At 36.9% G+C, this 72,089-nt stretch overlaps 3 protein-coding genes across 4 annotated transcripts in view; 1 reads left to right on the top strand and 2 right to left on the bottom strand.

Annotated features, from left to right (window-relative positions):
• Window positions 1-40,618: 40,618 nt before the first annotated feature.
• LOC131636618 (uncharacterized) lies at window positions 40,619-41,497 on the bottom strand. Its single transcript, XM_058907228.1, has one exon. The coding sequence runs from the start codon at window positions 41,495-41,497 to the stop codon at window positions 40,619-40,621; it is 879 nt and encodes a 292-aa protein (XP_058763211.1).
• A 26,852-nt stretch (window positions 41,498-68,349) lies between these two features.
• Window positions 68,350-69,238, top strand: LOC131636628 (pectinesterase inhibitor 4-like). The gene has a single exon (XM_058907241.1). The coding sequence runs from the start codon at window positions 68,375-68,377 to the stop codon at window positions 68,984-68,986; it is 612 nt and encodes a 203-aa protein (XP_058763224.1). The 5' UTR covers window positions 68,350-68,374; the 3' UTR covers window positions 68,987-69,238.
• A 1,953-nt stretch (window positions 69,239-71,191) lies between these two features.
• The window catches only part of LOC131636627 (UMP-CMP kinase-like), a 5,301-nt gene continuing 4,403 nt past the window's right edge, over window positions 71,192-72,089 (bottom strand). For both annotated transcript variants that reach the window (XM_058907238.1, XM_058907239.1), the window contains exons 8-9: window positions 71,740-71,804; window positions 71,192-71,538 (exon numbers count right to left, since the gene is read on the bottom strand). In XM_058907238.1, coding sequence (XP_058763221.1) covers window positions 71,526-71,538; window positions 71,740-71,804 — 78 coding nt within the window. In that variant the 3' untranslated portion in view covers window positions 71,192-71,525. The remainder of the gene's footprint in view (window positions 71,539-71,739; window positions 71,805-72,089) is intronic.

Below are 72,089 nucleotides of genomic sequence, written 5' to 3'. Positions count from 1 at the left end.
CCCCGTACCAATGCCGTATGCGGAATTGTTTCCAACATTACTGGCAAAAGGACTCATTCAGACAAGGAGTCCTCCAAATCCTACAAACAGTTCCTCACCATGGTATAAGGCTGACCACTCTTGTCCCTATCATCAGGGGGCACCAGGTCACAATATTGAGAACTGTTTATCTTTCAAGATTGACGTCCAACGATTAGTGAAAAGCGGAATGCTGTCCTTCAAAGATACTAATCCAAACATCCAAGCAAATCCTTTGCCGCAGCATAAAGAAGCTTCAGTAAATCTGGTAGATCAACACCCCAATGTCATTCAAATCTACGACATTCATCAGATAGGGGAAAATCTTGTCAAGATGCACGCTAAACAAGCTGGGTACGGTCATGTACCACCTCACAACTACTTCACATGTGATATTTGTCCAAAGAATAATCAAGGATGTGCCATAGTTCAAGCTGCATTACAAGAACAAATGGACTTGGGATGGATTCAACATATCCGAGTCAGAACTGAACATGACATCAACATGGTTCAAGGATGTCCAGGAGAATACAAAATCTACAAAGTTGAAGACCTTGAAGGATCGGTAGTCAGGTTCCACAAAACTTTAAATGGACTTGCCTACTTTGGAACTGATTTCCACGCTTACAGTAGATGCGAAATCTGTCGAAGAAATTCACGAGGATGTTTGCGTGTTCGCAACGACATTCAAAAGCTGATGGATGACAATACCATTACTGTTCTTGCCAACAGAGAAGATGATGAAGTCTTTACCGTATCTCCTCAAATTAATCAAGATGAACCTATGCAAGTTAAGTATGATAGCAGGAAGACAGCAGTTGCACCACTAGTCATCTACTTACCAGGTCCTGTACCGTATGAGTCCAGCAAGGCTATACCATACAAGTACAACGCTACATTCATTGAAAATGGTAAGGAAATACCATTACCGTCTGTTGTCAACATTGCTGATGTTAGTCGAGTCACCAGAAGTGGACGAGTCTTCAACAGAACAACAGAAAATGTGGAGAAACCTTCGGAGGAAGTGCCACATAGGCAAGACAATCATCCGACCAATGCTGTTCAAGCGAAAGAAGATGATGAGATCTTGAAGTTAATCCAGAGGAGTGAATACAACATTGTAGACCAATTACTACATACTCCATCTAGGATTTCTGTTCTTTCCCTGCTATTGAGTTCTGAAGCTCATAGGGAAGCTCTACAGAAAGTTTTGGAACAAGCTTTCGTAGAACCAAGTGTTACAATAAGCCAATTCAACAACATTGTTGCCAACATTTCCGCGGGAACTAACCTAAGTTTCTGTGACGAAGATCTTCCTGAAGAAGGAGTGGACCACAATCTTCCACTTCACATCTCAGTTGGCTGCATGGGTGATACACTCACAGGAGTCCTAATAGACAATGGATCCTCTCTAAACGTCATGCCTAAATCAACATTATCAAGATTATCTTTCGAAGATTACTCTCTAAGAAAAAGTCATGTCATCGTCAAAGCATTTGATGGATCAAGATAGTCAGTTTTCGGAGAAGTAGATCTTCCCATAACTATTGGACCTCAGACGTTCAAAATCACTTTCCAAGTTATGGATATCCCAGCGCAATACAGTTGTTTGCTAGGTCGCACATGGATTCATGAGGCTGGGGCAATTACTTCAACACTTCATCAGAAACTGAAGTTCATAAAAAATGACAAATTGGTAACCGTATGTGGAGAACGAGCTCTGATCGTCAGCAACCTGTCATCATTCTCCGACATAGAACCAAAAGAAGTTGTTGGAACTAAATTCCAAGCACTTTCCTTGGACAAAGGAAAGGAGAAAGCAGCGTCTATTTCTTCATACAAAGATGCAATCCAAGTTGTAAAGGATGGTACTACCAGTGGTTGGGGACACATTAATATTCCTACCAACAACAAGAACAGAACAAGAATTGGATTCTTTACGACATCATCAAGAGCTATCCCAGGGATTGAGGTAGTTCTCCCAATTCAAGAAACTTTCTGCAGTGGAGGTTTTCTTCAACCTGTTCAACAAACAGTCAATACCATCGGTACGGAAAACACCGATGAAGAGGAATGGTTATCCTATCTTAACAGAGCAGGATATATCTCCCTATCAGAGTCTGAATCACCTTGTTGTTATCCGACTAAGGGATCTGAAAGTAAGACTCAACCAAGCAGGGATGAAGTTACTAACAACTTCACCACCAGAAGTCATGGTTCATCAGAAGAAGTTCCTCCTATCCCCGAAGAGACTTGGGATACATTAGGAGAACCAAGCGGAAAATTCGACTACATGGTGAAATACTCCGCTCCTGAAAGTTCAAGAATCTCTCTTGAAGATATTGTTCCAACTGGATGGAACAGTGATTTTGAGTACCTCTCTCAGCCAAAAGAGATGTATAACCCTTGCTATTCATCATCAGCATCTGGTGAAATCATCATTGAGGATTATATCCCCAAGTCACCTTCCGAGGCTACTGATTTAGAGTTCACATATCTAGTCAATGCCATCTTGGGAGAAGAGCAAGACCAAAATACAGAAGAGGATGATCTCGAAAGTGTCTCCGACAACGAGTCTCTCCATTCAGAAGATTGGAAGTTTCCTCAAAAGAAAAACCGACATACTCCACTTGGAAATGGGTATGCTCACACCGCTCAGTCTGCTGAAGTAGAAGAAGATCGTCTGAGTGTTGCAAAGACAGTGGTTGGTAAATCAAGACCTACCACAGGCCAGCTTAAGCCTAAGGTTCCAGATTACTTAGTGCACAATGGGGTTCGCCACTACTGGATAGCTGTTGAAGTTTCAACCGTTGTTCGCACTCCTAAGTAGGGACTTTCACCGTTATTTTGTCCTCTCACCATAGCCCAGGGTGAAGAGATGTTTCGTAGGGCTTTGCATTTTACTATTTCTTAGAAAAATGTCCCTCTTTGCTTCGCCCAAAGCAATAGAGTTTTGTTTTATAGGGTCTTTGTTTCAAGAAAATGACTGTCAATAAATAAAAATGTCATTCTGTTCCTTCGTTTAGTTTTCCCTTTTCTTTTTTCGGAAATTGGTAATCCTAAAAAAACACCCTAAAAAACATCAAAAATCGTTAACTGCATACACCGAGTCTTCCCTCGTTGTCTAAATAAAACTTATCACACATATGCAGATTAATCATAAAATACCCCGTTGAAACGTGCAACCGTATGACTTCTCCAAGCTTTGAGTTTCCTGTATTCGAGGCAGAGGAAGAAGAAGACGAAGAAATATCAAAGGAAATTTCACGGTTACTTCAACAAAAGGAAGAGGCCATTCAGCCATACAATGAGTCTCTAGAGACCATTAACCTTGGTTCCGATGGAAACAAAAAAGAGGTTAAGATTGGAGCTTCGCTCAGTTCAGAGATCAGAGAGAGTTTGATACAGCTGCTCAAAGAATTCTCAGATGTCTTCGCTTGGTCTTATCAAGATATGCCAGGGTTGGATACCAGTATAGTGGAGCATCACTTGCCATTAAAAGCAGAATGCCCTCCGGTCAAGCAAAAATTGAGAAGAACTCATCCGGAGATGGCCATGAAAATCAAAGAGGAAGTTCAAAAGCAGATCAACGCAGGTTTCCTCGTCACTTCAGAATACCCTCAGTGGTTAGCTAACATTGTTCCCGTTCCTAAGAAAGACGGAAAAGTCCGCATGTGCGTCGACTACAGAGATTTGAACAAAGCTAGCCCTAAGGATGATTTTCCTTTACCACATATTGATATGTTGGTGGACAGTACAGCAAAATCCAAAGTTTTCTCATTCATGGACGGATTTTCAGGATACAACCAAATCAAAATGGCACCTGAAGACATGGAAAAAACAGCTTTCATCACCCCCTGGGGCACGTTCTGCTACCGTGTTATGCCTTTTGGACTGAAGAACGCAGGGGCAACTTATCAAAGAGCCATGACTACGCTTTTCCACGACATGATGCATAAGGAAGTGGAAGTCTATGTGGACGACATGATTGCCAAATCAGAAAATGAAGAAGATCACATACAGAATCTGACAAAGTTATTTCAACGCTTACGGAAGTTTCAGCTTCGCCTGAACCCCAACAAGTGCACCTTTGGTGTCTATTCAGGAAAACTCCTTGGTTTCATTGTCAGCAAACGAGGAATTGAAGTAGATCCAGACAAAGTCAAGGCAATTCAAGAAATGCCTTCGCCCAGAACCGAGAAACAAGTTAGAGGATTTCTTGGGCGTCTGAATTACATCTCGAGATTCATATATCTCATGACTGCAACTTGTGCTCCAATTTTCAAACTTCTACGGAAAAATCAAAGTCGCGTCTGGACAGACGATTGTCAGAAAGCGTTCGACAGCATTAAGGAATATCTGCTCGAACCACCCATCCTGTCTCCTCCAGTGGAAGGAAGACCTTTGATAATGTACTTAACCGTCTTAGAAGACTCCATGGGTTGTGTCCTTGGACAACAAGACGAGACAAAGAGAAAAGAGCATGCCATCTACTACCTGAGCAAGAAATTCACTGACTGTGAATCCCGCTACTCCATGCTCGAGAAGACGTGTTGTGCTTTGGCCTGGGCTGCCAAGCGTCTCCGCCAGTACATGATTCGACATACTACTTGTTTGATCTCTCATATGGATCCAATCAAATACATCTTTGAGAAGTCTGCTTTAACTGGGAGAATTGCCCGTTGGCAGATGTTGTTATCAGAATATGACATTGAGTATCACGCACAGAAAGCCGTGAAAGGAAGCATTCTAGCTGAGCACCTGGCTCACCACCCACTCAATGGTCATGAATCAACCAGTTTCGACTTTCCGGACGAGGACGTCATGTACCTCAAGATGAAAGATTGCGACGAGCCACTACCAGACGAAGGACCTGAGATAGGATCCCAGTGGGGCTTAATCTTTGACGGAGCTGTCAATGCTTATGGACGAGGAATTGGGGCAATCATTGTTACACCTCAGGGTACCCATATTCCATTTACTGCCAGATTAACTTTCAAATGCACAAACAATGAGGCCGAATATGAAGCTTGCATCATGGGTCTCGAAGAAGCCATGGATCTAAGAATCAAACACTTGGATGTATACGGAGATTCTGCTTTGGTCATCAATCAAATCAAAGGAGAATGGGAAACACGCCAACCAGGGCTAATTCCTTACAAAGACTACGCGAGAAGATTATTACCATTCTTCGACAGGGTAGATTTTCATCACATTCCTCGTGAAGAAAACAACTTGGCTGATGCCTTAGCCACACTCTCTTCCATGATTAGGATAAATCATTGGAATGACATTCCTCGGATCGATGTTATGCGCCTGGATAGGCCTGCTCATGTGTTCACAGTAGAAGCAATCATCGACGACAACCCGTGGTATCACGACATCAAGAACTTTCTTCAAAAGCAAGAGTACCCTCTTGGGGCATCAAAGAAAGATAGAAAGACTTTGAGAAAGTTAGCTTGTAGATTCTTCCTGAATGAAGATGTTCTGTACAAGAGAAACTTCGACATGGTCCTGCTCAGATGCGTTGACAGAAAAGAAGCAGAAATACTCATGAGAGAAATACATAAAGGTTCCTTTGGTACTCACACCAATAGACATACCATGACAAGGAAAATACTGAGAGCAGGATATTATTGGCTGACAATGGAGTCAGATTGCTACCAGTACGCAAAGAGGTGTCACAAATGCCAGATCTACGCCGATAGAATTCATGTGCCACCATCTCTTCTCAACATACTCTCTTCCCCTTGGCCTTTCTCCATGTGGGGAATCGACATGATTGGAATGATCGAACCAAAAGCGTCCAACGGACATCGCTTCATCTTGGTAAGCCATAGACTATTTCACCAAATGGGTTGAAGCAGCTTCATATACAAACGTTACAAGACAAGTTGTCGTCAGGTTTATCAAGAATCACATCATCTGTCGCTACGGCGTTCCTAGAAAGATAATCACTGACAATGGGTCAAATTTGAATAACAAAATGATGAAGGAGCTTTGTGAAGAATTCAAGATCGAACATCACAACTCATCTCCTTACAGACCAAAGATGAATGGATCTGTAGAAGCAGCTAACAAAAACATCAAGAAAATCATTCAGAAGATGGTCATCACTTACAAGGATTGGCATGAAATGCTCTCGTATGCTCTTCATGGTTACCGTACATCAGTACGTACTTCGACTGGAGCAACTCCTTTCTCCCTTGTATATGGCATGGAGGCAGTCCTACCTATAGAGGTTGAAATCCCATCAATGAGAGTCTTGATGGAGGCAAAATTAACAGAAGCCGAGTGGTGTCAAAGCAGATTCGATGAATTGAACTTAATCGAAGAAAAGCGCATGACAGCTTTATGCCACGGACAACTATATCAACAAAGAATGAAGAAAGCTTTCGACAAAAAGGTTCGACCTCGCACAATCAAAGAAGGCGACCTTGTACTCAAAAAGATTCAATCTTTTCTCACAGATTCGAGAGGGAAATGGACTCCCAATTATGACGGCCCCTACGTGGTCAAGAGAGCTTTCTCAGGAGGAGCCTTAATACTCACGACTATGGATGGAGAAGAATTCACCCGTCCTGTGAACGTCGACGCAGTCAAGAAATACTTCGCCTAAATAATTAAAAGAACAGCTCGCTAAGTTGAAAACTCGCAAAGAGCGGCTTAGGCAAAAAAGAGCGTCTCGGTGAATCGAAAACCCGAAAGGGCGATTCAGGCAAAAATTAGAGACATAAAAAATATACATTAATCAATCCCGGTAGACTTAAAACCCGAAAGGGGTAGTTTACGCAAAAGTTAGGGATATATGGCAAGTAACTGTGTCCAGGACAAACTTGATCATTCAAAATCCATAGCGGAGTATTCATCAGCAGTAGGTCATCTTCTACGAAGCACGAATACAGCGCAACTCGGAGTGGAAGGGAAAGATAACGGTCGTCACGTTTCATCGTAGCCCTTTTCCCGAAAATTACCAATTTCCAACTTTGTAAATACTCCATGGAATCAAGCATTTGGCTGATTACCATTCCATATATAATAATTTGAGCCTTGTGCTTTCCTTTGCAATCTAGTCTTATTCAGTTTCTTGAAATGCATTTTAAGTTTAAACAGTCATTTTCTTGAAACAATTGTTTTCATAAAATAAAATGAATTTACTTGCAAAAATAAAGGTGAAATTTCTTTCTAAGGTTTACAAACAATAGGAAGAATGCAAACAGTTGCTCCGAGAACGGTTGAGACTCCGGGAACCAATATTTCCCCATGAGGTCGCTTTGCGAACATCTCCCGATGACGGATCTTTACTTCAATTCATATTACTCACTTCGGACAGCGGACAACTGATAACCAGGTATTCCCAACAGAGTTCGAACTACAAGAAGAGGACATCTTCTGATCAACAAGAATTCAAGTCGTATCTTAGGATTTTCCATCCGCGACAATTCTATTCACATTCACTTTACATTTTATCATTGTCATAATATTCATGCATACATTACATCATAATTGCATAGCCGAATCAGGCTTTGATTCTGTGAATGCCTAAGTCATTGAGGCATGAACTCAATGAAGGATAGAAAAACACTTAGAAAGGGGGGGGGGGTTTGAATAAGTGTAGCTTTAAAAACTTGACAGATAAAAATAAATTGCACATTTATTTTTATCCTGGTTCGTTGTTAACTAAACTACTCCAGTCCACCCCCGCAGAGATGATTTACCTCAACTGAGGATTTAATCCACTAATCGCACGGATTACAATGGTTTTCCACTTAGTCAGCAACTAAGTCTTCCAGAGTCTTCTGATCACACACTGATCACTCCAGGAACAACTGCTTAGATACCCTCTAAGACTTTTCTAGAGTCTACTGATCAACACGATCACTCTAGTTACAATCTGCTTAGTTCACTCCTAAGACTTCCTAGAGTATTCTGATCCACACGATCACTCTAGTTCCTTACAACTTAATGTAATCAATTCTAAGAGTTTACAAATGCTTCTTACAAGCGATAATCACAACTGTGATATTTCTCTTAATCGTTTAAGCTTAATCTCACTAATATATTACAACAGCAATGTAGTGAGCTTTGATGAAGATGAAGATTCTGAGCTTTGGATTTGAACAGAGTTTCAGCAAGTTAATTTGAATTATATTGTTCAGGATCGTTAAAATCGTCAACCTTGCTTCTCATCAGAACTTCATATTTATAGGCGTTGGAGAAGATGACCTTTGAATGCATTTAATGCTTTGCGTGTTCCGTACAGCATCACATTTAATGTTATACGCTTTTGTCAACTACCTCGAGCCTTGTTCACGCTGTGTCTACTGACGTAGCCTTTAATAGCTTTTAACGTTCCTTTTGTCAGTCAGCGTAGCTTGCCACTTGTACTTTCTTCTGATCTGATGTTTGTGAATACGACGTTTGAATATCATCAGAGTCAAACAGCTTGGTGCATAGCATCTTCTGATCTTCTGACCTTGAAGTGCTTCTGAGCGTGATACCATCTTCTGAGCTTCAGTGCTTCTGATCTCATGTTCTTCTGATGCTTCCATAGACCCATGTTCTGATTCTGCTTCGACCATCTTCTGATGTCTTGCCAGACCATGTTCTGATGTTGCATGCTGAACCCTTTGAGACAAAGCTTCTGAGCGCTGAATTATGCGTACTCTTTATATATATTTCCTGAAAGGGAAATTGCATTGGATTAGAGTACCATATTATCTTAAGCAAAATTCATATTATTGTTATCATCAAAACTAAGATAATTGATCAGAACAAATCTTGTTCTAACAATCTCCCCCTTTTTGATGATGACAAAAACATATATAAATGATATGAATTTGCGATCAGAAAGAACAGACGGCAAAAGACAAATTACACAGCTATAGCATAAGCATATGAATATGTCTCCCCCTGAGATTAACAATCTCCCCCTGAGATAAATAATCTCCCCCTGAAATAAATACTCGAAGAACTTTAATAAAAGACTTCCCTGATTATTTCGGTAGAGACGATCATATAAGCTTCTGTCTTTAGAGAATTCATAGCTTCTGACTTCTGCTTCCATAGGACAGCTTCAGAACTAGAATTTCTTTAGATCCCTAGAACACTCACAGCTTCTGATTCCTGCTTCCATCTAGGACAGCTTCAGAACATGAATTTCTTTGATCTTCTGAACATTCGCAGCTTCTGATTTCTGCTTCCCTCGGATAGCTTCAGAGCTTTGAATTTCTACCAACATCACTTCATGCTAGATTTGTATCAGAACATTGTTGAATGTACCAGAGCATCATCTGAGCATCTCTACATCCTGAAATGTTACAGAACAAAAAACTAAACGACAAAAGTCAGCATGAACGAGTTAGAACATAAAATATATGTTTGAACACATTATATGTATCAGAGCCATAACATTATATGTATCAGAGCAAACAATATATCAGAGCAAATAGAATTTTGTTAAATCAGATAGACAAATATGGATCAAATTCTATTATCAGTGCTTCTGATTCATTCTTCTTTCTTGCTTCTGATTTCTGAAGCTTGACAGCACTCGGCTTGCTTCAGTTTCCATGGTTTTGCTTCTTGTGTTTGCTTTGAAGATTCTCTTCACTTCTTTATACCTGCAAAACACTTAAACCATATAGAACTTGCAGTTCTTGTTAGTAAATGTGTGGGAGCTTTACCCAGCAACTGATAGATTAATCAAATCATTTATCATTTATCTTCTCCCCCTTTTTGTCATAACATCAAAAAGAATATTTCAAAAGATTTAGATGCATAAAACGACAAATAGAATCACTGGAATGTAAAAGCAAAGAAACTTTTCATTGATAATCAAAAGATATTACAAGAAGTTCCTATGTTTAACAAGATGAGAAACATTCCTAGCAAATACATAAAAAGTCATCCCAAGAGGAAATGACTACAAAAATTAAAAACAGCACCCTAGCAGGACACGCTCTGTGTCAACCCATCAAGAATCCCTGTGGACTCTTGTCTTCCAGACTAGAACCTCCACTGTAGGAGAGATCCAAGTGACCAAAGAGGAAGAGAGGGACAGTTCACAGACAGAGAGCTAATGTTGCAAACGGGGCTTTCCCTTAACATAGAAGTTAAGAATATCATTCTTAACCTCCTCCCATAACTCAAGAAAGTCTTCTGTCTTTGGGTGAAAGTTGATAACAACATCAAAGAAGAGGTCTGACTTGAGAGGTATTAGGAGAGCCATCCCGAGATATGCAGAGATCTGTCGCCTTTGAGTCATAGATCTTCAACAGGCTTAGGGTGAACGCTAGGTTTGAGCTAGGATTTAAAAAAAGTTTGAGCAAGAGACGAAAACGGAAGAGAGAGAGAGAGAAAAACTTGATGAAGAAAGCAAAGAGATAGAGAGAGATGAGAGGGAAAGAGAAGAGTTTGAAGAGTATTTAAAAGAAAATAAAATGAAACGAATGATGAATAGCATTTAATGTTACGTGACGTGAGGAGAGATAATAAAGACAAATGAGGTGACTAGCACAGTTACCTATGGTCGGTGTCCCTTCAACTGCACGCACGTTTATCCACGAATAGTAACGACAGGTTTACCATCCCGAGATAAAACGTAACAGCTGTTTTGCTTTAGAAGAGGTTCTGAATCAACTTAGACAATGAAACGTTAGTAATAACCGAATCATAATTTCTAAAAGATTTCAATCAGAACTTCTGATATAAAAAAAATAATCCATTTTCATTTCAGAAGATACTCATACATGAGAACTTCTCATCTTCTCATTCTGGGCATAAATCCATACTGATGTTCTTCAGAATGAACTTAAACCTATCTTCAGCCAGGGGTTTTGTAAAGATATCAGCCCATTGATGGTCTGTATCAACAAAGTTTAAAGATATAACACCCTTCTGAACATAGTCCCTTATGAAATGATGTTTAATCTCAATATGTTTAGCTTTTGAATGAAGAATAGGATTCTTAGATAAACATATAGCAGAAGTATTATCACAGAATATAGGAATGTTACTCTCAAATATCTGATAATCTTCTAACTGACTCTTCATCCAGAGCATCTGTGTACTACAACCAGCAGCAGCGACATATTCTGCTTCTGTTGTTGATAGAGCAATAGTTGCTTGCTTCTTGCTATACCAAGAGATCAAATGACTTCCAAGAAATTGGCAACTTCCTGAAGTACTTTTTCTTTCAATTCTGTCTCCAGCATAGTCAGCATCGCAGAATCCTACTAAGTTGTATTCTTTAGATTTTCTGTAAACTAAGCCAACATTAGTATTACCTTTCAGATACCTTAGAATTCTCTTAACAGCAGTTAAATGAGATTCTCTAGGATCTGATTGGAATCTAGCACACAAACAAACACTGAACAGAATGTCAGGTCTAGAAGCAGTCAGATATAGAAGAGATCCAATCATACCTCTGTATAACTTCTGATCTACCTTCTTACTTACCTCATCCTTACCTAGGATGCATGTTGGATGCATAGGAGTTTTGGCTTCTTTGCAGTCTAGAAGATTAAACTTCTTCAGAAGTTCCTTCACATACTTGGTTTGATGAACATACGTTCCTTCTGATGTTTGATTTATTTGTATTCCAAGGAAATACTTGAGTTCTCCCATCATGCTCATTTCAAACTCAGCCTGCATAGACTTAGCAAACTCCTTTCCAAGTGTAGCATTAGATGTTCCAAAAATAATATCATCTACATATATTTGACAAATTAAAATATCCCTTTTAAAGGTTTTACAAAAGAGAGTAGTGTCCACTTTTCCTCTAGTGAAACCGTTATCCAGAAGGAAAGAACTTAAGCGTTCATACCAAGCTCTGGGAGCCTGTTTCAATCCATACAATGATTTCTTAAGTTTAAAAACATGATTAGGAGACATAGAGTCTTCAAAACCAGGAGGTTGATGGACATAAACTTCTTCATCTATATAACCATTTAAGAAGGCACTCTTGACATCCATCTGATAAAGAGTGATGTTATGTTGAGTGGCAAATGAAATTAATAGACGAATAGATTCTAACCTGGCCACTGGTGCAAAGGTTTCTGTATAATCAATCCCTTCTTGCTGACTATAACCCTGAGCCACCAGTCTGGCTTTGTTCCTTACCACTTCACCTTTCTCACTGAGCTTGTTTCTGAAGACCCATTTTGTACCAATTATATTGAATCCATCTGGTCTAGGAACAAGATCCCAAACATCATTCCTTGTAAACTGATTCAGTTCTTCTTGCATAGCAATTATCCAGTCTGGATCTTCTAGAGCATGATCAACAGAAGTTGGCTCGATCAAAGATACAAGACCTAATTGACAGTCTGCATTGTTCTTAAGGAATGCTCTTGTTCTGATTGGATCATCCTTCTTTCCAAGAATGACATCTTCTGAATGACCAGAGATGAGTCTGGATGATCTTCTGACAGATGGTTCTTCAGAAATACTTAGATCCTCCAGAGAAGCTGATACTTGATCTTCAGATTCTTTGCTTCTGAGAAGCTCTGCTTCTGATGCGTTGCTTCTTGGCTCAACAACTTCTGATATATCAATATCACAATCTGCAAAATTATCAAACTGCTTTGGTTTTTCAGAACCAAGCTTATCATCAAACCTGATATTGATTGATTCTTCTACAATCAATGTTTCAGTATTGTATACTCTGTAGCCTTTTGAGCGTTCAGAATATCCAAGAAGGAAACATTTTTGTTCTTTGGAATCAAACTTACCAAGATGATCTTTAGTGTTCAGAATAAAGCATACACATCCAAAAGGATGGAAATATGAAATGTTGGGCTTTCTATTCTTCCACAATTCATAAGGAGTCTTATTTAGAATAGGTCTGATAGAGATTCTATTCTGAATATAGCATGCAGTGTTTATTGCTTCTGCCCAGAAATGCTTAGCCATATTGGTTTCATTGATCATGGTTCTGGCCATTTCTTGCAGAGTCCTATTCTTTCGTTCTACAACCCCATTTTGCTGTGGAGTTCTAGGACAAGAGAAATCATGGGCAATACCATTTTCTTTGAAGAATTCTTCAAAGGATCTGTTCTCAAATTCACCACCATGATCACTTCTGACCTTTATGATTTTACACTCTTTTTCAGATTGAATCTGAATGCAGAAATCAAAGAACACTGAATGAGTCTCATCCTTGTGTTTCAAGAATTTTACCCATGTCCAGCGACTATAATCATCTACGATGACTAATCCATATTTCTTCCCTCTGACAGATGCTGTTTTGACTGGGCCAAACAGATCAATGTGCAAGAGTTCTAATGGCCTTGAGGTAGAAACAACATTCTTGGACTTGAATGCAGGTTTGGAGAACTTGCCCTTCTGACATGCTTCACAAAGAGCATCTGATTTGAATTTCAGATTAGGGAGTCCTCTGACCAGATTCAGTTTGTTAATCTGAGAAATCTTTCTCAAACTAGCATGACCTAATCTTCTGTGCCAGACCCACTGCTCTTCAGAAACAGACATAAGACAAGTCACCTTCTGACTCATAAGATCTTGCAGATCTGTCTTATAAATGTTGTTCTTCCTCTTGCCTGTAAATAGGATTGAGCCATCCTTCTGATTTACAGCCTTGCAAGACTCTTGATTAAAGATTATATCATAACCATTGTCACTCAATTGACTGATAGATAAGAGGTTATGTGTTAATCCTTCTACAAGAAGTACATTAGAAATGGAAGGAGAGTTACCAGACTTTATAGTTCCAGAGCCAATTATCTTGCCCTTCTGATCTCCTCCAAACTTGACTTCTCCTCCAGACTTAAGCACCAGGTCTTGGAACATAGACCTTCTTCCTGTCATGTGTCGCGAGCATCCAGAGTCCAGGTACCATGACATGTTGTGCTTTGTCCTTTTTGCAGTCAAGGATATCTGCAATAGGAATAATCTTATCCTTAGGTACCCACATTTTCTTGGGTCCTTTCTTGTTAGATTTTCTCAAGTTCTGATTGAACTTGGGTTTAACATTGTAAGCAATAGGAGGAACAGCATGATAATTTTTAATGTGAGTTTCATGATATTTCCTAGGTTGTGTCACATGCTTTTTGGTGTGTGTTATGTGAAAACTTTGAGCATGTGAAGTGTGCCTAATATCATGGGAGTGGCCATACTTGAACTGATCATACAATGGCTTGTATGTGATTTTCATTTCATCAACAGGTTCAAGTTTGTATGGGGTTTCACCCTCAAAACCAATGCCGACTCTTTTGTTTCCAGACACAGCATATATCATAGAAGCTAGCTGACTTCTGCCAATACTTCTAGATAAGAACTTCCTGAAACTTAAATCATATTCTTTCAGAATATGGTTTAGACTAGGAGTGGATTTTTCTGAATCAGAAGGAGATCCAACATTATTGGATAATTTTAAAAGTTTTTCTTTTAATTCAGAATTTTCCAACTCAAGCTTCTTTGTTTCAAATTCAAATAGCTTTTTCAGCTTTTTGTATTTGAGACTAATCTGAGACTTGAGTTCCAGAAGTTCAGTTAGACCGGAAACTAACTCATCTCTAGTAAGTTCAGAAAATACCTCTTCAGAATCTGATTCTGATGTAGATTCTGATTCGTCATCTTCTGTCGCCATCAGCGCACAGTTAGCCTGCTCGTCTTCAGAGTCTGAATCATCTTCTGACTCATCCTAGGTTGCCATAAGACCTTTCTTCTTATGAAACTTCTTCTTGGGATTTTCCTTCTGAAGATTTGGACATTCATTCTTGTAGTGTCCAGGCTCATTGCATTCATAGCACATGACTTTCTTCTTGTCAAATCTTCTGTCATCAGAAGATTCTCCACGTTCAAATTTCTTTGAACTTCTGAAGCCTCTGAACTTCCTTTGCTTGGTCTTCCAGAGATGATTCAGCCTTCTGGAGATTAAGGACAGTTCATCTTCTTCTTCAGATTTTGATTCTTCAGGATCTTCTTCTCTAGCCTGAAAAGCGTTAGTGCATTTCTTGATATTGGATTTTAATGCAATAGACTTACCTTTCTTTTGAGGCTCATTTGCGTCCAGCTCTATTTCATGACTTCTCAAGGCACTGATAAGCTCTTCCAGAGAAACTTCATTCAGATTCTTTGCAATCTTGAATGCAGTCACCATAGGACCCCATCTTCTGGGTAAGCTTCTGATGATCTTCTTTACATGATCAGCCTTGGTGTATCCCTTGTCAAGAACTCTCAATCCAGCAGTAAGAGTTTGAAATCTTGAAAACATCTTTTCAATGTCTTCATCATCCTCCATCTTGAAGGCTTCATACTTCTGGATTAAAGCTAGAGCTTTAGTCTCCTTGACTTGAGCATTTCCTTCATGAGTCATTTTCAAGGACTCATATATGTCATAAGCCGTTTCCCTGTTAGATATCTTCTCATATTCAGCATGAGAGATAGCATTCAGCAAAACAGTTCTGCATTTATGATGATTCCTGAAAAGCTTTTTCTGATCATCATCCATTTCTTGCCTTGTCAGCTTTACGCCTCTGGTATTTACTGGATGTTTGTAACCATCCATCAGAAGATCCCATAGATCACCATCTAGACCAAGAAAGTAACTTTCCAGTTTATCTTTCCAGTATTCAAAGTTTTCACCATCAAATACCGGCGGTCTAGTATAACCATTGTTACCGTTGTATTGCTCAGCAGAGCCAGATGTAGATGCAGGTGTAGGTGTAGACTTTTCACTTTCATCAACCATCTTTTACTGAAGCGTTTTTCTCTTCCTGAATCTTTTCTAAACACGGTTAAGTGCTTGCACCTTAGAACCGGCGCTCTGATGCCAATTGAAGGATAGAAAAACACTTAGAAAGGGGGGGGGGGTTTGAATAAGTGTAGCTTTAAAAACTTGACAGATAAAAATAAATTGCACAGTTATTTTTATCCTGGTTCGTTGTTAACTAAACTACTCCAGTCCACCCCCGCAGAGATGATTTACCTCAACTGAGGATTTAATCCACTAATCGCACGGATTACAATGGTTTTCCACTTAGTCAGCAACTAAGTCTTCCAGAGTCTTCTGATCACACACTGATCACTCCAGGAACAACTGCTTAGATACCCTCTAAGACTTTTCTAGAGTCTACTGATCAACACGATCACTCTAGTTACAATCTGCTTAGTTCACTCCTAAGACTTCCTAGAGTATTCTGATCCACACGATCACTCTAGTTCCTTACAACTTAATGTAATCAATTCTAAGAGTTTACAAATGCTTCTTACAAGCGATAATCACAACTGTGATATTTCTCTTAATCGTTTAAGCTTAATCTCACTAATATATTACAACAGCAATGTAGTGAGCTTTGATGAAGATGAAGATTCTGAGCTTTGGATTTGAACAGAGTTTCAGCAAGTTAATTTGAATTATATTGTTTAGGATCGTTAAAATCGTCAACCTTGCTTCTCATCAGAACTTCATATTTATAGGCGTTGGAGAAGATGACCGTTGAATGCATTTAATGCTTTGCGTGTTCCGTACAGCATCGCATTTAATGTTATACGCTTTTGTCAACTACCTCGAGCCTTGTTCACGCTGTGTCTACTGACGTAGCCTTTAATAGCTTTTAACGTTCCTTTTGTCAGTCAGCGTAGCTTGCCACTTGTACTTTCTTCTGATCTGATGTTTGTGAATACGACGTTTGAATATCATCAGAGTCAAACAGCTTGGTGCATAGCATCTTCTGATCTTCTGACCTTGAAGTGCTTCTGAGCGTGATACCATCTTCTGAGCTTCAGTGCTTCTGATCTCATGTTCTTCTGATGCTTCCATAGACCCATGTTCTGATTCTGCTTCGACCATCTTCTGATGTCTTGCCAGACCATGTTCTGATGTTGCATGCTGAACCCTTTGAGACAAAGCTTCTGAGCGCTGAATTATGCGTACTCTTTATATATATTTCCTGAAAGGGAAATTGCATTGGATTAGAGTACCATATTATCTTAAGCAAAATTCATATTATTGTTATCATCAAAACTAAGATAATTGATCAGAACAAATCTTGTTCTAACACTCAAGTTTCCCCTGCAAGTTCCGGAGAAACTTTTTCCTTCGAAACAACAGTTCATACACAAGGATCTCACCAAGCAAGTCAACAGATGGTAGTCTCCCTCAAAGAGATAGTTTGTTCACTTTTGGAATTCCTCAGCCGAGAATCTCCTGCAGAGCGACATTCGACAGTCTTCTTCAGATAAGATAGTCTGCTTCACATTTTGGAATTCCCTACAGGTTTGGTATTCCCCCAGCAGGGTCAAGAGGTGCCACTTCTTGTCAAAGAAAAATTCAGAATCTCCCAGCAGATCGACAAATGATTCCCCAGCGGAGTCAGCGAATGATAGTCTTCGTCCAGAAGATAGTTCAGATTCCCCAACAAAGTCAGCAAATGGCAGTCTCTTTCAGCAGAAGACAGTTTGCTCACTTTCTATCACAACAAAGTCAGCAAATGGCAGTCTCTTTCAGCAGAAGACAGTTTGCTCACTTTCTATCACAACAAAGTCAGCAAATGGCAGTCTCTTTCAGCAGAAGACAGTTTGCTCACTTTCTATCATAACAAAGTCAGCAAATGGCAGTCTCTTTCAGCAGAAGACAGTTTGCTCACTTTCTATCACAACAAAGTCAGCAAATGGCAGTCTCTTTCAGCAGAAGACAGTTTGCTCACTTTCTATCATAACAAAGTCAGCAAATGGCAGTCTCTTTCAGCAGAAGACAGTTTGCTCACTTTCTATCATAACAAAGTCAGCAAATGGCAGTCTCTTTCAGCAGAAGACAGTTTGCTCACTTTCTTTCATGACAGGGTCGACAAATGGCAGTCTTCCCCGGCAGAAGACAGTTTGTTCCCCTAGCAATTGGCAAATGGCAGTCTTTTCCCAAGAAAAGACAGTTTGTCTGCTAAATACTCAAGAGATCGACAAATGGCAGTTTCTTCAAACAGTTTGTCTGTTTCTGGGATGTTTAACTCCCCACAGAGTCGATGAATGGCAGTTTTCCTCTTAGGAAAACAGTTCGTTGATTCCCCAGGCATCAGTTGACGAATGGCAGTTTTCACCCCGAAAACAGTTCGTCCGCCTTCAAACAAAGTCATTAGCCCCTCAAAAGATCATGAGGCCATATGACATTCTTTCAAAGACGTCAAGTCAAAAGGGAAGATGGTAAAGTTTCTCTACAGCCGTCAAATTGCATCTTATCTCTAAGCGCTGATAAGAAGTTTGACGAGGAAACAAACCTTTGAAGTTTCTCTACAGCCGTCAAATGGCATCTTACCTCCAAGCGCTGGTAAGAAGTTTGATGAGGAAACAAACTTTTGGAAATTTTCTCTTTATCTGAGATATTGTCCAAACACAACTAAGACCAGTTTCGAGATATGGACATCCGGAACGAGAGGAGGTTGTTTACCTTTTTCTAAGTATCAACACTTAGTTAAAGAAGATGGATTGCGCATCCTACATTGCCATCCATTCTCCAGAATCCACATCGAGTATTTCTACAGGAGTTTGTCTCCTCATCCCCCGCCAAGTGCGACAACGGGATCAAATCATGCAAAGATTTTATCATCTCAGGAGCGCCCAAAATTCGGGCATTCTTTGATATTTAAGTCTCTTTTACGCAGGAGAGATCGAGATCTCAATCTCTCTCCCTCCAGATAAAAGAAACTTAAATAGGGGCATCTGTCATACCCTAATTTTTGACCCCCCTAAGATGACATATCTTCAGGATTTTCATCAAGTCAAAGCAAGTACCCAGAGAAGTCTGACATTCAATCAAGGGTGTTCAAAGACCAGAAAGCTCAGGCAAAAGATCAATCAATAGAAGGATTAGTCTCTAATACAATCATAAGACTCAAGAGCTTCATTATTTCATCTATGATTGATTAGACACCCAGTCATCTGAGTACAGGTTTACTCAGGTCACCAGACTAGGGTTTTTTAGCCTATCAAGGACTAAAATCAGGGATCACCTTTGGGAAACCCTAAAAAGCCCCAGGGGACCATTCAAAGACATCAATCATCTTCAAATAACTCATATGACAAGATCCACTGGACATTACACCTCAGTTCAAAGTCTACAGTCATCATTGTCCTCTGGTCGACAATTAGGTTTTTTGACCTAATTCCCCAAGATAGTTGACTTTTAATCAGAGCATGGATCCAAAACTCAAGACATGATTCAAGAGTCTCTACTACCTCAATATAATCCATTTACATCATTCATTTGAGGAGAAGATCTTGATTCTACACAAAAGTCCAAAATCTTACCTTACCAGGAAAAAGTCAACTGTATGGGATCACCATTGACTTTTGAGATTTTTGGTCAAACCATGACTTTTAAGGATCAATATCATCAATATATGGATAATGAAGTCATTTTACCAAAGAAATTCAAAGAAATTCATCAAGGAGCAAAAAGTCGGGAATTAGGGTTTTTTAAGGCATGGTGAGAACTCAAAATTTCACCTACACAACTCAAAAAACTTCCAACATGAAAGTTGTAGATCTTGCAAAATAAAACAACATCTTACAAAGGAACTTTTTTCAAAAGATCAATCATTTAAGAGTTTTGGAAATTTTGGAGATTTAGGTCATAAACACTTAGAAATTTTTCTAAGTGTTTTAACCTAGTTTTCTTCCAACTTTGGCCTCATTTTTCACAAATTTGCCAAAGGATTCTGAAGAAACTCCAAACTAATGATTTGAAGTAGATGTTTAGGGCTTTCCAAATTGTGTTCAACCTTCTCCAAATTCAATTTGAGCTAGGAGTTATGCTTGTTCAAAGTTGGCCTCATGAAGTAAAATTATAGGTCATGTACAATTTGAAACTTTGCAATTTTGTGCATTTTGCTTCACTAAGTGATGCTACACGACCTCTAATGCATCTGAAACCATACCATACATCAATTTCCATCATTGCATAAGGATTAGAGAAGATTCCCAAAAACAAAGGCATGTGATTATGTAATGATTGCATTTTTGAATTTATGACAAATTGGTGATTCATCAAAGGAATCTTCTCCCAACCAATTGGAGCTCATTTCTGCAGCCATTTGGTCCCCTAAGATCAAGCAAAACCGAGGGCTAGGGAGTGGTATCAAAGAGCTCATCATTGCACTTGGAATATTCTTTGAATTCCTTCATGGCTAAGAAACCAAACTCACAACACTAAGCAAGCTTACTATGATCAATTGCTCTGAACCAATTGCCTATAAATAGAGGCCTCATTCTCATTCAAAAAACACACCAAAGCAACAGAATTCTTGCTTTCTCTTTTCTTTCTTCATACTTAGTTTTTTCAAAGGTCCTTTGGCAAGAAGACTCGGATTCTTCAAACCAAAGCTCTCTCTTTGAAAATAAGTATTCAAACACATTGAGGGAGGCATTTGGAGGTGATCCAAACCTCTGGAACACTGCTGGGCGTGGAGAATCATCATCTCCACCTCTCATTTGGAGCACTTGCAGTTGGAGGACCACAGAACAATTCAGGAGGTTTCAAGCCAAGCCAATCATCCAGGCACACTCCTCAGGTCATAGTGAAGCTAACCAGATGGCTGCAGCTCATCTGTAACTCCAAATTCAACAACCTCCATGTTCACTTGAAGCTGAAATCGAGGGAGGTCCATAGAGCAATTCAGGAGGATTCAAGCTCCAATAAGCATTCAGTTAGCATCATTGAGTCTCAGGGAAGCTATTGAGATCATTCATTCAAGCCCAGGTGCTCTCTATCATCCTCACGACCTCCATTTTCAGAGGTAAGTTTCTGAACCTCACCTCTTTAATTTAAGCACTCTTTGTGATAAAACTCGATTCTATCTTGTTTAGCATCATCAGAGGATTGAAAACCCTCTATCATCTTTCATTTATTCATCCTGTTTGTCATTTAATTTCAAATTTAGGGTTCATGTGTTCTTAGAGTTTTCTGAGAAATTAGGTAGCTATAGTTCATATAAATAAATGTTAGTTACATATCTGGATTCGTGAGGAAATTTAGGACAAGATTGATGTTTACATCATGTCATTTAGTTGAGGAACCAGAGAGTTAGGATTTTGAAAATTCTTGAGCTCGAGGAAGAAGATGACTATGGCCATGGCGCGCAAAATTTGAATCTGGGGCCAAAGTTTATTTTATTTTGAATAGAAGTTGTTTTATAAACGACTAAATCGTTACAGCCCAGTGGTAAAGAGTGTTTGTGTGTTGCGCGTGTCCAAAGTCTGGGGTTCGAATCCCCCTCACCCCAGACTTTTTGATTCTTTTATTTTTCAATGATTTATCACTTGTTTTGAAACATAACCAATTGAGTGAGAGTTATTATCACCAAGCGCGCGTTGGCTCAGTGGTGTTGTTTTGGGCTGGTAACTTCAAGGGCGTGGGTTCAAATCCTCCAAGGGCCAAAAACTATTTTTTAACACATAATTTCTTTTATTTTCTTCACAACTTCACATGAATAATTCACCTATCAAATTAAATCATTTTCACTTCATTTTTCACACACCTATTATTTAATATATCTATTTTATGAATAGTCAAAAAATCATAAAAATATTATTTATTTCATGAATTTTAATTAGGTTTAAAATAGTATGTTTTTAAGTGTTTTCTTAAATACTTTAAATATATATTGTCACTTTATTTTAACCTAGTCACTATGTAAATAATTTTATGATAAAACCCTAATTGTTTAGGTCTTAATTAGTTAAAAATCTTTATTTTTACCTTAATTAAGTTGACTTTTGTCAATTTTTAAAACTGTTTTCAATCTTCGAATAAATCAAATGATTAGGGTTTTCAAACAACAAAACCTTATACCATTTCAAATCATTTTCAAACTGCTTTTGTAACCAGTACTGTAAAGTACTGGGCCTCTAATAGAGTGTAAGTCCCAAAAACCTTCTCTTCTTAGCTTGTTTTCAAAACTGTATTTTCAAAATCTTCTTTCTGTTTTCAAAACATTCTTCTGGTATTTGAAGGGCATTATTCCCGGTGAAACTCTTCAGATACCTATGTGACCTTTGTCCATCTTCACTTCTTCTGTTTTCAAAAAAACATTAACTGTTTATCATATATATATATTCAACTGTTATCAACAAAACAACAAAAATTACTGTTGAGGCTCTGTACATACTTCTTCAATGGCCTCCACTCCATCCAGGTTAGGCTTTACAAGCTTTCAATTTACAGTCTTTATTTAAATTACTGTCAAATATAAACTGTGCATATATATTAGTTTAGAACTACGTTTGAGTGTAAACCCTAGGACAGTTAAACTATATATATATTATAGGAATATGACCTAGGATTGAGAATGTCTTCCCGGTGAAGGCTCTTTCCTAATTAGAGATCTGTAGTTCAAACCCCCAAGATGAATTATTCCCGGTGAAACATCTTGGCAAAAACCTTAGAATCCAAATAATAGGACACATCCATCCAAAGAGGAATTATTCCCGGTGAAACCTCTTACCCATTTGCTTAGAGCCAAAATAAGTTCAAAACTACATAAGCTTTCTCTTGTGCTATAACAAGGACCCTCGATTAGCCTCCTCTTGGGCTTTGTACAAGGACCCACAGGCTTCTTAAAAGCATTTCCAGCTTCCTCTTGAGCTTGTATACAAGGACCCATCAGGTTTCTTATAAACATAGGAACAGGTCTTTAGTCACCTTTTAGCCTACCCTGGTGAGTTTCTTCCAATTTAAACCAGACTTTAAACAAGCTAAGTTTGTCTCAATTCTACATTGAGTACATTTTTGGAATGAGAGACATGGACAGTCTCTGTCACCCTTATCATCATCAATCTTCATTAGCAGAGTCTAGGATCTATGTTTATTTTCTCCTCAGCATGTGTCAGCCTTCATCTTGGGCTTTAAACAAGAAGTCTCCACTAGATAATCTTTCTGCCATCCATTTCAACAAAATCCCTGGAAAGGGTTAGCCTCCAAATCATTTCTTTCATTTCAATAAATTCCCTGGAAAGGGTTAGCCTCCAAATCATTCCATCATTTCAATAAAAACCCCTGGAAAGGGTTAGCCTCCAAAGTCAATTAAAATCAACCTCCATTTCAACAAAATCCCTGGAAAGGGTTAGCTTCCACACATTCTTTCATTTTTAATATAAACCCCTGGAAAGGGTTAGCCTCCACAGTCAATTAATAAAAATGTCAAAAAATAAAGATTCATTTCTCTTAGGAGATAATTTCCCCAAAAAGAGTCAAAACCCCTGGAAAGGGTCAGCCTCCAAAAACATGATAAAGTCAGTCTTTTAACAGACAAATTCTCCAGCTGAGTCAAAATCCCTGGAAAGGGTTAGCTTCCAAAGAAAAACAGTCTTTCAATAAATAAAATCTCCTCAGTAGAGTCAAAACCAACAAAAATAGTTAGCCTCAACCTTGGGCTTCATACAAGGCACCCAAACAATAAAACTCCCCTGTCAAGAGTCAGCCTCAACCTTGGGCATTGTACAAGGCAGATAATAGAGTCTCCCCAGTGAGTTCTTCATCATTCAGTAGCCACAACCTTGGGCTTTGTACAAGGCAGATAAACTATATTTTCATGGGTCAAAGATTCCTACCACCTAGGATCTTTTCCCCATAGAGTCATCCATACTCAGTTTATTTAAGAGTCAGCCACAACCTTGGGCTTTGTACAAGGCAGAAAATAATATTTTCCCTAGCCAGAGTTAGCCACAACCTTGGGCTTTGTACAAGGCACATAAAATAGAGTCATTCATTCAATTATCCTCAGCAATCAGCCACAACCTTGGGCTTTGTACAAGGCACATAAATAGAGTCTCCCTAAGTAGAGTCAGCCTCAATTCTGGGCTTTGTACAGAACACTAAAATACCCTGTAATTAATCCCCAGTGGAGTCATCTCCTAGAGTCAATAATATTAATAAGTCAATCAAAAAGCCTCAAGCTTGGGCCTCATACAAGCCAGCTAAATTCAAATCTTTCATACAGTAGATAGACATAGCTTATCTCTATAGAGAGATATTTTTACTACTCTACCACATTCAAACAAACAAACATTTCAATTTCAATTTCAATCAAAGTCTCCCATTTAGGACTCTGAAAGACATGCTCTGGCACATCCCCAGACTTGTACACTTTCCCTAATTTGGATGAGCATCTTTCTTTCATTTTTAGAGGCACGATGGCTGTCATACTTGATCAACCAAGTAGACTCCCCTCTTAATGAAACATCATTTTTTTCAGTTATTCTGTCACTCCTTTAAATGTTTGTGGTAGAATAGTACAAATACCTCTCTGTAAAGATGATTTCATGTCTCTTTACTGTAAACAGAGATTTAATTCCAAGCTTCAACCTTGAGCTTCAAGCAAGGCACCAAAAACATTTAATTTCCCTAGTTAGTTCCCCGAACTACATTAAGCTCTGACTTCCACTAGGGATATGTAGGCATGAGGTTCACAAGGAATCTCAGCGAGCTAATAAAATACCAAAAATAGTCAGTCTGTCTATCTGTCTGTCTTTTAAAATCAATTCAATTCCTTCTCCTAACACAAAGGAGAAACTTTCCCAATCATTAGCAGCAAACACAATCACAATGACACAGAGAAGGTTCCTGTAGAGTACTACAGATATGTAGGGTGTTTAAACACTTCCCTATGTATAACCGACCCCCCGGACTCCAGAATTTCTAGTCTAGGTGAAATCCCCACACTTAGCAAACTCCTAGGGTTTAGTTGAGATCTTTTTTTCCCTTTCCTACTCGTAGGACAAATAAGAAAGTTCGTGTGATATCGTAGGAAGAACTGAAATAAAATTCATCCCACCACGGGCGCATTCTCCTTCCAAATTTCGCGTGAAGGGTTTAGCGTGCCGTCCTCCCAAGTGAAACGGGGAGGTAAAAGAAAACGACACCACAGTCGCTTTACACACCCAACTCAAATCCCACAACTGTTTCAACAATCACAATACTCGAATCATCGACATAGACGTATGCAATGGTTTCTCATATTCAACTCGTCCTGATCAAATGAATACTTCAAACTCTTGTAGTCACGTACACACACAAATCTCGATCCAAATAATTAGTGCCTTCAAGTTTCCCAAACAGAAATAACAACTGCCAACTCTAAATTTTGTGACAGATAAATCCTTTCAAAAATCTTAACTTGCATAAAAGCATAAACCACCACTTACCCCTTGAACATTCACTTCACTCAACCAAAAACTCACACAAGGAAACTTAGCAAACAACTTCTTCTTCCCAACACGGACAAAACAATTCTCAAATACTTAGCATGATCATTTTCACGCTGATGATACCTATACTTCAAATCAAACTTGCAAAACAAACAAGCTCAAACCAATTTGATCCATCAAAATATCAATCCTCGAAAGTGGATACTTTTCCTTAATTGTCACTTTTCTCAATTGTCTAAAATCGAGACAAAGCCTCACTGAACCTTCCTTCTTAGCCAACAAAACACATGCACCCTACGGCGACACACTCGAACGAACAAACCTCTTCTCAAGAAAATCCTTAAGTTGACTCCTCAACTCTTTCAACTCAGAAGTTGGCATCTGATACGGAACCCTCGACACAACAATAGTTCTAGGAACTAAATCCATCAAAACAGAACTCCAAAACAAAATTCCTCTTTTCGACGATGAATCAATTAATCCTTCAAGAAACACTTATACAAATGCGCAACTATCCGCAATCCCAACAATTGCTCTTTCTCAAGAACATCCAAAATCGTCGACAACATAAATAACGCCGTACCACCTTGCACCGACTCATTCACTTCCAATATTATCAAACTAGTCAGATAAGTCTATCACGTCCAATACGATCCCGTCTACTATCAACAAGAGATTAAGGATGATCAAGTCCTCAATTTGTCAATAGGTAGTCGACAATCATAATAGAGTATAAACTATGAGTACCAACATTAATAATATTCTTTTCCAACTTTTGCTCATAGCACAGAAGCACTATGATTCCATAATTCACAACTCTCTCAAGATCATTTGAACCAGCTAACACCGACGTCCGGTAGCTACGTACCAAAACTGTAACACCCTTCTAAACCCCGCGGCAATTTAATAATTAATCAGAGTAAAAACATATGCACAAGGGTGCCACAATTATTCAAAATAATTAAATCAACTAAGGTCAAAGTCATGCTTCATTAGGAAACGGTTCACCAAAATATAATCATGTTTATCACAGCGGAATACTAAACATCATCAAATACATCCAATGGAATCATAATCCAACATCAATAAAGTAGATTAATTTCATAAAACTCTATAACTATCGTTCCCCAGTGTTACAGATCAGAGCATGACCGACACAACCCAACATAAACGGATAAACTCTATGAGTCATCCTCACCGAGCACTAATGCCGCTACTTCTCAAATCTGAAAAATGTCAACAAGTAAGGGTGAGTCTCATTCTCAATTAATCAATGTTATGCAATCATAAGCAATAAAACATCATAACATATCATTCATCCAATTTGACATATATTCAGATATTCAATTATCATTCATCTATCACAACAAATACAACACCAAACATAACACAAAAATCAACTTAATCATGTTATGACAAAGATGCATATGACCGACTGACACTATGCATGTGGTACCAATAATCCGTGGAATCAATCCACCTAACCGATCTACGCCTCATCGAGATACGGCCCACCGACACAATTTCCACACAATGGGAAATATGTCCACCAACGATCCAAACATCACCGGGATCCATCATCAAATGCACATGAATGAATGCACACATATAACATACTTAAAACATCACCGATCCGATGCACCGCATCGTCTCACCATAACTCACATAGTTATCACCAACAAGTATGTACATGTATCATGCATCATTCAAAACAAATCAATCATCATCATACGATCAAAACAATCACCACATGATCAAAATGAACAACGTCATCACCAATAACTCACCAAAACAACATCGAATGATATATTCGGTTTCAACACCATATACAATTATATCAATATAATTCACACCACATATAACGTCAAAATCACCGTTATATCATTACAACCTCACCACATTGTTACATTAACCAAATCATGCACAATCATTAAACTATTAAAAAAATCATCCCAGTAATAATAATTACAATTGTTCCATCATCACCCGAAATAAGGTCATATTCACACAATTCCACATATGCACAATATTTCATTTTACAAGCAATTAAATAAATTTTAAAAATAAGTCAAGCCACCGCTCAATCACCTATTCCTCATATAGGATATTTAATTAGCTTTACAACGCCCAAAACGGCACCAAGAAATGATACACGGATCAAAAGATACGCAATTTCTAAGTTTGGAAAATTTTCTGCCCAGCAGGGTCCGCTCAGCGGAGCACCAGCGGGACCAGGCAGAAGCGAACTATGTTGGGACCTCCGCTCAGCGGACCCCCTCCGCTCAGCGGAGCTGCGATTTCAGCAATTCGCCATTCTGCGACAGACCTGCAATTTCGCACTCCTTTCACGCCAAATGCATTCCCAACATCATATAAAGGTATAAAAACATAGTAGACATTATCACACATCATCAAGCATCATTAAAACACATTTTCCAATCACAATTTCATGCAATATCATCAATCTCCCCAAATCCAACAATCCCAATCCCAATATACTCAATCGAATCGAATCACATATCAATCTATTCTATTACCTACAATCGCATAATAGAAATTAACTAGAAGAGTCCCCCCCCCCTTACTTCGATTCACGGTTGGATTCTATTTCTCTTCGCGTTCTCTATACGTATCCCTCCATGTTCTTCGTGCCCTAGCTCTCTCCTTCTGCCTCTTCTCAAAACTTTAATCGTGTAGAATGATTCCCTCTTTCCTCTTTTCTCTTTTTACCCCTAAGACCCCTAATATGGTCTTCCCATATTGCCCTCAATTACTCTTCACAATTGACCACTCTTGCCCTTAATATCTCTAACACTGATATTGTTTTATTTTACTAATTAAAATAATTCCACTCATTATTCTAATTATTCTAAAATACACCAAAATTCATCAATACAGCTAAGCATCACGCTAAAATAATTAGTTTAGAATTTGGGGTGTTACAACTCTCCCCCACTTAGAATATTTTCGTCCTCAAAAATTTATCCGATTCAACTACTCCAACTACTTATCCCATCCGACTAATCAACTATCATCTCCGAAAGGCAACCCATGTATGATACAACAATTCATAACATCAATGGCGAAAACAACACACATGTCACTCAAGTAACACATTTCATAACTTAACATCACAACACAAAGAGTAACCAACTTAGGAATTCTCCGGTTTAAGATATAGAACACAACAACATAAGAACACACAACTTAAACACGACATCAACGCAACCAACCTACCAACATCACTTTTACTCACGTATGAACAACTGCACTACACCATGCATTCGCTGCGCACTCTGATTACTTGTAAAGTATCCACTCCGCCAAGTTTACTCCAACTTTCAATCACCAAAACCGACATAATAAAGATTTTTGACTTAACTCTTTGAAAGTTCTGTTCCAACAGGTATTCTACGCTCTCGTAGTTACCGAATACTTCAAACTTATATCCGTAAGACAACACTTCAGAACATTCAATATAAACATACATATTCGTGTTCATTCATCAATGCACAAATACAGAGATGATAAATGCAAATCATAGAGACAGACTCACGACTCTATGCACATGCAATGCGATACCGACTCAATCATCTCAAGTTCATTCAGGAACTTCTTGGAATCATCGTTTGCTACTTAATGTAACTCACCGTCGAGCATATGATGTCCACCCATTGCTCACACCCCACACGGGCACACAATGTTTATGGATTGCTCACACCTCACATAGGCACACAATCGTTTGTAATCATCGCTCACACCCCACATGGGCACACGATGTTACAACAGATTCTCATTAGAATCACACAACACAAGAATGTACATCATGATGCTTCACGTGCAAAAATAACTCAAGACACTCTTGAAATGGATACATATTCACAATATATTCATGCATTCATCTCATACTATCACATATAATCCACATACATTCCCACCAGTTACGCCAAATTGCAACGAACTCATTCACAATTAACATGCATTCACCTTTAATTTAGACAATGCATTCATTTGCCAAAAGGCCACAATTCACAATGGATTCCACAACCTAGGATTCACTCCGTAAGGCTCCCCCTAACACATCGTATAACAACGCACATAATTCTTTAAAAACGACCATTGATAAATCAAATAATACTCAAGCGCTCGGCTTGACTTCAACCAATTCAACGTACATACTATACTAGTTGTCATGACGCATCTATCCATCAATTATGATTCCGTCTACTATCAACAATAGATTAAGGGTGATCAGTTCCTCAATTTGCCAATAGACAGCCGATAACCATAACAGTGGCATAAATAATCATTACCCAACGACAATAGCGTACTTCAACTTGTGCCCAAAGTCCATATGCATAATGTTCTGCCAATTCTATAAGGCCTACCAAAGTCTTCTTAGTATCCTCAATTCCAACCTCGCCAATGATGCAAAAACATTCAATATCCAATACACATTCTTATACACGCTTGTAGCACCACACAATTATCAATTAAACATCCTTCTAACATCGGGAATCATTACTACATCAAGTACCATCCGATTCGGTTCGCTCCAATTGCAATTTTCATCCAAGTTAAGAATTTCAACCACGCTAACCAACCAATCGTCTTTCTTTTATTCTCAGAACCTTTATAATCCACCTAGTTTCACACTTGGCCTCATTCAATTCATAACTCAACATTATTATCGCGATATCTCTCGAGTTCCTTCTCCTCTCAACATTACCATCTCATAACATCGCTACTATAATCATTCTTATTCTACATAAATTACATCTTTATGCATTTCTCTATACCGTCGCATTCTTACAAATACCAATGTTTCATTACTTATCAATATTTTACATTCTTCTTCACCTTTTCAATTTTCAGCAAGAATCACCCAACTTCAAACACAATTTTCTCTTCCAATATAGACCTCCTACGTACAAAATTATATCCCAAAATGAAGGGAAATTTGTGTAGATTCCAGAGCATCAAGAATTGCTCAAATACGAGTTACGAGCAAAAGTTATCATCCTTTCAATGGGACTGGTTCATAATTCTCATATGCAGAATTTTCAAAAAAGTAAGCATCATACCTAAATGTTAAAACGCACTTTTCTCCCTCTTTACAAACTTCCCAATAACCAATCTTATATGCAAACTGTAGGAAATTTTGTAAGCTTTCCAAAAAGTCCAGAATCGCTTCAATCTGAATCACAAGTAAAAAGTTATGCCCCTTTTACTGACAACTGCTCCATAATTGCAAAAATCAGAATTTGAGATTGATGAACATAAGTTCCATCTCTCTCGTTTGCTCCCAAGATCTACCAACATCCTTTCTTTTCATCCAACTACGAAAATCACCCGACTATAATCCAACTATACTCAAGACATACCATCTACATAATTAATCCATCCACTATCATTTACATTGGAATAATTCTTCATTCTCAACCAATTCACTGTCCATAATCTACGCACATCTCAAACTCGACTGATACAAATTCATGAGTCCATACTCTCACCGGTTCGCAACAACATTGCTTCAATAACGTTTGCACTCTTACCATTAAGATCACATTGAACCAACTTCTACATACTAACAACATGTCCAAGAGACAAACCTTTCGATTATTTCTTCCATTCGTTCAACTCTGACACTAACATCCCGTGCAGTACCAACAAACAAGTCTAGTTCTAAGAACAAGTGTAACCGCAACTTCACCTCTTTCCAACAATATTCTGTCACAATTAAATATGTTACAGCTGCTGCACCCATTTTTATAACAAAGTTCATCTCATTAGCTTTCCGACGCTTCAAACGGAACTCAAATCGGATGTCCAGAACTCCAGTTATGAATTTTCGAAGTTCTGCAGCTATTCAGCAATTTTCCTGCGTTTTGCTTACGAAAATTTCACTCCAAAACTCATTCTCTTCAACTCGATCACATTCCAAACAGCCCCTTATCATATCTCTTCACTTCCAAAAATTCTTATAACTTGAGCAACACATTCCATCGCCGAAGTGCGATTTCTGAAACACTACGACATCAATCCTCTTTGTAAACTTGTAGTTGAACCTCTTCCGAGACATAAGGCTACTCAACTGACAACTTTGCAGCACACCAGCAGAGCTGATACATTGTAACTTCCTAATTTCAAGTCACCTTCGATTCAAAAAAAACAACAACTCCAACAACGCTTGCACCGTTGCCAACAACAGCCTACTGAATCAATCGTCTTACAACTAAAACATAACCGAGAAGCGAAGCTTCTCCCCCACTTGTTTCAAACCAACTCCCGCAACAAACAAACAAGTACCGACAGTGATTCACTAACATGTCGCGTACCAAGGGATAATACGCCGACAGTATTCAACAGTCGCGCAACTCAACTGACTCGACAATTGGCCGGACGGACCGACCTGCTCTGATACCACTATTATAACACCCTTCTAAACCCCGCGGCAATTTAATAATTAATCAGAGTAAAAACATATGCACAAGGGTGCCACAATTATTCAAAATAATTAAATCAACTAAGGTCAAAGTCATGCTTCATTAGGAAACGGTTCACCAAAATATAATCATGTTTATCACAGCAGAATACTAAACATCATCAAATACATCCAATGGAATCATAATCCAACATCAATAAAGTAGATTAATTTCATAAAACTCTATAACTATCGTTCCCCAATGTTACAGATCAGAGCATGACCGACACGACCCAACATAAACGGATAAACTCTATGAGTCATCCTCACCGAGCACTAATGCCGCTACTTCTCAAATCTGAATAATGTCAACAAGTAAGGGTGAGTCTCATTCTCAATTAATCAATGTTATGCAATCATAAGCAATAAAACATCATAACATATCATTCATCCAATTTGACATATATTCAGATATTCAATTATCATTCATCTATCACAACAAATACAACACCAAACATAACACAAAAATCAACTTAATCATGTTATGACAAAGATGCATATGACCGACTGACACTATGCATGTGGTACCAATAATCCGTGGAATCAATCCACCTAACCGATCTACGCCTCATCGAGATACGGCCCACCGACACAATTTCCACACAATGGGAAATATGTCCACCAACGATCCAAACATCACCGGGATCCATCATCAAATGCACATGAATGAATGCACACATATAACATACTTAAAACATCACCGATCCGATGCACCGCATCGTCTCACCATAACTCACATAGTTATCACCAACAAGTATGTACATGTATCATGCATCATTCAAAACAAATCAATCATCATCATACGATCAAAACAATCACCACATGATCAAAATGAACAACGTCATCACCAATAACTCACCAAAACAACATCGAATGATATATTCGGTTTCAACACCATATACAATTATATCAATATAATTCACACCACATATAACGTCAAAATCACCGTTATATCATTACAACCTCACCACATTGTTACATTAACCAAATCATGCACAATCATTAAACTATTAAAACAATCATCCCAGTAATAATAATTACAATTGTTCCATCATCACCCGAAATAAGGTCATATTCACACAATTCCACATATGCACAATATTTCATTTTACAAGCAATTAAATAAATTTTAAAAATAAGTCAAGCCACCGCTCAATCACCTATTCCTCATATAGGATATTTAATTAGCTTTACAACGCCCAAAACGGCACCAAGAAATGATACACGGATCAAAAGATACGCAATTTCTAAGTTTGGAAAATTTTCTGCCCAGCAAGGTCCGCTCAGCGGAGCACCAGCGGGACCAGGCAGAAGCGAACTATGTTGGGACCTCCGCTCAGCGGAGCTGCGATTTCAGCAATTCGCCATTCTGCGACAGACCTGCGATTTCGCACTCCTTTCACCCCAAATGCATTCCCAACATCATATAAAGGTATAAAAACATAGTAGACATTATCACACATCATCAAGCATCATTAAAACACATTTTCCAATCACAATTTCATGCAATATCATCAATCTCCCCAAATCCAACAATCCCAATCCCAATATACTCAATCGAATCGAATCACATATCAATCTATTCTATTACCTACAATCGCATAATAGAAATTAACTAGAAGAGTCCCCCCCTTACCTTGATTCACGGTTGGATTCTATTTCTCTTCGCGTTCTCTATACGTATCCCTCCATGTTCTTCGTGCCCTAGCTCTCTCCTTCTGCCTCTTCTCAAAACTTTAATCGTGCAGAATGATTCCCTCTTTCCTCTTTTCTCTTTTTACCCCTAAGACCCCTAATATGGTCTTCCCATATTGCCCTCAATTACTCTTCACAATTGACCACTCTTGCCCTTAATATCTCTAACACTGATATTGTTTTATTTTACTAATTAAAATAATTCCACTCATTATTCTAATTATTCTAAAATACACCAAAATTCATCAATACAGCTAAGCATCACGCTAAAATAATTAGTTTAGAATTTGGGGTGTTACAAAAACACTTCTAACAAATCCCAAGAATAAAATTCCCGAGATCCTACTCAACTCTTCATACTCCTAATTCTCACTCGAGTTCCAAAACATTTCCAACAACGTCAATAACTCCTACAACAAAGTCTACCACAATGCTTTCCTTAATCATTGATCCAACAACGACACTTCACACAAGGCTACTCAAACAACAACTTCATAGTCCATCAGTAGCGTTAGAGCATCACAACTCTCTAAATTCCATTCTTTAGAATTAACCAACATCTACTCCGAGACACTCCAACTTGATTAACAACCAAAGTCTTAAGTCCAAGTCGCCTTCACTTCAGAAAACAACAAATTCCAACAACACTAGTACTGCTGCCCTCAGTAGCACACTAACATCTTGCAACTGAAACATATCCGAGAAGCATATCTTCTCCCCCACTTAGCTTCAAACCACTCCTGCATACAACCGACTAGAGGCACAACAAGTACTGAAAGTGCTCCACACACTTATCACGTACTGAGGAATTAAACAATATTAGACAACACTGGCCGGACAGACCGACCTGCTCTGATACCACTAATGTAACACCCCAATTCTACCCAAAGCATTTAGGCAAGAAAATATCAGAGTATTTAAAATTTCATACAACACAATTAGGATGTTACACTAAGTAACCAAACAAACACCTTGAAAACAAACGGACATCAGCGATGCCAAAAGCATACAACACCTGCCAATAACATGATACATAACACACGGAAGATATATATATATATATATATATATATATATATATATATATATATATATATATATATATATATATATAGCTCTCACTCTCAAAGAGGAGTTTTCCAAAATAAAGTGTTTACAATACACAATGGCACGTTATCACATATACATGTTCAAAAGAGTCATATACAAATAAATAACAACAGACTCCCGACTACCCAGTGTTACATATCAGAGCGACCGACAAGACCAACTGGAGAACTACCTCTTCCAAAAGATTCCCAAAGCGGCTAATCTGCAGGATGCCACTCAAGCATCAAATCAGCAGAAGGGTGAGAATATAATTCATAATGAAAGCATGACAATTATAGTAATACCAACAAGTATCATCAAGAATCATACAACAAAGTAATCCACTCATTCAACCACAATCAATATATAAGTAATGTGACACATGAATGATAACATAAATTATACAGACCGACAATGATGAATGAGACTCGACTATGCATATGCATGTGGTACCAAATCCGGAGTAAAACTCCTCCTTGTCATTATGACAAATACACCTTTGCCGAGCATTATGCTGGGACTTCTTTCCCTCAGGAAAATACACCTTTGTCGAGCAGTAAGCTACGACTAAATGTCATCGAGCATTTAGCCCCCACTGATGACCTCTTGCCACTCGGGCAAATACACCTTTTTACCGAGCATTAAGCCCCCACTGGTAATAATTGCCAATTCAGGCCACTTGTTAATAGCATTCCGCCATTAACGTAATGAAATGTTATGCTGTGCAAATATATGACTCTATTACACGACAACAACATCATCAACAATATAACACGGTCACATACCCACGTTACACCGTTTATATTCTATCCAAAAGGATACATCACCAATTAATAACATCGTTATCAATTACATCACACCATAATTACCACACAGGCATTAATAAGCACACAGCACACATTCACCGTCAAAATATACTAGCCACATCGGCATAAATGATCGCATAATTGCATCACATCAAATTAATATTGGCCATTGGCCCACAACTCCATCAATACATCATCAACAAGTTGTAATAACAACAATTCAACAATGATAATACATCATTCTCATAACAACATTTACTTGCCATAAGGCCACACATCATGTTAAAAACAACAACCAAACATCGTCATATATCAAGAATGAACATTCATTAATACATAACACATAATCATGATTTATCATGCACTAGTTCACAAAACCATTTATGAAAATCAACAACCCACTACTACATCCTACATCATTAACAATTACCACCAAGCACTAGGATTATTTACCAATCATATCGCGTATATAAACAATTATGTGTTTTCATCAACAACACCTCATAACCCATTAATAACAAGCTAACCAAGCCTATACTATCATATAGAACATCCAACTAGCTTCCTAACACTTCGAACGGCGTACGAAACGGAGCTACGAATCAAAAGTTACAAGGTTTCAAAGTTTGGATAATTGAACATACTACACAACTCATCACTTGATCCTAATAAAAATAATGGGATACTACATACTATTAATCATTTAATTAGATAATAATATAGTTCATTGCGTTAGCTTTCCAACGCTTCGAACGGCGACAAAATTGGAGTTACGGTTCAAGAGTTACGAAGTTTCAAAGTTTTGGAAAAACAGAAAATGCTGTTGTCCGCTTCAGCTCCGCTCAGCGGACCTTCGCAGAGAATTTTCTGCAACAGAACCTCCGCTCAGCGGACCCACCTCCGCTCAGCGGACCTGCGTAAACCCAGCAAAAACCAGAACGAACCAGAACGGTTCCAACCCTCTTATACCCACCAAAACCACTCCAAAACATCATTATAACACCAATACAACACATACAAACCATAGAAACAACCTAATATCAAACTTTTCATGGTTGATTCATCAATCTATCTCAAAACCTAACATTTTATTCAAACTCAATCAAGCCATGGAAAAGGAAAACAAACATGATCAATCACCATAACACAACAAGGATATCATTTAATCATCATACAATCATTCTCAAACAAACTTAGATCAAACAAAGACCACACAAGAAAATTGTGGAAATTGGAACAAGAAGAACAAGAACAAGAACAAAAACAAAACTATAAGAATCATACATCCAAGATAAATTAGATTCACCCCCTTACCTTGCTATAGCGACGATCGGAACTCGATTCGGTTGAGAATCCTCCACTTTCTCTTGTTTTTCCCCTTTGCTCTTCTTCTTCCTCTCTTCTCTTTCTTTCTCTTCTCTTTCTTTCCATCCCTTTTCTCCTTTCTCACAATATTTCTTTCTTATAAAGAAAATATCTATCCCGCGGAAATGACTAAAATGCCCCTACGCTCAAATATCGTTCAAACGCCCCAAAACGCGGAATATTACCTTAATAATATTTCTAGTACCAAAAATATGAAAACCTTCAATTAAATATTAGTCCGCCATCCCGAACTAATACCGACTGAAACGACTCCAAAAACGGTAAAATTCCAATAACGTCACAAACGTCCAAATCAAGCATATACTTATTTTCCGGGCGTTACAATATATGTATGTATGAAGTAAGTGATGAAGTATGATGAATATGATGAATCGATGATGTTATGATGATGTGTGTAATATGAAGTATGTGATGATGTATGATGAGTATGATGAATGATGATGCATTTTGACTAGCCGTGGTCGTATTTTATGTGGTATTGCGCATCATGCATTCATAGCATTTGTAGGAATTTTGTCCAGTGAAGTTTGCAGGATATTTATCCAGTGATGTTAGGAAGTTTTGGTCCAGTGATGGCCTCAATCCCATAGTGTGGATTGAGTGCAACTTGTGAGGTGCTCCGGTTCCAAGCGGAAATTGATCCTATTGGTGGGGATCTTTGGAGAATAACAATGACTAAGTCATTAATGATGTTTTGGTACCACATTCATGAGTCTTATGAAGTTGCATTTCATTATTTATGGCATTGCACAATACTTGGAATAAGTGATGTCTTTGATTGATTCTTGGAAGATGATGTTTGGTATATTCTAAGTGATGTATTTGATTTATTCTTGGATTGATGATGCTATGACGTGAAGAACTGGTAATTGTTATTATATGATGTAATGTATTAAATGATGTTATATGATTGTTGTTTCCTTGATATGAATGCTATATATATTCCTTATGTCTTTTATAATGATTATGATATATTAAATACTTGAATTAATTGATGTGTTTGTTGGATGTTTTGATTTGTGATGTTTGGTACGAAGAATTGTCGAATTGATGTTGTATTATAGATGTCGTAATTGATGCCATGTTGTTGTTATTCCTATGCCATGAATACTATATCTATCACTCATGCTTTTTATGATGATTGTGATTTACTCACCCTGCCTGTTTGAATGTTACCTGCACGTGGGTAACGCACAGGTGATCAAGTTTAGTGCAGGAAGCATAAGAGGTAGCTTCGGAGTGCGTTGTTTGGTTTTGTTGAGTCTAGTGGGTCTTGCTTTGATATGTAACATCGGGATTGAGATCGATTGATTGTGAACCTTGAGCATTTTGTTATTTTAAAGATTTTGCACTACTTTTATAATCATGAAGTTATAAACACGAAGTATGATGATTGTGTCGATGTTTGAACTACCTTTCATGGTAATGATTAATTTATGAAGAAGTTTCTAAGAGATATTTATTTCGCTGCGAAGTTTAAAGTAATTTGATTAATGGCACTAAATATGCTATTTATGTTTAAATGTTTTACAACCCGTGTTACAGAGCAGGATTAATTATTTTATGAAGTTTTTTTTTTGGAGCAAATAAAGATATATAAAGATATATATATTCCAAAAAACAATTGAAGTACAAGCTGATCCAACGGATCCAAGCTTCAAGTTGACACACACCACACTACTACTTAGAGATCATTACAAAACACCCTAAGATGTCTATCCATATGTGCCCTAGCACAGATAACTTCCTTGATGTACTGGATATTGAGTACATTGTCATTGCCATGGAAAACTCTCCTGTTACGAGCACACCAGACATAGTAGATGGTTTCTGCTACACAAATTCTCATCATCTTAGCTATTTGGCATTTGCCTTTGCTCCTAACAATGATCCACTTCAACTCATTCTCCCAATCATGAGGCCTATGATCAATATGTATCCATTGAAGGACATGCTTCCACAGTGTATATGTTTCCCTGCAAGCAAAAAACAAATGGCTGCAAGTTTCAATTTCTCCACAGAAAAGACATTTTTCCATCAGTGATAGTTCTAAATCTAGCCAACTTGTCTTTCGCATTCAATCTGTTATGGCAAGCCATCCACATCACAAAGATGGCTCGAGGCCTTGCCAAGTTATTCCTCATTAAATTCCTCCAAGGCACACTCGGGTTAGGGCCTTTGAGCTCCCTATACATGTTGCTGGTTTGATAATATCCTGTTAATTCAGCATTTTTCCATGCTTCAGCATTCATCACAGCTAGCTTATGTTTGAAAAGAGCTTTGATGATCCATGAAGCTGTCACCTTGGGCATATAATCAGTAACACTGGTCCTCTTCATATAGTAATGATGTACCCAAGTAATCCATAACCTGTCCTTCTTTTGGTAGAGATTCCAAAGCATTTTCCCTAGTGTAGCTCTATTCCAAATTCCAAGGGCAGTAACATTCAAACCTCCCTCGGCTATGGGATTGCAAATTGTCTCCCAAGAGATAGGAGCAATTCTTCTTTTATCCTCCTAACCAGTCCATAGGAATCTTCTGCATATTCCCTCTATATGAACAATTATCTTCTTGGGCAGGGGGAAAATCTGAAGCCAGTAGTTTGCTATAGAAAACATCACACTTTTAACTAATTGTAATCTACCTGCATATGACAACAGTCTAGTGCACCAATGGTTCAATCTACTCAGCATCTTATCAATAAGAGGTTGACAGTTGGCAATTGTGAGTTTCTTGCTATCAAGAGGCACTCCTAAATATTTAAAAGACATAGTACCAATTTGAAATCCAGTCTCCTGCATCATAGCATTTTGGTTATCTCTGTCTACACCCCCAAAAAAAAATCTTACTTTTGGCTATGCTCATGTGCAGACCAGTAGCTTTGGAGAACTCCCTGACTTTGTTCATGATGAGTATGATGGATGTGATATCTGCCCTAGCAAATAACAGAATATCATCAGCAAAACATATATTCACAGTCTTCATTTTGGTACACTTAGGGTGAAATTTAAACTCAGGAATATCTTTCAGGGTTTGAAGCACTCTGTGGAGGTATTCCACAATTAGAACAAATAGCAGAGGGGATATGGGGTCCCCCTGCCTCAACCCTCTCTTAGCCTTAAGGATATCACTTGGTTCACCATTTATGGAGAATCTGTAGGAGACTGAAGTGACACAAGCCATGGTCCATTCCACAAATTTGTGAGGAAAACCAAGTGCACACATAATTTGATGCAGTGTTGGCCATTCAACTGTGTCGTATGCTTTTTGAATATCCATTTGAATCATACACCTTGGAGACAAGTGTTTCCTACCATACCCTCTGGTGAGTTCCTGGGCAAGGATAATATTATCATGAATTATTCTCCCAGGAATAAAGGCAAATTGGTTTTCATTGACAATAGAATTTATAACATTGGCTAGCCTTTTGGTCATGATTTTTGAAAGGATTTTGTAGAAGGTGTTGCAGCATGAGATAGGTCTCCAATCCTTTATTGTCTTTGCCTCATTAGACTTTGGTATCAGAGTGATAAGGGAGCATTTTAGGCCTTTGTGCATTTTGCCAGTGTTGAAGAACTCATGGACTGCACCAATGACATCAGGTTTAACAGTCTGCCACGTATCTTTAAAAAAGTAGGCATTAAAGCCATCTATCCCTGGGGCTTTGGAGTTACCAATTCCCTCTAAGGCATCCCATATCTCTTGTTCAGAAACTGGACGTATCAAACTAATAGCTTCCTCCCTGGATAGAGTTTTTCCTCCCATAACACAAGGTTTATCAATACCAACAATTGTACTAGATGCAGTCCCTAGCAGATTAGTGTAAAAACCAATAATCTCTTTGGCAATGTCTTCCCTGCTAGTCAGAATCTCTCCATTCATAGAAGTGAGAGAAGTCATACTGTTATGCTTATGCCTTTCTCTAACAGAGTTGTGGAAGAATGTGTTATTCCCATCACCAAGCTTCAACCACTCCACCTTAGCTTTTTTGTTTTAGAATGCATTCCTTCATCTGATTGAGCTCTAAAACTCTATCAGTTCTGCTTTTCACCAACTCTATAGAGGTACAGTCAAAGGGATTATTCTGCAGCATTTTATGAGCCTCTTCAAGATCATCTCTGGCTTTTATAATCTGAATCCTGATGTCACTGAACTCTCTATGGAGAGGTTTAAGTGCCTTTTGGAGCTTTTTCATCTTAAACCAAAGTTGCTGCATATGAGTGCCTTGAATTATTTGGTTCCAACAGTTTCTAACAATCTCATGATAGCCATCCCTCTTAGTCACACAATTTAAGAACTTAAATATGTGTTGCCTCTTATGCTGAATTGCCATATGCCTCACCCTAATGGGGGAATGATCAGAGATGTGGGGAGGGAGAACTTCCACAACAACATCCTGATAAGTTTGGAACCATAGGCTATTTCCAACAAGTCTGTCAATTCTAGAGTAGATAGCCCCATTTGAATGCTTGTTTGACCAAATGTAATAGGATCCCTTGGTAGGAGCTTCATACAGACCATTCTTCATCATCATATCCATCAAATCCTTGTACTCGTTAATGGCCACAGGGTTACCACCAATCCTGTCTTTGCAAGTCAGAACATTATTATAGTCACCCATCACAATCCAGGGCATGTTCATGTTATCACCTATCCTATCAAGTTGATTCAATGCATATACAATAGTGGCACAGTACTGAGTCTCATTATCCAAGTTCATAACCTCTACATGAATGAATTGCTCCTCTGCTATAAGTAATTTTATTTTCACTTCTTGATCATTCCATAACAACCATATCCTACCATTGTAGTGATGAGGATAGTTATCAATGTAAGACCATTTATTACCTAACTTCATACGAATTCTATCAGCATTGGCCAATTTATTCTAGTTTCTAATAAGGCAATAATAGGAACATGTAACCCATGGAGGTAGGAGCTGACCTCCCTATGCCTTGCTTCTTTATTCATGCCCCTTACATTCCATGTTGTGATCATTTGCAATTGCTGGTTTCCCCTACAAGATTAACTCCAATCCCAAGGGGTGTGAAGACATTTTGAACTACCATATCATCAGGAGGTGTAAAGACAATCTTCTTCTTAGCCTTATCATTCCTGTTGGAGCTGACTTGAGTCCAATTCTCATCACCATTTGTATCATCTCCCTTGTTTTTGCCCTCTACCTCAGTTCCTTTGTCATTGTGCTCAGGCTCCTTTAGTTTCCGTTGCCAGACTTTTTGGAGAGGTTTTTGCTGCAATGTTATCTTCTTTGTGGAACAATCATGACCAATTTTCAGGCAAGTCTGGCAATACTTGGGTCGCCACTCATATTCAACTTTTTGCTCCCATTCCTTACCACTATGTGAAGGATAGAAAAACACTTAGAAAGGGGGGGATTGAATAAGTGTGACTTTAAATCTTGGACGATAAAAATAAATTGCACAATTATTTTTATCCTGGTTCGCTGTTAACGAAGCTACTCCAGTCCACCCCCGCAGAGATGATTTACCTCAACCTGAGGATTTAATCCACTAATCGCACGGATTACAATGGTTTTCCACTTAGTCCACGACTAAGTCTTCTAGAGTATTCTGATCACACACTGATCACTCCAGGAACAACTGCTTAGACAACTGCTAAGACTTTTCTAGAGTCTACTGATCAACCTGATCACTCTAGTTACAATCTGCTTAGTTCACTCCTAAGACTTCCTAGAGTATTCTGATCAACACGATCACTCTAGTTCCTTACAACTTAATGTAATTCTAAGAGTATTACAAATGCTTCTTAAAAGCGATAATCACAACTGTGATATTTCTCTTAACGTTTAAGCTTAATCTCACTAAGATATTACAAAAGCAATGTAGTGAGCTTTGATGAAGATGAAGATTCTGAGTTTTGATTTGAACAGCGTTTCAGCAAGTTTGATATAAGTTGTTTTGGTGCAGAATCGTTAACCTTGCTTCTCATCAGAACTTCATATTTATAGGCGTTGAGAAGATGACCGTTGAGTGCATTTAATGCTTTGCGTGTTCCGTACAGCATTGCATTTAATGTTATACGCTTTTGTCAACTACCTCGAGCCTTGTTCACGCTGTGTCTACTGACGTTGCCTTTAGTAGCTTTAACGTTCCTTTTGTCAGTCAGCGTAGTCTGCCACGTGTACTTCCTTCTGATCTGATGTTTGTGAATACGACGTTTGAATATCATCAGAGTCAAACAGCTTGGTGCATAGCATCTTCTGATCTTCTGATCTTGAAGTGCTTCTGAGCGTGATACCATCTTCTGATCTTCAGTGCTTCTGATCTCATGTTCTTCTGATGCTTCCATAGACCCATGTTCTGATTCTGCTTCGACCATCTTCTGATGTCTTGCCAGACCATGTTCTGATGTTGCATGCTGAACCATTTGAGACACAACTTCTGAGCGCTGAATTATGCGTACTCTTTATATATTTCCTGAAAGGGAAATTGCATTGGATTAGAGTACCATATTATCTTAAGCAAAATTCATATTATTGTTATCATCAAAACTAAGATAATTGATAAGAACAAATCTTGTTCTAACAATCTCCCCCTTTTTGATGATGACAAAAACATATATAAATGATATGAATTTGCGATCAGAAAGAGTAGACGGCAAAAGACAAATTACACAGCTATAGCATAAGCATATGAATATGTCTCCCCCTGAGATTAACAATCTCCCCCTGAGATAAATAATCTCCCCCTGAAATAAATACTCGAAGAACTTTGATAAAAGACTTCCCTGATTATTTCGGTAGAGACGATCATATAAGCTTCTGCCTTCAGAGAATTCATAGCTTCTGACTTCTGCTTCCATTGGACAGCTTCAGAACTTGAATTTCTTTAGATCCTTAGAACACTCACAGCTTCTGACTTCTGCTTCCATTCAGGACAGCTTCAGAACTTGAATTTCTTTGATCTTCAGAACATTCACAGCTTCTGATTTCTGCTTCCATTCAGGACAGCTTCAGAACTTGAATTTCTTTGATCTTCTAGAACATTCACATCTTCTGATTTCTGCTTCCCTCGGATAGCTTCAGAACTTTGAATGTCTACCAATCATCACTTCATGCTAGATTTGTATCAGAACATTGTTGAATGTACCAGAGCATCATCAGAGCATCTCTACATCCTGAAATGTTACAGAACAAAAACTAAACGACAAAAGTCAGCATGAACGAGTTAGAACATAAAATGTATATTCAAATACATGATATGTATCAGAGCCAAATGTATCAGAGCATTTAGGCTAAAAACGTGTATCAGAGCAAATAATGTATCATAGCCATAACATTATATGTATCAGAGCAAATAGAATTTTGTCAGAACAGGATAGACAATGATATTCAAATTCTATTATCAGTGCTTCTGATTCATTCTTCTTTCTTGCTTCTGATCTCTGAAGCTTGACAGCACTCAGCTTGCTTCAGTTTCCAAGAGCTTATTCCTTTTACAGAATAACGCTTCTTATGGTTTTGCTTCTAGTGTTTGCTTCTGAAGATTCACTTCACTTCTCTGTACCTGCAAAACACTTAAACCATGTAGAACTTGCAGTTCTTGTTAGTGAATGCAACTGATTAAATCAAATCATTTATCACAGTATTTCTCCCCCTTTTTGTCATATCATCAAAAAATAGAAAAGATTCAGATGAATAAAACAGAACACATGGAGGAAGAAGATGATTTCATTAAGGTTCAACCAATGGGTACAAAAGTACAGGATGAAAAGATCAGATGCACAGAAACAAAACAGATGCAAAGAAAAGAAAGAAACAACACAGACTCAATCTAAGATGGCCCTAGTCTTGACAAGATCTTGGCCAGCATCTCTTTAACATCGTTGTTGTGTCCTTCTTGCCTTTCAATGAAAGCATCATACTTGTCATTGAGTGAGCTTTGCTCATCCTGTCTCCTCTGAATCTCTTCTAGGGTCCTTGCAAGACGAGAAGGTTCATCAGAAGAAGCTTCACAGCTTTGATCCACAGGAATGACAACTTGATCTGCAGCTTCCATAGAAGTATCATTTGCTGGGATATCCTCAACCGGGTCTGATTCAGCAACATGATCTTCAGCATCTGCTTCTTGCATAGAAGCATCTCCATACTCTGCAGCAGGAATTTCAGAGTCTCCATTCTCTAGTGCCTGAAGAATGGCAGCAAGACTCCTGGGAGCAGAAGGACCTTCAACTTCTGGTGGGTAAACAACTTCTGGGATGACCAAGTTTGGATCTTTCTCAGACGGGTTTTCCCTCAGATAGTCAAAGAGAGTCTTGAAGTCTCCTAGCAGAACAGGATACTCAGGAATCCAGATAACCATGTCCCTGCATGGGTTTGCTTCCATTGCCGCAGCTAGTCTCAACTGTTCCATCTCATCCACAAAGGGCTTCTCCTCAGCAGCAACACAATTTCTGAGAGGATGGTAGTATATACCATTATCTTCCTCCAGAAGGTAACCAGGGTAACCAGGGGCAGCAGCCACTAGTCTTTTCTGAACTCCCATTGCTTCTACTTGAAAATCCTTGCGAAATCTTCTCCAGAGATTTCTTGTAGAAACATCATCCAGACCATTTAGGAATGCATCCTTCAGAAGGTCTAGACTGCTAATCACCTCATGTCTGAAGAGTTCCAGGTATGTAGAAGGTTCAGGTTCAGGCGGATTGAAGGTGAATTTGTAGTCAGGATAGAGAAGACAGTAGGGTTGGGATTTTCTGGTAGGTAATGGATGAGATATAGAAGATGGAGGTGCGGTGGTTGAGGAGGAGGGGATATTTGAGAGAATGATTGATGAGGTTGGAGTGTCAGATGGGATGGATTGAGGAGAGGGTGGAGTATTTGTAAAGGGAATTGGTGAGGGGAAATTATCAGAAGGAGTTGGTGGAAGAATGCTCAACGGTGTGGGGTTTAGAATGGGAGAGGAGAAGGATGATGGAGAAGGATTTTGTAAAGTGAAGTTTACTTTTGGTCCAGAAGGAGGTGATTGGTGAGAAGGTTTAGGGACAGAAGGAGGTGGAGTATAAACCTGCCTTGAAGATCTGGTTCTGTGTAGGGAGTCTCTGATCCTCTTATTTCTGTATTCAGAAGATCCCACCTTGTCAGGATCATAGGTGACCCTTAATTTCTTGGCTCTTTCAGCCTCATCTTCTTCAGCCTTTCTTTTTAACCTCGCCTGTCGTTCCTTCTTATCCTTCTTCAGAATATCCTCTTTAGACGGAAGTACTCTGCCACGGATCCAAGCAGGATCAACATCTGATTGCTTCCTCACGCAATCTTCCAAGTAAAACTTGACAACTTGATCAAGTTCTTTATGAAACAGAGAGATGAACCCTTTAACAGCAATTCTTCTAGACAGAATGTCAGGAAAGCTTGTGCACATAACAGGTACATTCTTAATGACTTCCAGTCCGAACAGATCAACACCATTGAAGATGGGACCTTGAGTTACTCCAAGGAAATGCGAGGCATTACAATTTCTGATGGAGTCCACCACTTTGCTTTCAATCAGAATGTCTGAAATCATCCTTCCGAAAGGAATGGTTGTTCTTGGAATATGAGGGTACTTCGCCCTTTCATCTTCTCTTGAATCAAAGATAGAGGTTTTCAGATTCTCTAATAGAATATGAGAGATGTTGATCTCTATCTTTTTGCCAATGCAGAAAAGAGTATACTTGTGAGTCGGACTGATGTAGGAGGAGCAGCGCATTTTTTTTTTCTATGGTGAAGAGAACCCAGAATAATCTCAGCCCATACTTTATAAAAAGGCCTTAAGTTGCCTGTGAAGTGAGAATCAACTCCAACAGCTGTAGAGATTTGTTTTTCAACTAGAGCCCAGTCAACTGTATGTGGTTGAAACTCAGCCCAACCTTCTTCATCATTAAGACTGTACAGCTTTCTGATGAGTTTCTCAGTGATGATCACTTCATGCCCTAGCACGAAAGAAATAATGGCAGTTGGAGTAACTGTTGCATGTACCCAAAATTCCTTTACAAGTTCAGGATAAATTGGACCAACCAATCTATCAAGATATTTTGACCATCCTTGCTCAAATATTCTTGCATCACACTGAAAGCCATTTGCTTTGAGGTTGTTGATATCCACAGCCGATTCACAAAGAACTTCCAGTTCTTTCGTGGGTATTAAGCATGTTTTCAAAGGAGCATCATTTTTGCTTAAACGGTTCTGTGTGGAAGTGATTCTATCTTTAGAGATTGATGAACGAGAAGATGGATTCATTATGATAATGCTTAGAGATCAAATCAAGAACTAGGGTTTGAAGAGAGATGCAACGAAGTGAATGCACAAAAGAGAGAGAAAGAGAGAAAAAGAGGGAATGAAGATGAAGCGGGTTATTTAAAAGTTTTAAAAAGAAATCATTATGCATTTAATGAGAAATGACATTAGGAGAGAGAACACAGTAAATGAAATGATTTAATACAGTTACCTAGGTCGGCGTCTTTTCAACTGCACGCTTTGTACAAACCGTACAGACACGTGTTCACCATCAGATAATAGATGACAGCTGTAAATATCAGAATAGACTTTTCGCCTTCAGAATTTGATCACTGCTTCTGATCTGATCAACTTTCTCTTTTGGAGACATTCCTTCTGAAGTGTGCTGATATAAATCTGAATGATCTTCTGATTCATTACTTCTGATGTACACAGCTTCTGGAGATTCACTTCTTTGTTCTGCAGCTTCTGATAAGACAAAACTGTATCTGCAGAAATTCTTAAGCTCTTTGTTTCATCAGAAACAAGTTTATCATCAAAACAGATGTTTATTGATTTGTCCACAATCAATGTTTCAATGTTGTATATTCTGTAGCATTTAGAGCAATCAGAATAATCAAGAAAGAAACATCAAAGCCTTAGAGGCAAACATCATAGATGGTTCCAAGACTAATAAACTTTCTTTTCTGAATTCCTACAAACATAGTTTCTTCAACAGATTTAAGAACCAGAACTTGGAAGACAATCTTTCTTCCCTTCAAGTGTTGAGAGCAACTTGAGTCCAGGTGTCATGTCATGTTGAATGTTGTCTTCTTTGTTATCAAGAGAATCTGCAAAAGAAATAATCTTTTTCTTTGGTACCCACATCTTCTTGGGTCCTTTCTTGTTAGTTCTCCTCAAGTTCTGAATGAGCTTGGGTTTGACATTGTAAGCAATAGGAGGAACAGCATGATAATTTTTAATATGAGTTTCATGATATTTCCTAGGTTGTGTCACATGCTTCTTGGTGTGAGTTATGTGAAAACTTTGTGCATGTGAAGTGTGCCTAATATCATGAGAGTGGCCATACTTGAACTGATCATACAATGGCTTGTATGTGAGTTTCATTTCATCAACAGGTTCAAGTTTGTATGGGGTTTCACCCTCATAACCAATGCCAACTCTTTTGTTTCCAGACACAGCATATATCATAGAAGCTAGCTGACTTCTGCCAATACTTCTAGATAAGAACTTCCTGAAACTTAAATCATATTCTTTCAGAATATGGTTTAGACTAGGAGTGGATTTTTCTGAATTAGAAGGAGATCCAACATCATTGGATAATTTTAAAAGTTTATCTTTCAATTCAGAATTTTCCAATTCAAGCCTCTTTGTTTCAAATTCAAACAGCTTTTTCAGCTTTTTGTATTTAATACAAATCTGAGACTTGGATTCCAGAAGTTCAGTTAATCCGGAAACTAACTCATCTCTAGTAAGTTCAGAAAATACCTCTTCAGAATCTGATTCTGATGTAGATTCTGATCCGTCATCTTCTGTCGCCATCAGCGCACAGTTAGCCTGCTCATCTTCTGATTCATCTTCTGACTCATCCCAGGTTGCCATAAGACCTTTCTTCTTATGAAACTTTTTCTTGGGACTTTCCTTCTGAAGATTTGGACATTCATTCCTGAAGTGTCCTGGTTCATTGCATTCATAGCACATGACCTTCTTCTTGTCAGATCTTCTGTCATCAGAAGATTCTCCATGTTCAAATCTCTTTGAACTTCTGAAGCCTCTGAACTTCCTTTGCTTGGTCTTCCAGAGTTGATTTAGCCTTCTGGAAATTAAGGACAGTTCATCTTCTTCTTCAGATTCTGATTCTTCAGGATCTTCTTCTCTAGCCTGAAAAGCGTTAGTGCATTTCTTGATATTGGATTTTAATGCAATAGACTTACCTTTCTTTTGAGGCTCATTTGCATCCAGCTCTATTTCATGACTCCTCAAGGCACTGATAAGCTCTTCCAGAGAAACTTCATTCAGATTCTTTGCAATCTTGAATGCAGTCACCATAGGACCCCATCTTCTGGGTAAGCTTCTGATGATCTTCTTCACATGATCAGCCTTGGTGTATCCTTTGTCAAGAACTCTCAATCCAGCAGTCAGAGTTTGAAATCTCGAAAACATCTTTTCAATGTCTTCATCATCCTCCATCTTGAAGGCTTCATACTTCTGGATTAAGGCTAGAGCTTTGGTCTCCTTGACTTGAGCGTTTCCTTCATGAGTCATTTTCAAGGACTCATATATGTCATAGGCCGTTTCCCTGTTAGATATCTTCTCATACTCAGCATGAGAGATAGCATTCAGCAAAACAGTTCTGCATTTATGATGATTCCTGAAAAGCTTCTTCTGATCATCATTCATTTCTTGCCTAGACAGCTTTACGCCACTAGCATTTACTGGATGTTTGTAACCATCCATCAGAAGATCCCATAGATCACCATCTAGACCCAGAAAGTAACTTTCCAGTTTATCTTTCCAGTATTCAAAGTTTTCACCATCAAATACCGGCGGTCTAGTATAACCATTGTTACCGTTGTATTGCTCAGCAGAGCCAGATGTAGATGCAGGTGTAGGTGTAGACTTTTCACTTTCATCAACCATCTTTTACTGAAGCGTTTTTCTCTTCCTGAATCTTTTCTAAACACGGTTAAGTGCTTGCACCTTAGAACCGGCGCTCTGATGCCAATTGAAGGATAGAAAAACACTTAGAAAGGGGGGATTGAATAAGTGTGACTTTAAATCTTGGACGATAAAAATAAATTGCACAATTATTTTTATCCTGGTTCGCTGTTAACGAAGCTACTCCAGTCCACCCCCGCAGAGATGATTTACCTCAACCTGAGGATTTAATCCACTAATCGCACGGATTACAATGGTTTTCCACTTAGTCCACGACTAAGTCTTCTAGAGTATTCTGATCACACACTGATCACTCCAGGAACAACTGCTTAGACAACTGCTAAGACTTTTCTAGAGTCTACTGATCAACCTGATCACTCTAGTTACAATCTGCTTAGTTCACTCCTAAGACTTCCTAGAGTATTCTGATCAACACGATCACTCTAGTTCCTTACAACTTAATGTAATTCTAAGAGTATTACAAATGCTTCTTAAAAGCGATAATCACAACTGTGATATTTCTCTTAACGTTTAAGCTTAATCTCACTAAGATATTACAAAAGCAATGTAGTGAGCTTTGATGAAGATGAAGATTCTGAGTTTTGATTTGAACAGCGTTTCAGCAAGTTTGATATAAGTTGTTTTGGTGCAGAATCGTTAACCTTGCTTCTCATCAGAACTTCATATTTATAGGCGTTGAGAAGATGACCGTTGAGTGCATTTAATGCTTTGCGTGTTCCGTACAGCATTGCATTTAATGTTATACGCTTTTGTCAACTACCTCGAGCCTTGTTCACGCTGTGTCTACTGACGTTGCCTTTAGTAGCTTTAACGTTCCTTTTGTCAGTCAGCGTAGTCTGCCACGTGTACTTCCTTCTGATCTGATGTTTGTGAATACGACGTTTGAATATCATCAGAGTCAAACAGCTTGGTGCATAGCATCTTCTGATCTTCTGATCTTGAAGTGCTTCTGAGCGTGATACCATCTTCTGATCTTCAGTGCTTCTGATCTCATGTTCTTCTGATGCTTCCATAGACCCATGTTCTGATTCTGCTTCGACCATCTTCTGATGTCTTGCCAGACCATGTTCTAATGTTGCATGCTGAACCATTTGAGACACAACTTCTGAGCGCTGAATTATGCGTACTCTTTATATATTTCCTGAAAGGGAAATTGCATTGGATTAGAGTACCATATTATCTTAAGCAAAATTCATATTATTGTTATCATCAAAACTAAGATAATTGATAAGAACAAATCTTGTTCTAACACTATGGTCCCTAATGGTAATCGATTCTTTTACAGGCCTTGTAATATCCACTTCTACTAGGACCCTGGCATAAGAGATTCGTAGCTTCCTCGCTGTGCATTCATCCGTAGTTATAGGGTTCCCCACAACACTGGCAATTTTTGATATACTCTTCTCCCCCATAGGTATAGTGGTAGGTTAGGCAAGGTAATCCAGAGAGGAAGCACACGAAGTAGGTCAGCCTTTAGTTCAAAATCAATGGACCAGTATTTCAAGAAAATCAGTTTACCATATATGAAGTATGGGCCTTGCTCCATAACCTTGCTTTGGTATTCATAATCCTTGAATCGAACAATGAAATAGCCAGCTTCATTGAAGTATAGTTCCGGTAATGCTACGAAATTCCAGGATTTCTCCATGAAGTTCTTCACAGCGTGCATAGACAGGGATTCACCCAGCGCGGACAAAATTACCGCGTTCTCCCAATAGTTCAATTCATTCGCCACATCACTTTCTTCAATGATTATTTTCTCTTGTTCGTCAACGATTTGTGGATCCACAAATTCAACTGCCATTCCTCTATTCAAATTCCGGTTCCCTTGAATGATTTCCACCCAAGGTTTCACATTTTGTTTCACATTCTCTGGCGACTTCACCGTTTCATGTATCGTTGTTTCTGGGATCTTTATTACTTCTCCCAAGGGTGTGGTTGTATGTTCCTGTGTTGTTTTATGAAGTTTTATGAAGATGTGACATCCTTGATTTTGTTTTAAGTTTATTTATTTATTAAAAATATTCTTGAAAATCATGGTGTTTTAGAAGGGTGTTACAACAACAAGCAAACACTTCATTATGCCCATGCGCGACAAGCAAGCAATGGTTAACCCCTCAAATGCGACCTAGAAATCATTCTCTAAAATAACCAATGAACAAACATTTGCTACTAAGAACTACGTAGCTTTGAGTTCCCCATCGCACCTAGAGATACGTAGGAGCGAGATTTAACGTCTCATCAAGCATCCTAATAAAAAACCTTATGTTTCCCCTTTATTTCATTCTATAAATATCCCACAATAATTATAAGAAATCAAATAACGTAACCTAACACTCTTATTCGCAAAGCTGATTAAACGATTCCCGTTGAGTACAACGGATGTGCGGGGTGCTAATATATTCCCCGCGCATTATCGAGTCCGAACGTGAATTTGATTAGGATGACCATATTTTAGTTCTTTTAGGGTTTTATCGATGTTTTCCCTTTTAAAAATAAACTTCGATGGCAACTTCATTTGCATTTTGAGCATTCATACGCTCAGATATTTTTTTGCGTCACGACATCTCCCACATGCAATAGAGAATTGGTTAAGTGACTCTAGTCTATCTTCACTCCAGAGAACTAATTTGTTGAAGATAGACCAACACTTGGTTTCATAATTTCTAGAGAGATGGCATACATAGACATCGTCATTTCATATGTCATTTGGTGAGATGAACATTAAACTAGACGAAGTTTCTTGTCTGCTTCACCTTCCAATCATGGGTGAGTTCGGATCTCGTTTATTAGATATCACTAAAGAAGATCTTGTTTATCTTGTTGATTTCTTGTGAGTACCATTTGATGAGGCAACAATATAGATACGTGTTTGCAATGGTACTTAATATAAGTTGGACTGGATGTATGATATATTTTCACGTCATTGAACTGCTTCTAGATGATATATCTTTAATATATGGATTAATATGATTAGGAAATTGATGAATGAATTGATTCTTTGAAGTTGATTGCTTCTTATAAGTTTGAGAAGATTAAGATAGTTGTGTACACGACCTCTTTAAAAATTGAGATGCTTGATCAAAATACTCATGATATGAAGGGTCCCTATAAAAAACATATCCCATTTGGTTGACGAAAGTTCTTGTTGGACATGTGACTTTACACACAAGAGAGAGATGAATTGTATGTTTCATATAAACTTTACACACAAGAGAGGGATGAATTGTATGTTTCATATAAACTTAAGTTAGAAAAGCTTTTTGAATTATTTTTAGAGTTTAAAAACACTTTTAAAAAAAGTTTTAAAAATAATTTGCGGAAAATAAAATTCAGAAAATAAAGTGCGGAAATTAAAATTTAAGGGGAGAGAGAAGACATTAGGAATTTTACGTGTCCCCAAGATTTGATCTTGAGAGTATCCACTAAACTTAAGAGCTTATAGTAGGTTGAACTCTCGAACCCTCTTATACAAGAAAAATGAAGTTTGTGACTAACTTTCAACCAAATAGAAAACAAGGAGAGAAGCGGCGAGTCTTCCTTCCAAATGATGGATCAAAGCGGTTAGTCTTCTTTCCACAAGAAACTTGAAGCGGTTGGTCTTTAAGCTTCATACCAAGATTTTACATGGGCTGATCTTGAACCTGAGAGAGTTTTTCACATTGGATTGAACTCGCGAACCGAACAGTGGTTTTATACCAAAACAAAAACCTAAGAGATTTTAATACCGGGATAATCTCCAACCTTAATAATCTTTTAACATCAGGCTGGGCTTGAATTGAATGAAGATTTTTAGACGTGCTGAGTCTTTGATCCGAACCGTGAACTTAATAACTAAATCCCCAAAATCAAGCTTTTAATGGGTTTAGCTTTGAACCCAAATAAATAATCCTTAAATGGATAAATTATTTAACCAATTTAAGAACAAACTCCCTTGGTTAATTTACAAAACTACCCTTCCAGAATTACAACTGTCTCACTTACAAAAAGACTTTCTTGAAAACGCTACGGCTAAACTTTTAGTGAGAGAAAATAAAAAAGAAATATTTTAGAAAGAGATTGAGGAGTGAGGAATGAAAGCTTACGTTTCTGGATGTAAAAATATCTGGGAAGTGACCTCTATTTATAGGCTATAGGTTGACAAAAAAAAAGGAAAACTTTTTAGGCCATAAATGATAAATAAATCGATTGACATCTTGCACAAATTGATTGGTAGGCCTAAAAATAATCAATTAGCAAGTTAAAAAGGCAAGAAAGATATATACTCGTTGCCTATCATTAAGATGTTGTCCTAATCGCTTAGGGAACATTTTTGAACTAACCCAATCGATTGGGTTAAGGTGCCAACCAATTGGCAAAGACAAAAATTATCCCATAGCTTTTCTGACAGCTCCCAAATCATCTGGCGCGACTTCAAGGATTTTTTTAAAAGTATTTTCTTGAGAAAAATAAGTTTAACAACTTATATATGTGTGTGTATGTGTGTTTAATGAAACTTCCTTGATTAGTAACATGCAAAACAAGGTTCGACAATTCTATTTATGCTCATATTCCATATAGGAAAATGCAACTGCAAAGGTAACTCGGTTGACGTAATGCCAACTCTTTTGAACAGAGGTTGTCTATATTTTTTTGTCTTGTACGTGTTGTCTATAACCAACACAAGAAGAAAAATATTCAACAACTTGATTGAATCTGGGTGGGCCTAAAAAATATCTCTCACAACTTCTGAATCATCTCTTCTTCTACTTTATTAAACATAGTATGCATCCTCTATCAGCTTAAACAAATGTTTTATCTCTGTTCTAGAACCTCTTGTCTCTTTTTATAACTTACTCTTATGTTTATATATTTGCGTGTTCCAAGTGACGTTCTTCGGATCTCGCTCTTATAAGGACAACAATATGTGTGTGGGTGGAACATGACGCTTTGTCAAATCAACAACACGTTGATGCTCATATGCGTTTAGCCGACCAACAAATGATTGACCTTCTAATCTATGAGGTAAACTATGGTAATGAAATTCACATTTTACATCAATCTTTCATCTATAATCATCTTTCGATGGTGTTATCTTGATTTTGAATGTACAACCGCATTTTTAGTGGTACTTTGTGTCCCACTATTTGGTTACTTGAAGGGGTGCCTGAGTAAAGTTTTTATTAGATTTGATACATAGTCCCACCTTTCAATCTCTCTTTCATGGAGATCCATTCAAACAAGTATTATAAACATGTTGTACTGTTGATTCAAAATATCAAAAATATGCTACTTGCTAATAAATTTTTCAAAATTGTCCACACTCTCCATGAAGAAAATTAAGGTGTTGTGCTGGTTGCATGGCCAAGACCGGAGCTGCCTAAAACACTGACCTCCACAAAGGAAATCAAAATGCTGATTTAACGGGTATGATTGAAATTGTCTCAAATAAGTGTAACCCAGCCAGTCAAACGTGTTAGAATGAAATGTAGTAGGATGTGTTTGTTTCATGGATAGAAAATATATTTTCGGAAATATGATATGGAAAATACAATAATCCTATATTTGTTTTAAGTTTTTTAAAATTGTTCCGAAGTACTTTTTATTCCCAGGAATTATTTTACACATGACTTTTCTCATATTTATTCTCATGTATAAATGGTGGAATCCAACATTCCCATAAAAATAAAGTTAACTAACTACAACTTCCCACTAGTATTCACATTAATATTTATTTTATTTTTTTATAATTTTAAAATTAAATAAAATATACAGAAAATTTTATTTTTAGCCAAACACACAGATAAAAATATTATTCTTAAAAATAAAAACCTTAGAAATATATTCCAAATAATATTATTTCATAACATGAAACAAATACACCCTAGAAGTAAAAAGTTCAGAACATCATACAAAATTTAATTTAGAAATGACCTATTAGACACAATCTGAAACAATTTAGAAACTCATTTATGTGTGCTATGAGCGATGTGGGACATTTCTTGTAACTTTTTTCTCACGCAACCTTTCCACAAATAGCCTTCATCTCCCTTCTCCTTATTCTGTTCAATAGTTTCTTTTTTGAAATTAAGCTTGTTCAAATTTTCTCTCTCTCAAAACTCTCTTGTGGTTTTCACAATGTCTTCGTTTACTCAAAGCTTAACAATCAATGCACATGGTATCTTAGCGGGTGTGAATTTGGATAATTAGATGCAATTTTGGTGTAAATCAGGGAGAAGATAATGATGACAAACGTGAGAACGTGGTAGGGGGAGAAAGTTGAAAAGCAATATGAATACATAACTATGAAGATGTGTATGTTAGGTGATGGTAAAAGTAGGTATTTACTATTCTTTTGTTTCTCCTACACTATTACTCTTAAGACTTAAATTATCTAATCTCAGAACTACATAATAACATGTGATGAAATTTGCCAATTTGAGTCTCGTCTATATGAGTGTAATGTGATATCTAAATGCATATGTAGCTCTTATTTTGTGATATCTCCAAAATAAGTTTTGTTTTTATTTTTAATGCAATTTTCATTTTCATTTTCCAATTCTACTCTTCAATTAGCATTTATAATCATTAAAATACATAAATAATTAACAAACATAATATGATAAAATTGATATTCTCTCTTTCATTTATCACACTATCTTAATCTTTCTGAAATACTCAAAGGCAACACTTAATTTGGGACCGAGGAAATAATTATAATAAAAGTTATTAAAAGTTTCAAAATTTAAGGACTTAAAATTTTAAGAATAAATGAGTCACAAAATAAATAAGTTTCTTAAACAAAAAGTCTCCAAAATTAAAGTAGGGCGTTGAAGCACCAACATTTTTTACTCAAAATGTTTTTTTTACAAATATTAAAAAAAATACTTTTTAAGAAAAAAAATACTTTTTTTTTATATACAGAAAAATGGTGGACTGAGATAATTCTATTGGATCCTATAGGAATATTTTAAAGGACACGACATAAGATAAAATTAGGCGAGCGTCCAACAATATGGTCCAGGTAGTCCAAATTGAATTCTTACTTTAGGTGCCCAAAGATGGTTGTTGCATTGACCCTGAGCTTAGTAGCCCTAATCAAATATATTTTCCCACATATATAGTGGATGAGATACATGACGCGCGTGGAATAAGTCAGAGAATGAAGAATAACTTACTCTTTCACGATTGCAGGGAGGACTTGATCTCCCACTCTCTCATCCTTAACCAAAAGAGTGAGAAACCGCTTTGCTAGGCCTCAGATCCACACCCAAAGAATCTCTTATATATACCTAGTTTACATAAGGGGAAAGGGATAGAAAAATTCCCTCAAAATTATACATAGGATCTATCCACAACCATATGTGGCGAGCTCTTATTACACTAAAACACCCTAAAACCCTCAGACAGCCCTAAAAAGTTAGGGGTTATCTCTCATTGTACATTTTTTACCAAGTACAAATGACGCTCATCGTGGGGACCTAGTAAAATTAACCTAGGACATCCTCTTAACTAACGAATGACTCACTACCCACCTCTTTATTCCCTCCAATATAATGAACATGCAAGCAACGAAGTCAGTCGCCTATAGCTCTGGTGGTGACCATGAGGCCATAGTAGAGATGGGCACTGCTATGGACGATTTGCATCGCCACAACAATACTTTGGAGGATAATATTGTTAACGTCTAGCAGTGCCAATAAGAGACAAATTCCATTAAGGAGACATAGATTTTAGATCCTTAACCTCTCTCTGATGAGATCTGAGGGCGTAACAAAAAGCTTCAAGTCGCCCTCACTCATATTATTTGATTGAAGAAGCAATCCCCATGAGCATACCTCTTCCATTAACACACATATAGTGATCATTTGAGTCTCATAATCTTTGAATTGTAAACTCCTCTCCAACATCTTCATGGATGCCACACTGAGGTGGTATATAAACATGTTGCAATTACCAATCACTAGCTATCAAAACCTGGTAAAAATGTTGGTCCATTAATTCTCAAAAAACGAATAGAAGAAGATGTCAACCACCATCATTTTCAATGTTCGCTAGGGTCCTTAGGAATCTTTAGTGAGGTGACTATTAAGGTCATCCATCTCAACTAGGAAATGTTTATGTGAGCCTTCTAGAACGGATTAAGGACCGAGCATTTTAACGAATTTCTTTCCCAAAACTCATTTGTTTCCATGGTAGAGTAGTCATCCACGTCGAATATTACATAAAGGGCGAGGAGAGCAACACTAATAAAATGGCTAGACATTAAGGAACGTGAATTCGATAATCCAGATTTGTTAGAGCAGCAATGCAGAAGCCATTACATCTCGCATGTCAAGGATAAAGAAACTTTCAAGCAAAAAGTAAAACCTAGAAATAACTTCATGCTCATGAAAACTTTTTGTGAACAGATATGCCACGAAGTCCTCCATACCTATGATATTCCTCCTCTATCATCCCCCAAGTTATGCATCATGGGGCATGAGTCCAACAAGTAGTGAAAATATCATAATGTCAAGAGCCACCCCATAGAGGGCTGCTACCAACTGGTCCAAGAAGTTCACTTGAACAGTACGTTCAAGGAGTCTCTCACTAGCCACCAAGAGGCTCTAGATCTCAACGGTGAGATCCCGCTAGGATCCCCATATCCAAGAAGCAAGAGGATTCAAGCGGAGGAGATTAAGACAGGGGCTTGTGTGTAATACTCTTAAAACTATATTATGAGGGTATGCTAGGGGCAAAGAAATTAGGTCCGCTCGTATGAGATATGTTCGTCAAGTCATGAGCATAAAAGATTTGCTCACCAGCCCTGATTTGAGCGTGAAATAAATCCTGGAGGCTAAGATCGCCCTATCATGGAAGGATGCCATTGGAATACATCTTGATAACAATGATCCTTTGGTCATAAGCGTAAGGTGTGACGATTGAGAAATCAAGTGTTTGTTAATCGACCAAAGGAGTTTTGTGTACATTCTCTATTGGGGTGCCTTTGAAAGGATCCATCTAGATCCAAAAGATCTTAGAGTTTTCCAAGGTTCACTAGTTAGTTTTTATTGCGAACAGGTGCAGGTAAAGCGCTATATCACCCTAAAATTCATGTTCGAGCAGGAGTAGAGCGTGAAGATGATCAAAGTGAGGTACCTCGTGATAGACTCCTCTTCCTCATCAATATGATCGGGCGGCATGCCTTCAATATCTTGGGATCTTCCATATCAATGCATTTGTAACAATGTTCAAACTACCTCACAAGATTGTCCTTTAACCCTACCATTTTACTTGTTATCCATTGAAGACCAATACATGCATACTTTCAATTCTATCCATAACATTTTCCCACAATGAAACTACTATAACTTTGAAGGGTGGTCCTAAATTCCATCTCACTCATACAGCCTTTCACCAAGTCAATATATACACATAAATTTCATTGCATCCTTACACCTTATGACTTTTCAAAACATATACTATATAAAAACCTCCCCTTGAGACCCATGTCCCTTCCTTAAGAACCTAGTTATCACTCTTCAACCACAAATTACTACCCATATTAATAACTACCTAAGTTTTTTCTATGGTCTCCATGACCTTCCACCCTCAATACCACACGACCATCATATCCATGTCCTACCAAATAAACCACCCATCAATGTAAAAATATACATTTAAAATCTTATTGCTTCCACTATGGCTTCTTATTACTATCAAAGTCTATGAAACCTTAATATTATTTTGTTTAATATGCGGAAAACTGAAGTTTCAATAACAAATGTAGTTTATATTGGTAGAAAGGAGCTACAAACATTGTAATGTATCGATTCAAGTTTACCTCGCCTAAATTCAGGGATTTAGATAGGCTTTATTCCATCATTTTGCTCCAATATATTGATTCAAGTTTACCACACCTAAATTCAGTCACCGTGATAATGTATTTAAATCAAACAAGTTAGTTTTTGTGCAGATTAACATTGACATTAACTTCGGAAAGAAACTTTGTAGCTTCATCTCTACCATTAACATTGATTGTTTAGTTGAGGAATAAAGGGATGACATTCATGAGATTAATACTAATCAAATGGAAAAACAAAAAAATCAAATCTAGACCAACTGACTCAAATTGTCATTGGGGAATCACATAAAGACATCACTCAGGTCATAGTTCAATTCAAGAAGGAAAATTAAATAAAATAGTTTGTGATTTTTTCCGAACTAGAACTACCTTTATAGAAAACTGATCTACACATTTTCAAACTGAACTTACAGAACAAGAAAATTTGTAAAAATTAAAAAAAAAAAAAAAAGACTTAAAAGGAAAGAAAGAACCAAGTTGAACAACTCCATGAAGAAGCACAAGAATAACTGCAATTGTATGAAAAAAAACAATACCGTATAGTAATTACAAAATTACAACGAAAATCCAAGAACAAAAAGTGGATTAAAAAATCATGAACAGTAGTGTACTTTTAGTTTCACCGTAAAGATATGTTGTAATTTGTAAATTAGTTCAATAGTGGTGAATTGGCCCAGTGGTTGCCCATCTCCTCTAAAAAATATAAATTTCTTGAATTAAATCTTAGCTTAGCCAATAATTTTATATTTTTGCTTGGATTTTTTATGACCTGATTATGGACATATGCCACATCATATGGTACACATGTAAAAGTTAAGGAATCAAAATGGACCCCGAGGTAAGTTAAGGAACCAAAAAGATATTTTGCCTTAATTTAAAAGTTTTCTTACTTAAAAAACCATTTGTGTTAGTATTAACAAAATCATAGATAAAAACAGCAGAAAGAAATAAGGTCAGTAATGTAAATGATGGAATTTAAAGGGATAAGGTTAGAAAGATTCCATTGATATTTATACAAGTTCAGCCAAATGTTCGCCTAGTTGTGTCCCCAAGAAATCTTCTTGAGAGTTCCACTAAATACTTGAGATTTTACAATTATTCCCACAAACCTTTGATACAAGTGAACTGAGGGATTTTACACTGGCTTATCCCGCCGACCAAAAGAGATTTTTTTCCATGGCAACATTGAGCCACTCACTGAATTTGTGACCCTTGAATCCTAAATTATACTCTAAGTAAAAAATAAATACATTTGAGACACTTATTAAAAAGCACGTGGGATAAAAAAATAACAAAATAATATGTCATGCTTCCTCGCACACCTACCACATGCTACAATACTAGTCTCACGACACTCCACCATGCGTTCACGCTCATCACCTATAAATTTGAGTTGTTCATTTTGAACGATTCTTTTAAAAATAAATACTGGTCATCCACACAAAATAACCCTCAGCCACATAAAAATATAGCTCCCAACCCCCCCCCCCCCCCTCCACTTCAAAAAAAATTATGGGGTAGCATGACCTCACTCTTGTTACTATGAAAATTGTAAAACCTACACTCACAGATTTTGTCTCACACGCAAGCCCACTATTTTCCCTCCAGCACACATTTCTACGTGTACCACCCACCAACCTTTAGATAATGTTCTTCCCTTATAACCCTCAATCTCAAACGTCCATCATTTTACCTCCAAACTTCCCACAAGATTCCTTACATGCCACATGTTTCCCACTGGAAGCCCCTATCCTTTCACAAGTTATCATTGGCAATCCCAACAAATCTCTACCATTAAATACTACCTCTTTTTTATAAAAAAATCTCAACTTTTGAGCCCCACCAAGCCCACATGGATTCCACACTCCCTTTGACCATCCCAACTATTAATCTAATACTAATGCAAATCGAACCAATCCCCTCACCAAAACAATGCAAATGAAACCTTAGCCGATGTAAATTGAATCAAAGATCAAACTAAAATTAAGTGTGGACCGAATCCCTAACTTAAACAAATTTTAGTCCTCCATTCAAACCATGTCAAGTGCCTAGTTTAAATTAAACATTCGGGACAAGATTCTCATTGGCCCAAGAGTGTAGTTAGGAAGACATTTATGAAACCCAATAAACTCATTAGAGAAGGAAAAAAATCATTTTGAGTGAAAGAATTTTATGAATGTTAAGGTATGCATTTAGTATTTCTCTCTAGTTAAATATTTGGGGGTTACTAAAGTCACCCTATGGATTTCTACCACATCTTATGGAAAAACCAAAAATACCCCTAAATTTTTGAGATACATCTTCAGACGCACCAAAAACACAACATTTCATATTCAGTGGATAGAGTCAGGCCTTAGGCTATGTAAAAAAAATTGAAAAGATGCATCTCCATAAACTTTCAACGTCTAGATTGAACACTTCCTACTTACAGAGATGCATCTCAGGGTGGTATTATGTCAAAAGGGCGCCAAAATCCATTATCTTTCCTCACTTCTCATAACACTCTCCAACTCTCATCTCCCAAAACCTCTCAACTCACATTCACTCAAAACCATTCAATACACTAGGGGGTCTACATCTAGGGCTCATGCATCACCGGTTACGTTACCCCGTAGGAGACAGGTCTCACCTACAAAAGCACAGGAGGCATCCAACTCCCCGCATGAGGCACTAGATCTCCTAGCACACGAGGCCCCACAAGGGTTTGAAGGAGGCTTATCCGACTTATCACTATTACCTCTATACCCGAGCCATATAACCAGACATGTTTGGGACAGAGGTAAACCATGAAAAATATATTTTCTTCATTTTAATTTGAAAAGACAAGTCTGGTGATGGTTTTTGTTTTCTTTCAAGATTGAGATGCATTAAAATTCATAAAGCATGGTCGAAAGATTGCGAGTCTGGAGGTGCCTAATGAGTCATGGTTTATGGATGTGTCGCAGGCATCCAAGTTAAGAGATTTGAGCAGGACCGGTTATCCTACTCTTAACCATGATCTGTTATCTGAGTTTGTAGAGAGATGGTACTCGGATACGTCATTATTTTATCTCCCACATGGTGATATGTCTATCACACCAGATGATGTCTCATGCCTATTGCATCTTCTGATCAGGGGGGAATTCTTAAATCACAACAGGATCAACAAAGATGAGGCATTGGTGATGCTGGTAGGCTCTTTAGGAGCTGACCCAGAGGATGCCATGATGGAGTTAGAAGCTGTAACATCCCGATTTTTATAAATATTTTTATTAATTATATTAGTAATTATATTATTTAGTGTTTTTAATAATTATTTTCTTAATTTAGTCATTTGTGATGTTATTGAAATTTTTGCTTTTTGGGATGATTTAGTCGGAATTAGTTCGGGATAGCGGATCGATATTTAATCGAAAATTTTAATATTTTTAGTATTAGAAATATTAATGAGTTAATATTTAACGTTTTGGAAATTTTCCGAGTAATTAAGATTTGACCGGAAATATGAGACATTGAGTTATTAGAGGATTTTATCAGTATTTATTTTACTATTTATTTTGATTTTATTTGGTGTGTTAATTAATTAATTGATTGTTAGATAGTATAATAATTGATTATATTAATTAATTTGGTGTGATAATTATTTATTTAATTAATTTGATGTGTTAATTGATATATATATATATATATATATATATATATATATATATATATATATATATATATATATTAATTTTGTGTATAATTGTGTTTATTGGGTTTAATGAGTTAATTAAATTATTAGAGAGATATAACTAATTGGGCCTAAGTGGTAAAAATAAAATACAAAATTGATTGTGGGTTAAGCCCATTAAAAATAGAGATAGTAAGGAAAATAGGATTTTAGAGGTTATAACTCATTTGGGGAAAAAAGAAGAAAAAGGAGGCTAGAGGAGAAAGAGGAGAAGAGAAGAGGATTTGAGGAGAAACTAGAAGATAGAAGGAGATTGATTCAAGGTAAGGGGGAAATCCTTATCATTATGGGTTAATATGATTGGTTCAATGGGTAGAAATATATTTAGATTGAAATCCCTAAATTTTCATGGTTTTGTGATTGTTAGGTTTTCTTTTAATTTTTCACCATTGATAGTGTTTATATGTTCTTGAGAAACTTTGTGTGATATATTTTATGATTATTCCGAGTGCTTCATATCCTGACATTATAACCGTATTAGTATTATTCTGTAAATGTTTTGAATAGATACTGCTTGATTGAAAAAGTATGCTTGCGATAATAGAAACAAGTCATGCTATCACTTAATTATATGCTTATGTAAAATTACTAGTTTATTTAATAGAAGATTAATTTATTTGGCAATGATATCCATATTAATTTGTGTAGAATATGCATGTGATAAGAGAGACATCTCTACTGTTATTTTATACTTTAAAAATTTAAATAGATACTGAGTAACATTTAAGATCAATTTTATGACTACTTCATTTTCCCGATTCTGAAATAAAGCCATGGATGCTACGTGGATTTCAATCTTGCCTTAACATTTGCTGGTGTAGTAAAATGTACATTGTAGAAATTTTATATAATCCTTGTTTTATTTGTTTATAATTATAAGTGTAACTAATTATATACAAGTATTATTATAAAATAAAAGTAGGATATTTGATAATATTTGCTAAGCTAAATTATTTTTAATTCTGATAGAGTTGTCAAAAGAGTCGTTAGAGTTGTTAACAAAATTGAAGAGTTGTTTTGAGTTATTAAGAGTCATATTTTTAAATGTTTGTGTAATTCTGACATGTTTAGAGTTGTCAGTGTATGATGTCGGTGTTTGTTTTTTCGTTGAAACTTTAACAATTCATATCTTTTAAACCGTAATTCTGTTTGGGTTCCCGTTCAAAGTGTTAGGAAGCATAATTATGAGATGATATACATAAATTGAAATAATAGAAACAGTCCCGTTTGACCGAATAACCGAATTAAACGGTATAATTAGTTGTCCGGAATTTAATGAAAATTTACGTGGTAGCTAAGTCTAATTAGTAGATTAACATGGTGGTGTTATTTTGTTGAAAATGTGATATTTACGAACCGACCGAAATAGTGTGGATTTAAATATCTTTTATATTAAATATTGGTTTTGGAATAGAAAATGAATTAGTAAATTGGAACTAATGTAGTGTAATTATTAATTGGTTGAGTTATTTAATAGTTGAATTAATTTCAATAAGTTTAATTGATTGGAATAAATTTGGAATTAGATCAATTATTCGGTTTTGTCGATAAAGTACGGTATCTTGAGAATTTAATCGTAATTGTATTTTTGGCCAAATACTAATAAATTGATACTTGGTTTGGAAGTATATTCTTATATTTTGTTGGCAATATGAATTAACATGAGATAGTACGATTTACTAGTGTTAATTGTATTTTGTGAATCATAATTGAATATTGTTTCTATTATGTGGATTGATATCAATGTGTTGTGAATGTTGTATACAATTTGATATATAATTCATAGAGTTGAATTATTATGGGTATGCGGTAAGTTAAGATTGATGAGATAATCTTAATTGCATAGTTGTTTGGTAATTGTACATTCATTCATGGCATAGTCGGCTTTATTGTGGAAGCGGTGAAACTATGGGTTCACATGGTAATAGACGGTGATCCTTGAATGGAAATAGACGTAGAATACGTTGATCCTTAATTGGAAACATACGTGGTGGCTTTGATCTTGTCCGGATCGAAAGCGTGGCTTGGATTCTAGATATTGAATCAGAAAGCGGTGAAACGTTGGGTTCACATTGCGGTACCACATGCATAGCGTCACATATCTTGCATTGAGTCACATTAGAGTTATGTGGTAATTGAATATGTGAATTGATGTAATTGTGATATGTGTATGAGTTTGATAATTGAAATGAGTGATGTTTGGATACATATTTGGTTAAATGTGTGAATATGTGATAATTATGGTTATGTGCATAATTGGAAATATAGTATTGGAATTAGAATAGTATACTCTTTACACTTGTTGAATGCTTAATATATGTGAATATATTGATTCATATTATGTTACATGATTAGGCAAGGAGTAATGAATTCGTCTAATTGTTGATCTTAACCATTGTATCTTATCATACTTTCTTCATAATGATTCGTATTCTCACCCTTCTATTTTAATGTTGCCCTCGTTTGGCGACATGCAGGTTCTGGAGTTTAGTAGCTCGTGCGCGATCTAGCCGGAGTTTTCTCCCGTGTTTTGTTGGAAATTAGGCAGTGAGTCGATGCTATGGTCCCGTAACACTGGGTAGACTAGGCGTGTTGAACTCATGTTTCTAATTGGTTATGTATTATGTTATGACTTGAGAACTTGTTATTTGACTACTTGTTGTTTGAGAGGCTTTTAAGCTAACTATTCTGATTATGGTTTATTTTATGTTGAGATACTTATTGAGATATGATCCTGGTATGGGACAGAAATCATTTTATGAAATACATGAGTATTTAGTATTTTTCCGCTGTGAATGCATATTCTGTATGAATTGAAATTAAATGTTTAGGTGTTATTTTGAAATGACCAGGTGTATTATATATTGTGGATAAATGATGTCGGTTTTTTAAAAGTTTTTAGTTTTTGAAAACGTCGATGTGACGCCCTTTTGAATTATATGCATGCTTATTCTCTGATTATATGCTTATTTATCTGGGGTATAAAAGGGGTGTTACAGAAGCCATCAGAGGGACACATGTTAGGTTCCGATACCTGGAGTAGGTGTATAAAATGTAGATGCTTAATGTAGAGTAGACTACTAGTGATGTTGAGCAGGTTGTGCACCATAGAGTATGCGTTATTAGAGCATACATATTGTATATGGTTGGCACATCCATCTTCGTGAACAAGAGTGTCACATATGTCGATGTGGTATACATGCAATACTTCGATGACTTGGAGCGGGTCCATGAGTATAATTGGAGGGGCGCTTGTTTGATATACATGCATTTTAAGTTAGGCAAAGGTTGTATATAGAAGACAAAACAGGTTACGGGAAGCATCACACTTTTGACAATATTTTTGCATCACTTTGTGTCATTTTTGTAACACTTGAAATATACGTCGATTTTTACATCTTTTACTAATTATTTAAACTTACCATTTCGAGACTTGGATTCTCTCACATTTTCCACACATATCTGGATGGTCATATCTTTCGACCTACACTAAGGATATGCCACATGTTATGGAATTTCCCCCATTCTGAGGGAACCAGGCAACACATCCGCATAGAGTATATCTTAACTCCATTGTAGAAGAGGATACACGATTCAACGTGTATGTAGATCACCGTGAGACGTGTCCATTGGACGACACTGCCTTCTACTTTAATTGATTGGTTTGCGATTCACGTTTGACGTATTTTCATTTGCTTGAGCGTGTCATGAGGCAGTTCGACTACAAGAAACTTATTCTCAGAGACCCTTCATAGTCTGATCTTCTAGCTATGAAATGTCGAGATATGGATACCATGTTTCATGATTGTCTTTTTCAAATGGTATCGTATGAGGCACGGAGTACCCCAGCTCCTAGTGACTAGAGTGTTGTACACGGCTACATCTGGTGATTCTTCAGGGTGTCACATCCTTATATGGTACCTGAGGCCCCGAAAGATCCACCTAGGTCATCTCATCAAGAAATACTAGAAGAGGAGTAGGCTATGGTTGATCACACTATTGAGCTGCCTAGATGGCGAGTATAGATAGCGGACTATTTCCAGATGGATCTACATTGAGGAACGTTATAGATACCATGATGAGAGACGCACGAGAGGCATTGCAGTACATGAGGCAATGTATGAATAGGGGGGCTCCAGTCCGTCATTTATAATTTCTGTATTATTTTGGCACTAGTTTATGTTATATTTTGTACTTTGGATTTGACTTTATTGAATCGTATGAATTTATTAACTTATATATGTCATTTAGATATTATTTTTGAAAGTGTGTCATTTAAATTATATAAATAAAGTCATGTATCGTCAAATTCATCAGAGCGTCTCTAAATCAAATGCAGACAATTACTATCTAGTATGGTTACAGAGATGCATCTCCGAAACTTTTCTGGTGTTATCATGGAGATGAAATCTCCGGATCAATTCTTCTCAACATAAGACGTTTTGTTGGGGAATGTATATGGTGCATATTGAGTTCTTACGCAGATGCATCTCCGTAACAAATTTTAAATGACATTTGAGTGTTATTCAATTTGGCTGCGTTTGAGAGATACATATGATACGTTCGAAAATGCATCTCCAAAATTTGAATGACATTTTCAGTTTATCAAAGAGTATTTTTCTAACACATAAGATGAGGTTATCAATTATTAGTCGTTAATTCCAAAAGAGTTTCATGGCCCATTATTAATAAACTCTAACTATTTAAAGTGTATTGCTCATGCTAATAAGTTTTTAATGAAAATTCAAAAAAAATCTTTTTATATTTTTTTCTTTTCGCAACCTATATTTATTTTTATTTTATCTATAATATATCACACATGTTTACACTTATGCTTCTACAATCTGATTTACTTGTACCTCTACCAAGTAAACTTGAACTTGTTTAATATGACAAGTTATTTTAACAAATGTATCAACATACCCTGCAAATCTCAACATACCTTACACTCCCTGCAAATCACAAACTACCAATTAAATTGTTCTAGTTCAATTAATTCCAAGTCAATTATGAGATCATGTGCATCCCTTATTTTTCTCTTAACTATTTGATCTTATATTATTTCCACGCGATCTAGATTCATATAATTACGTGTATTTTGACAATGCTACGAAATCAACATGTGCCACATGCAATCCCTTCTTGTACGGTTTAGCCTTGCTTGTAAACAAAATCAATTTATCATAAAGTTATCAAATTTGCCAAACTTACCATATATAAAACCCCTTATATGCATTTCTATTGAACATAGAAAGCAACAAAAAAAATGGCATTCCAATTGCATAATCTCATCAAAATAACTTTCACCCTTCTCTTCATCTCAACTCTAATTCAATCCACAACATCTACATACAACACCACCACAAATTCCACATCAACAACCTACAAAAAGTTCTTAAAGAACCAATGCACCTCAACCACATACCCTAAGGTTTGCTACAAGTCACTTTCCCCGTACACATCAAAAATCAAAACAAATACATTAACACTCACCAAAATCGCTATCTACCTAGCGTTAAAATCGGCAAGAAGTGCATCCCTTACATTGAAAAACCTAAGCTCCAAGAAACTAACACATGCCGAGACATTGGTTGTCGCCGATTGCAGTGAAAACGTCGATGACACGGTGGATTCGCTCGAGCAATCGGCGGACGGGCTTGTGCATTTGAATGGTACTAGAACTAGTGATGAGAGGTTTCAATGGGATACTATAAAGACATGGATGAGTTCGGCTATAACAAATGCGGGGACATGTACGGATGAGTTTGATGAAATGGAAGTGAGATCTTCGGTGCAAAAGAGGATTAAAACAAGTGTTGGGAATCTTGCTTCATTGACTAGTAATGCTCTTGCTTTTGTAAATAGACTTGACTATTAAATTCATGGTTTTAAATCATGGTTGCATCTATAATGTGAATCTTTATATTGCGATAGAATATGTGAAAATACAATGTTATATTGTGATTGCATATACTATTATAGATCTCAATTTGAAACTATATTAATCATTCAGTCAAGAAAATTATTGTATTAAATGGTATATGTTTCTATATATACTACAATTAGATGTGTAATTATATTTTTTTGGGAGTTTATAAACTTATGTTGTGATGGTTGTTTCTTGTGTTAATTTGTGGTTTTTATCGTGATTCATATGTATACTATAAAAGAATTACCATTTATTCTTATTTTGAGAGTCGATATCTTTATATGCAATATTTTCATCATTACCTTCTTAATTATATTTTTTAAGGATGTAAGAATTGAATTAATAATCATTTATTTAGTTTAAGTTATTGCCTTCCTATGCCATATCTTAAAAGATTATATCCCAGATTAAAATCACATTGTTTATAGTTTTTCTTTTTACGTTGTCTCTGTGACAATACTTCAAATAATAAAAGCTTAAATATGTTTAAAGTTCTTTTAAAATTAGATATTTTTACTTTTTTCCTTTAAAAAATTTCGTTAAAGAATTGTCTTTCTAAAGTTAAGAATTCTAATTTTTATCCCTCTTGCAACTTAGCGGCGACAGTTTTTACAATTTAATAACTGAATTAACAACGGTTTTTAGCAATAGTAACTATTTAACGACTGAATTATCAACGTTTTTAATGACGATTTTGACAAGAGGGGGACCAAAATTAAAATTCATAAAAATTATATTATTTTTTAATACCACAGTATTTTTTGTAAGTTGTAAAAGGCTTCCATTGAATTCTTAAAAAAAACAATCAGTTAATTTTAGTTTAATGCCATGAAACATATTTAAAAATGGATAGGGGCGCAATTTGTTATCCGTTTGCCTCATATTTCTCTGTATTGTTATTTTGAGTAAGTAAAGAAAAATATTAAAATATAAACTTAATCTTATATTTAAAATAAATAAAGGTGTTGACTACATAGCACTAACCTTTAAGTCTTTAAAAAAATATTTATTTTTTGAATACAAGTCATATTTTGAATAGACGTGTTCACCATCTATTCATGTTGCTGGAAGAATCAATTTACAACGTGGTATTAGTCCATCCAAGGTTGTTAGAATCGAATTTTTACCTTGACTCGTTTTATTTAGGTAAAATCGAAACGTAAAATCATAGAGTTTACCTAATATAAAAATTATATTAAATTTATATATACGACATATATATATGCTTATATAATATTCGAAATGTATTAATTATTTAAAATTTTAACTTAATTATAAAGCAAAAATATATTATATCATCATAATAAAGTGTAATATTCACAAACTTGTATCAAGCTACATATAGTGTCCATAAAATCATAAAAAGTAACATCCAAAAAATTTAAAAAAAAAACAGTAGTTTCATAAGTTTTTCAAGTTCAAAAAAACAAATCTTTTCATCTTCATCCTAATCAAAAGTTCAATCCTTCTGCAACATCATCTTCATTAGAACATTCATATTCGACTTAATTAAATCCATCATCAAGTGTTAAAGATTCTTTAATATTATAATCAAGATATGAATGTGAATAAAATAAAAAATCCATAGAGAAAATTTTATGGGCCAAAATATAAAATGTGATTTATAAATTTTGACAAAAAAAAGTAAAATCAAGTCAGAGTAAAATCCAACGATTTTACATGACTTTACACGATTTCACCGATTTCCAAACGATTTAAATCACTTAAAATCGTTTCGGAATACGATTTTACCTAAAAAGGTTTTTACCTGCGATTTAACACGAAATGGTAACCTAGAAACGTGAAATCTATAGAATTTAGGTTTTAAATCGAGATTTTAACAACCTTGAGTCCATCAACAGATTCAGATTTGCGTTTGATGTTGCGTTTAAGCTTGTATTAATATATACATTTGACCCAAAAAATTGTTCCTTGATTTCAACACTGACAGAAAATGTCAGAATTTTATAATTTTGATGGGTAGGAATTGAATTTAAAAGGTCAATAACATGAGAAGAATTTCCTTTAAAAGAAAATGATAATCTCTTAGCTAACTAAAATGAGTATTTAAGTTATTTTTTAATGTCTAAGAACCAACTCTAGGGCCCTTTCTTACAGGTAAGCATCCAACTCTTGTCAAAATCCCTCCTAATATTATTTCTAACACAAATAAAAATTAAATTCGAAGTTACAAATTCAGAAGAATCCAAATCCTTTCACTTGAACCAACACACTGTTGGTATTACTCAACAGTGCTTGTTAGTGTATCAACATTTACATTCACCTACTATTATTCCTGTCAAGGGATAAGATTCGACAGCGTTAAAAAACTCGAACCTCGAATCGATCCAACCAGTCACTTTGAGTTTTGGAGACCTGCCCAATTCCAGAGCAATGGATTTTGTAGTTAACTAGGAAATATAGAGTCCCCGTAAAATTCAAACTTCGCCAAATGTCACAATACTCTCGCAACCCAATCACACAGCTTTCAAGTAACCGTGCTGCATAGAATGATGCAAGTTATTAAAGCTTTTATATCCACATATACAGATGGAAGCAAATGCGGACATATAGTTCAGAATTACAAGTTTTCAAGTAAATAAAGGCATGCTTCATAAAACTCAGCATATTATTGGATGTAAAGATTTGTGCATCTTGCCAGTGCAGGTAAACTAATTACTCATTAATGATTGAATGTGTACCTCACTTGCTCAAAAACTCGCCGAACTTGCTCAAATACTTCATCCTCTGTTCCCACAGCATTGATCTGCAGAGATTAGCTTGTCATATAATTAAGTATAACTCTTCTTTAACCAAAAAGAAATGTACAACTCTGACTAGAAGCTAATTTTCTTCTATAAAAAACCCACCGCATAATTATCACAATTTAACACCTAACCAGAATCTGATAAAATCAAAAGAGTGATTTGGTGGTCAGATTCAAACAAGTGTGAGGTCACCGGATGAGACAACAGATAGAATTGGAAATTGGTTTGTAATCTTCAGATTTCTTTGTGTGGGCGATTTGCAGACTGACAAACCGGTGTCCACC

Source organism: Vicia villosa, unplaced genomic scaffold, assembly GCF_029867415.1.
Source record: "Vicia villosa cultivar HV-30 ecotype Madison, WI unplaced genomic scaffold, Vvil1.0 ctg.001794F_1_1, whole genome shotgun sequence".
NCBI classification, from domain to species: Eukaryota; Viridiplantae; Streptophyta; class Magnoliopsida; order Fabales; family Fabaceae; genus Vicia; species Vicia villosa.
The sequence above is the reverse complement of the archived record's forward strand: the minus strand, read 5'-3'. Positions and strand labels throughout refer to the sequence as shown.

Bases quoted from the DNA above. Each gene is read 5' to 3' on its own strand.
- LOC131636618 (XM_058907228.1), bottom strand. From the start codon at position 41,497: ATGAAGTTAGGTAATAAATGGTCTTACATTGATAACTATCCTCATCAC.
- LOC131636628 (XM_058907241.1), top strand. From the start codon at position 68,375: ATGGCATTCCAATTGCATAATCTCATCAAAATAACTTTCACCCTTCTC.